The sequence below is a fragment of the Hevea brasiliensis genome, chromosome 3 (genome assembly GCF_030052815.1).
Source record: "Hevea brasiliensis isolate MT/VB/25A 57/8 chromosome 3, ASM3005281v1, whole genome shotgun sequence".
Taxonomy (NCBI): Eukaryota; Viridiplantae; Streptophyta; class Magnoliopsida; order Malpighiales; family Euphorbiaceae; genus Hevea; species Hevea brasiliensis.
The window spans coordinates 46,413,562-46,485,650 of NC_079495.1; positions in this window are offsets into that span (position 1 = coordinate 46,413,562).

Here is a 72,089-nt window from a genome sequence, read left to right on the forward strand (position 1 = left end):
ACAGACTCAGCTAAACCAACATCTTGAGAAGATGGGTCTAAGATAATGTAATGAATGGCTCTAGTACTAGTGGGAGATTGTTAGTAGTATGCCCTAGAGCATATTATTTAGTATGTATCTTATACATGTTTTATTAATAAAAGGCATTTTCACTTTTCCGTTTACATAATATATTTATATGTAATAGAAAAGGCCCATTGATATTTTGTTAGAAATTTTATTCTTAAAAATTTTATTCTTAAGTTGTTAAGAATATGAATAATAGTATTTCTAGTACAAAGTATCATAAATAAGTTCACAATCATGGATACTTCATAATAAGGACATGACTTATCCAGAAAGATTGTATTCATGTTTGTTCCCAAGTTATTTATATGGGATATAGATAAGATGAAATGGTGAGTCTCATGCCATATAACAAACATGATAGGCACTTATACATGATAAGTAGGTCGAACCAGTGACACTTATGACAAGCACATTGAGTTTACTCTTGTTAATGTATTGTCATAAATCATATCAGTGCATGTAATCTTTAGACCTAAGATAGCACAGTTATCTTGTATATAGGTGGTTTGAGTTTGATACTGCTTTCATACTTGTACTGTGTATGGGTATATGGGCATGTGTTGGCTCCTACTAGTTATATATGGAGGTAGGTGTTGATCAAGATGGAATCTGTTCCTCTAAATAAATAGAGATAAAATCCTATGTTCATTTAATTGTTCTTGATGTTTCAAGTTCCTAGCCAGGACAAATAGATTTATTCAGAAAGAGTTTCTGATGAGAAAATCTTTTTAATCAAGAATTGAAATTAAAAGAGAACATAATATTCATAGCAAATGGGGTTTGACATAAACCATGACTCCAGTTTGAGTTGGGATTTTGTAACAGAGAGATTCTAGTGCATGGTAACATATGATTATAGGTTCATTTAAGGTAAACCTTATTACTAATTGGGTGGCCATGGCATGCTATGCTAGGTGTTAACTATGGTCTATGAGGTGCATAAAATGATTTAGAGAAATCATTTATGGTAAGAAAGAGTTCTGATGATATTAAGAGTTGATATCATATCTCATTGCCAATTAGTGATGAGCCTAGTAAGTTACACACATACACAAGTAATCACCAAATTAAATATGATTTAATTAATTAATTAAAGTGTTTAATTGATTAATTAAATAAGTTTAGTTTGCAATTAGATTGCAAAGTCCCTAGCATGACTTGAAACCAAATCTAGGTTATAGGATGTATAGTGTAAGTTAAATTTATATTTAAAATATTTAAATATGAATTTAATTAATGAGAAATTAATTAATAGAGATTAATTAATTAATTTATATTTGATACAAATTGATTAGAAGAAGAGAAATAATTATTTTGGGTTGAGAACTCAAAATTAAGACACAGGGGCATTTTTATTATTTCACAGGGTGATATGTGGCACCATGAGATGGTGACACATGGCATTATATATAAGCTTGCCAAATGTCTTTTAATCATGTAAGATGATTAAAATTAAGATTAAATATAGGTTTGACACTTGGCACAATGTGATTGGGTTAATTAAACCTAGAGCCAATTAGAAGGTGATATGTGGCAAGGGTTTTAAGTGGTGACCTAGCTACATAAGTGTTGTTATGAAAAGAAAAAATATAACTAGCTGCTGCCTCCCTTTGTGCCACCACCCTTGAGGCTCCCATTCTCTCTTTTTCTTCATCTCTCATCAATTCCAAGAGATTAAGCAAACAATCCCTTGAATTAAAAATACTAGAAATTATTTCTAGTGTTCTGTTTACATCTCTAATCTCTCAAAAGGCAAAACTTATTTTTCTAATTCATAGAAAAAGCTTTAGAAGCTGTTCAAGGGCTGCCATAGGTGATCTTGGTGTGGACAAGCTAGAGGGACAATATCTGGTGTCCTAAAGACGTATCCCAAAGGTACCAAGCACACTGCAGTGCATTAAGAGGTTAGTGCACTTGTTTTTGATCTAATCTAGGGTTCTAAAACTAATCTGAATAATTTTAAAATCTTAAATGGCAAATACAAATCCAAAAACATATTAAAAGAGTTTTAATATGTTGTTTATCATTGAAATCAAATAGATAAAAATAAATCTTGCATGATGCATGTGACCCTAGGTGAAAATTTTTGAATTCAATGATATAAACTTGTGTTTTTCATGCTTCCACTCCTTCATATATTGTGTTTAGTTTCACCTCCCATTGGCCTCATACCAATTGAGGTCACCAATTGTCACTTATGGTTCAATTTACCCACTGCCTTCACAACACACAATCTGCACATAAAGAACACTTCCAAATGACACTTCTCCTCCTCCCAAAACAACAAATATACATTCATAACACTTCTATACCATTCATCATATCTCAATCATGTCCATTTGGGCAGAATATACAAATGCTCTATGTACATTATACAAACTCTAATTTGCAAAGTTAATTTCAACATAATATATACATGAAAACACTTGATTATCACATATATCTCACAGCCATTACTTCACATAAACTACCCACAATTCATCTTCACCATAATTCATCAAGAAAATTCATGAAACTAAACACTAATTCATGAATTTAAAGGCTACCAAAAGTGGTAGTTTGCTAAGGTATACAAATTGCTTTCCAAACCCTTAAATTCAAGTATTCAATGTACATATACATGGGAACTAAATTACTACAACGTTAAAATGACTAAATCAACATTATTTTCCATCCATTAGAGGTAAGAAAAACTCAAGCAATATAGGTTCTCACGGCTGCCAAAATTGAACAATACCATAACTCAATAAATTCTTCCATTCTCTTGACCATTCAACTCATCTCAACCTAAACATGAAGTTTACTAAAGCAAGGGAGGGGATTTGGACACTTACCTCTTGAGAGCTTTCCTAAAACTTCACCAAATCTTCTTTTTCTTGTTCTCATTATCTTCCTCAAGTTGAGTAGGCAAGCTTTAATGAAGGAATTATGTGTGAAAGATGACTTGAAGTGGAGTGCATGGAGCCTGAAGTGAGCTACGGTAATGGAGTTTTCATGGAGGAATTCGGCTGGTTATTTGGGAGGATGAAGATTGTAACATCCTCACTTTATATAGTCCGTATGTTCCACTATTCCGACGACTAATGTCTGCCTCGAAAAGTCAGAATGTTTGGAACAACTCTTAATTGATAGTGAGGAAGTATAAAATAATGAAATATGTGATGAGAAAAATTAAGGAAAAATAAAAGAGATAAAAAGTGACTAAGTTAAACGAGCCAAACCAGTAGAAATGGGTGACCGCACTGGGAAGTTATGGCGAGGACCGTTGACTAGCCCTGGACCGCAGAGAACTTGGGAAAATATTTTCAGGACATAATTAAAGGTCTACTGAGGTGTAATTGACATTGAAAATGTCAAAGAAAAATTAATAAGTTAGTATAAATGAAAAACGAAAATTAAAGAAATCGGCGGTACAAGGAGTAAACCAGTGCTACCGAAAAAGTCCGAATTTAACCTGAAGAAGGGCATTTTGGTCATTTGACACCTAGAGTTGACTTTTGACCTCAATGTCCATTAAAAATAAGTGGTATTAAATTTTGAAAATTTTATGAAAAATGAAATTATACATGATATTTGCAATTAAGGAAAAATGAGTTGTATAATTTGGAATAATTAAAAGTGGATTATTAAACTAATTAACCTAAGGTTAGTGGAGCATAATATATATTAATTAACCTAAAGATAATGGGGTATAAAAGGGCTAAAGTGGACAGATTTCTCCACTAACTTATTTCATTTACTTCAATTCTTCATCCATGGCCGAAAATGCTCTCTCATAAAACTCCATGGCCATTCATGCATGAAGCTCCAATCCTCCATGATCAATCCCTAGTTTCTTCAGAGTTCTTCATTAAAAGTGGTCCTCAGACCATGGGCAGTATGTGGATAGCAAAAAAAAAGAGGAAATTCTATGGATTTGTGAAGCTCAAGTTGAGGTTAGTGCTTAATCTTTCCATTTTCCTTCAATAATCCTTGTGTTGAGCTTTGGGTAAGTTGAATTACTAAGAAAAATTAAGGAAATGATGAGTATTGGTGAACCTTAGTTTTGGCAGCCATGAAAATCATAGTTAGTGACTTATTCTTATATTTAATGGATGGGAATTAAGGTTGATTAACTCAAATGGAAGTTATAGTAGGTTAATGTTCAAGTATGTGCATGTTAGTGCTTGAATTAAGGGTTTGAAATGGGACCTTGATGCTTTGGCAAACTGCCATGTTTGGTAGTCTATAATATCATGAATTTGTGTGTGTGAATATGAAGTTTATTAATGAAATATGATTGTGTTAAATTATGGGCAGCATGTGTAGTTGATATTGAGGTATGAGTATATGGAAGCGTATGTGTAATATTAATATTGAAGTATGTTGAATTTTGGTGGAAGTGAATGTTGAACTTGAATGGTGTATTGTGTGCATTGAGCACTTGAGTGTTCTACCCAAAACACTTGCTGGAATTGTGTACAATATATATAGAAGTGCCATGACTAAATGTTGAAGTATTGGGAGGAGGAGGATTGTCAAAATTGGAAGTGTGATGCTCAAATACAAGTTGTGTATGTTGATAGCACCTAAATTAGGTCATAAGTGCAAAACTGCAAACTCAATTGGTATGAGGCCAATGGGGGTGAAACTAGACACCAAATAGGCTAACTTTTATGTAGAAATATTACCAAATTCTGCCTAGAAACTAACCTTAAAAATGACCACATCTGGAATGGCAACCTTGCAAACCCAGATTTTTGACCATATGAACAGTAGTCATTGGGATGACCATAACTCACTCAAAACAAGTCCAATTGACCTCAAATTTTTACCATGGATATGCTGGACATAGAGCTACAATTCTTATGAAGACACTAAAGCCCGAAAATGGCCAGAACCAAGTCAAATAGCTTGCACAAGTTCGGGCACCAAAACTGCCAGAACTAAAAGTGACCTAAAATTGACCAAATTTTGCACTAAAGGTGCAATCCGTTCAGCTTTAGTTAATTGACCATATCTTGGTCTATACAACTCAGAATGACCTAAAATTTTGCCCCGAGTGCAACAAGACATAGCGCTACAATTCTTATGAAGACACCAAAGCCCAGACATGGCCAGAACCAAGTCAAATAGCTTGCACAAGTTCGGGTACCAAAACTGCCAAAACTATAAGTGATTTAAAATTGACCAAATTTTGCACTAAAGGTGCAATCTATCCAACTTTAGTAAATTGACCATATCTTGGTCTATATAACTCAGAATGACCTGAAATTTTGCCCCGAGTGCAATAAGACATAGAGCTACAATTCATATGAAGACACCAAAGCCCATAAATGGCCAGAACCAAGTCAAATAGCTTGCACAAATTCGGGTACCAAAACTGCCAGAGCTAAAAGTGACCTAAATTGATCAAATTTTGCACTAAAGGTGCAATCTGTCTAGCTTTAGTAAATTGACCATATCTTGGTCTATACAACTCAGAATGACCTGAAATTTTGCCCCGAGTGCAACAAGACATAGAGCTACAATTCTTATGAAGACACCAAAGCCCAGAAATGGCCAGAACCAAGTCAAATAACTTGCACAAGTTCGGGTACCAAAACCACCAAAACAAAAAGTGATCTAAAATTGACCAAATTTTGCACTAAAGGTGCAATCTATCCAGCTTTAGTAAATTGACCATATCTTGGTCTATATAACTCAGAATGAACTGAAATTTTGCCCCGAGTGCAATAAGACATAGAGCTACAATTCATATGAAGACACCAAAGCCCAGAAATGGCTAGAACCAAGTCAAATAGCTTGCACAAGTTCGGGTACCAAAACTACCAGAACTAAAAGTGACCTAAAATTGATCAAATTTTGCACTAAAGGTGCAATCTGTCCAGCTTTAGTAAATTGACCATATCTTGGTATATACAACTCAGAATGACCTGAAATTTCGCCTCGAGTACAATAATATATAGAGCTATAATTTTGCTTCTTTGACCAGAAGCTAAAAACTAAGAAAAATAAGACTTTAAGCTAGACCAATCTAGCACACTAAAATTGAGAATTTGACATTTACATACAATGATGCTTGAAGCAATGTGGCAATGAATGCCAACTTGTAAAAATGGTAAATTGCACTATACTGGCAGCATATTGAAATACGAATTGTGACATGTTGATACTAGAATCAACTTATGCATGATGTATGAAAAGGACAACATTTTCATTGACTAGTGAATTGTATAATGACCAGTAAACCCTAAAAATAAATATTTAATCTTGTAATATGCCCTAGTTTGCCTAGTTGACTAGTTTGGATAAGGTGGCATGCCTATAGGATTCTGACAGCTATTCTGTAAATGACTTTACGTCATATTGTGTTTTATGGCTTATTATGCCATACTATGATTTTAATAGCCTATGGCTATACAGATTGTGTTATTATACTCGGCTTAATGCCTGATTGATTATATGGCTTTTTAGCCACACTGTTTGCACACCGGGAGATACTTTGTGACTGATGGCTTTTTAGCCACAATGAAATATATGGCTTTTTAGCCACAATGAAATATAAGAATTCTGATATTTGAATTGATTATCTAATCATAATAATTCTAAATGAGATTGAATTTGAGAAATTTTGAGATTGAATCTGAGTTTGAGAAACTGATGAGAATGCCTTGAGATAATCTGAGTTATGAATTTAAGTATATATTGAAATTGTTTTTGGCAGGTTCAAAAGAACTGTTAGTCCAAATTACAGTTGGCACTCGCCGAATTGTTGTTAAAATGTTTGAAATTTCCAAATTAGTTATATGATAAAAGTAAAAATAGCCTAAATCTCAGATAAAGTTTTTGAACAAATAAATCAAGAACTATAATGAAATCAGATAAGATTAGGTGCTCCGGCACGCCGTGTAGCACGCCTTGCTCGACTACACTGTAAACGGGTGAGGGCTGCTACAAAGATGGACTGAAATTCTATCCACTTTGCTTTATTTAGGTCCCATAATTCATGGTTAGTGGAGTACTAAGGTTTCTTTTATTGTTTAATTATTCAAAGTTTCATTATTTGCACATTTATCTCATTTTCTTCACTATTTATATAATGTATTACAATTTAATTTTTCATGACATTTTCAAAGTGTAATACCATTTATTTTTAATGGAAATTGACGTCAAAAGGTAAATCTAGGTGTTAAATGACCAAAATGCCCCGCTTCAGATTGTATTCCTGATTTTTCAGTAACACCGATTTTTGTCTATTTCTGGATTTTTTATTTTTTTATACTAATTTATTAATTTTTCTTTAATATTTCTAGTGTCAATTATATTTCAATAAACCTTTAATTATGTCCCAAAATTTAATTCCGAGGGTTCCTCGCAGTCCTGGGGTGCAATTGTCTTCGCCGTAACTTCTTAGTGCGGTCACCCATCGCTACGGTGCGGTCACCCATCGCTACGGTGCCGGCTCGTTTAACTTAGTTTTATTTTCTCTCTTTTATTTTTCTTGTATTTTCTTTTTTATTTATTTCATCATTATATGTCTTTTCACTATCACCGAAGTGTAGTTCCAAACATCCTGACTTGCCCGGATTGACATTAGGTCACCGGAGCAACAGAACATACAAAATACATACAGGGAGGATGTTACAACTCTTCCCCTCTAAATAAAAATTTCATCCTTGAAATTTACTCGATGTGAAGAGCTGAGGGAACTATTGCCTCATTGTCTCCTCACTCTCCCATGTTGCCTCTTCCATGTTGTGGTGCCTCCATAGGATTTTCACTAGTGGAATTGTCTTATTTCTGAGCTCTTTTACCTTTCGTGCCAAGATTTTAATCGGTTCTTCTTCATATGTCAGGTCAGGTTATACAACAATTTCTTTTGCTGAGATGACATGTGAAGGATCTGATCTATATCTTCTGAGCATTGAGACATGGTACACATTATGTATCTTGTCCAGCTCAGGTGGTAAGGCTAATCTGTAGGCCACTGGTCCCACACGTTCAATAACTTCATATGGGCCAATAAACCTAGGGCTTAATTTTCCCTTTTTCTAGAATCTCAACACTTTCTTCCATGGTGATACTTTAAGAAATACCTTCTCGCCAGCTTCATACTCAATGTCCTTTCTTTTCAAGTCAGCATAAGATTTTTGTCGGTCTGAGGTAACTTTCAAATTGGCCTTTATCAGTTTTACCTTTTCCTCTGTCTGTTTTACTAGGTTTGGTCCCACTAGCTTATCTTCACCCAATTCAGTCTAACATACAGGTGTTCTGCATTTTCTCCTATACAGTGCTTCATAGGGTGCCATTTGTATGCTAGCTTGATAGCTATTGTCGTATGCAAATTCTACCAATGGAAGGTATCTGTCCCAGCTTCCCTCAAACTCAATAACACAACTCCTCAACATATCCTTGAGGACCAATCACATATGTTCGGTTATTATTATCATTATCAGTTCAATTTATTGTTTACAATAACTCAATGAGTTTCAAAATTTACCTGGATTATTCTTTCTGACTGTCCATCCATCTGAGGATGAAAAGCTGTACTAAAATGGAGTTGTGTACCCAAGGATTCTTGTAATTTCTTCCAAATTCTATATGTAAACCTCGAGTCTCTATCAGATATAATGGAAAGCGGAATTCTATGTAGTCTAACTATCTCACTAATGTATAATTCTGCTAGCTTTTCCAGTGAGTAGTCAGTTCTGACTGGCAGAAAATGTGCTGATTTAGTTAACCTATCCACAATCTCCCATATTACATCATGATTCTTTTGAGTGAGAGGTAGACCACTGATAAAGTCCATAGTGATTCGGTCCCATTTCCATTAAGGTATGTTTATAGGCTATAACAAACTTGATGGAACTTGATGTTCTGCTTTGACTTGCTGACATGTCAAGCATCTAGTTACATAGTCAGCTATGTCTTTCTTCATACCTGTGAAGGAATGGAAGCATGAAAAACACAAGTTTATACCATTGAATTCAAAAATTTTCACCTAGGGTCACATGCATCATGCAAGATTTATTTTTATCTATTTGATTTCAATGATAAACAACATATTAAAACTCTTTTAATATGTTTTTGGATCTGTATTTGCTATTTAAGATTTTAAAATTAATCAGATTAATTTTAGAACCCTAGATTAAATCAAGAACAAACACACTAACCTCTTGATGCACTTCAGTGTATTTGCACCTTTGAGATGCATCTTCAGGACACCAGATGTTGTCCCTCTAGCTTGTCCACACCAAGAACACCTATGGCAGCCATTGAACAGCTTCTAAAGCTTTTTCTATTATTTAGAAAATCAAGTTCTGCCTTTTAAGAGATTAAAGATGTAAACAGGACACTAGAAATAATTTCTAGTATTTTTAATTCAAGAGACTGTTTGTTAATCTCTTGGAAAGATGAGAGAAGAAGATGAAGAAGAGAGAAACCTTCTTGGGTGGCAGCACCAAAGAAAGAGGCTGCTGGTTGTGTTATTTTCTTTTCATAACAACACTTATATAGCTAGGTTAACACATTAAACCCTTGCCACATGTCACCCTCTGATTGGTTCTAGGTTCGATTGACCCAATCACATTGTGCCAAGTGTGAAACCTATATTTAATCTTAATTTTAATCATCTTACATGATTAAAAGACATTTGGCAAGCTTATGTGTAATGCCATATGTCACCATCTCATGGTGCCACATGTCACCCTGTGAAATGACCAAAATGTCCCAGTGTCTTAATTTTGAGTTCTTAACCCAAAATAATTATTTCTCTTCTTCTAATCAATTTATATCAAATATAAATTAATTAATTAATCTTTATTAATTAATTTCTCATTATTTAAATTCATATTTAAACACTCTAAATATAAATTTAACTTATACTGTACATCCAATAACCTAGATTTGGTTTCAAGTCAAGCTAGGGACTTTGCAATCTAATTGCAAACCAAACCTATTTAATTAATCAATTAAACTCTTTAATTAATTAATTAAATCATATTTAATTAGGTGATAACTTGTGTATGTGTGTGACTTACTAGGCTCATCACTAATTGGCAATGAGATTTGATATCAACTCTTAATATCATCAGAACTCTTTCTCACCATAAATGATTTCTCTAAATCATTTTATGCACCTCATAGACCATGGTTAACACCTAGCATAGCATGCCATGGCCACCCAATTAGTAATAAGGTTTACCTTAAATGAACCTATAATCATATGTTGCCATGCACTAGAATCTCTCTGTTACAAAATCCCAACTCAAGCTGGAGTCATGGCTTATGTCAAACTCCATTTGCTATGAATATTATGTTCTCTTTTAATTCCAGTTATTGATTAAAAAGATTTTCTCATCAGAAACTTTTTTCTGATTAAATCTATCTGTCCTGACCAGGAACTTGAAACATCAAGAACAATTAAATGAACATAGGATTTTATCTCTATTTACTTAGAGGAATAGATTCCATCTTGATTAACACCTACCTCCATATATAACTAGTAGGAGCCAACACATGCCCATATACCCATACACAGTACAAGTATGAAAGCGGTATCAAACTCAAACTACCTATATACAAGATAATTGTGCTATCTCAGGTCTAAAGATTATATGCACTGATATGATTTATGATAAAACATTGACAAGAGTAAACTCCATGTGCTTGTCATAAGTGTCACTAGTTCGGCCTACTTATCATGTATAAGTACCTATCATGTTTGTCATATGGCATGAGACTCACCATTCCATCTTATTTACATCTCATATAAATAACTTGGGAACAAACATGAATACAATCTTTCTGGATAAGTCATGTCCTTATTATGAAGTATCCTCGATTGTGAACCTATTTATGATACTTTGTGCTAGAAATACCGTCACTCATATTCTTAATAACTTAAGAATAGAATTTCTAACAAAATATCAATGGACTTTTTTTATTACACATAAATATCTTATGTAAACAAAAAAGTGGAAATGCCTTTTATTAATAAAAACATGTATAAAATACATATTAAATGATATGCTCTAGGGTATACTACTAACAATCTCCCACTAGCACTAGAGCCATTCATTACAATATCTTAGACCCATCTTCTCAAGATGTCGGTCTAGCTGAGTCTGTGACATAGGCTTAGTGAATGGATCAGCTAGATTTTCAGCTGATGCTATTTTCTGTATGGCTACATTGCCTTGTCCAACTATTTCTCTGATAATGTGGTAGCTCCTTTCTATGTGTTTGGATTTCTGGTGAGACCTTGGTTCCTTAGCCTATATGACTGCTCCATTGTTGTCACAGTGTAGTGGAACTACTGACTCAATGGAAGGAACTACGGTAAGTTCTATCACGAACTTCTTTATCCAAACAGCTTCCTTTGCAGCATCTGATGCAGCAATATACTCAGCCTGGGTAGTGGAATCTGCAGTCGTGCTCTGTTTGGAACTCTTCCAACTGACTGCACCTCCATTACAAATGAACACATATCCAGAGGTAGACTTTCTATCATCGATATCTGATTGGAAATCAGAATTAGTATAACCATCTAATTGCAAGTCTCCACCTCCATAGATCAAGAATAAATGCTTAGTTCTTCTCACGTACTTAACGATATTCTTGACAGCTATCCAGTGTTCCAAACCAAGATTGGATTGATACCTGCTAGTCAAACTAACAGCATATGCGATATTCGGCCTAGTACACAACATTGCATACATTAAACTTCCAATAGCTGAAGCATATGGAATCCTGGCCATTTTATCTCTTTCTTCAGGTGTCTTTGGAGACATCCCTTTAGAAAGATGGATACCATGTCTCAATGGTAACAATCCTCTCTTGGAATCAAGCATGTTAAACCTCTTTAACACTTTTTCAAAGTATAGACTTTGGGATAAACCAATTATTCTTTTCGCTCTATCTCTATAGATGCGAATCCCAAGAGTATAGGTTGCCTCCCCTAAGTCTTTTCATGGAGAATGTATTCGACAACCATACCTTTATATTTGTCAACATACCTGTGTCATTACCCATCAACAGTATATCATCCACATATAAGACAGGGAAAGTGATAGCACTGTCACTAACTTTCTTATATACACATGGCTCATCCTCATTTTTGATAAAACCAAATGATTTAATGGCTTCATCAAAACGGATGTTCCAACTCCTCGAAGCTTGCTTTAACCCATAAATGGATCACTTTAGCTTGCATACCTTGGAACCATCTTGGGATTCAAAACCCCTAGGTTGTTCCATGAAAATGTTTTCTTCAGTGTATCTATTGAGAAAAGCTATTTTGATATCCATATACCAAATCTCATAATCATAGTATGTAGCTATTGCTGATAGAATCCTATTTGATTTAAGCATGGCAACAGGCGAGAAAGTCTCCTTATAGTCGATTCCTTGCCTTTGGCGAAACCCTTTTGCTACTAGCCTTGCCTTATAGGTCTCTACCTTTCCATCAAAACAAATTTTCTTCTTGAAAACCCATTTGTTCCCTATAGGTACAATACCTTTAGGTGGGTCAACAAGATCCCAAACTTGATTCTTATACATGGAATCAATTTCAGATTTCATAGCATCAATCCATTTTGAAGAGTCTATATCTGATATAGCTTCTTCATAGGTAAGTGGATCATCTCCATGATCTACTTCTTCATGAGTAGATAACTCTTATTCTTCTTCATGAAGGAAACCATATCTCACTGGTGGGTGAGATACCCTAGTTGTTCTACGAGGAACAGCTGTAGATGTTTCATTAATGGGTGTAGGTTGACTAGATGGATCTATATCCATCTGATCTATTGGTTGGTCAGAATTCTCCAATTCCAACTCTATTTGCCTTCCTTTGCCTCCTTCTTGAACAAACTGTTGTTCAACAAATGTGGCATCTCTATTTATCACAACCTTTTATGAAGTAGGCAAATAAAAATAATATCCAAAACTATCTTTTGGATATCCAACAAATCGACCATTTTCTGATCTGGTTTCCAATTTATCAGTGTTCAGCTTTTTGATATAAGCTGGACAACTCCAAATCTTAACATGCTTAAGATTTGGTTTTCTTCCATGCCATATCTCATAAGGTGTGGAAGAAACTGATTTTGATGGAATCCTATTCAGAATATACAAAGCTGATTCTAATGCAAATCCCCAAAAGGAGATTGGCATATCAGTATAGCTCATCATATTACATACCATATCCAATAGGGTACGATTTCTCCTTTCAGATACACCATTTAGCTGTGGCGTTCCTGGAGGAATCAGCTGGGAAATAATGTTGTACTCTCTCAAGTATTCATCAAATTCAGTACTTAAATATTCACCTCCACGATCTGATCGAAGAGCTTTAATACTCTTTCCTGTTTGATTTTCTACTTTAGATTTAAATTCTTTGAATTTTTCAAAGGATTTATGTTTGCATTTCATCAAATACAAATACACAAACCTTGATTTATCATTAGTAAAGGTAATAAAATAATGAAAACCGCCTCTAGCCATTTCCTTAAATGGACCACATACATCACTATGTATTAGCTCCAAAATATTTTCAGCCCTTAGTCCTTGTCCAACAAAGGGTGATATAGTCATTTTGCCCTGAAGGCAAGATTCACAAGTTGGAGTAGGCTCAGAGCCCAATGAGGATAAAATCCTCATTTTCTCCAATTTTGCAATCCTATCTTCTGCAACATGACATAACCTTAAGTGCCAAATATATTTTGAACTTGAGTTGGTTTTCACCATGGCATTGCATTCATTTAGATCACTTGCATTCATTTTGTGTTTGTCTTTATTATCCAAATAATAAATACCATCATTCATATAACCCAAACCAACATATTTATTTCCAAAATAAATATTGCAAACATCATCTGTGAACTGAAATTCATAGCCATTTCTAGTCAAACTAGATATAGAAATGATGTTCTTAAAAGCATCAGGTACATATAAAATATTATCCAAACACAAAACATGTCCAAACATGTAAAAAGATTTAGATCTTATGGCTAAAGCTTTAACAGTTGAGCCATTGCCAATCCGGACTCTAACATCTTGAGAACGCAAGCTGCTACTATTTGCTAGTTCCTGCATATTATTAGAAATGTGAGAACTGACACCAATATCTAAAACCCAAGCTGTAGATGAACTATGAGTATCATCAGAATCTAAATAACAAGATATGGACATACCTTCCAAAGGTGTATCCTTCTTGTCCTTCAGAGAAGCAAGATACTCTGGGCAATTTCTTTTCCAGTGCCCATCCTTCTGGCAGTGGAAACACTTTTCTTTGCCTCCATCAGCTTTAGTCTTCCCTTTCTGTTTAGCTATTTTCTTAGAAGGACCAGGAATCTGAGGTTTCTTTTTCTTATTGCCCTTCTTCTTGTTGGACTTTCCAGCAGAAGAAGATGCAATAAAAGCTACCTATTTTCCTTTATTGCCCGGCATATTCTTTTGGGCAATAACCAGCATGTTGAGTAATTCAGTTAAGATGCATTCCTATTTAGTCATATGGAAATTTGTCACAAAATTCCCAAAAGACTCAGGAAGGGACTGAAGGATCAAATCCATCTGTAGTTGGAAATCCATCTTGAAGTTAAGATGTTCTAACTGCTCAATCAATCGAATCATCTTGTGGACATAATCCCCAACATTCTGTCCCTCAGACATCCTCATGCGAAACAGTTGTCTACATATCTCATACCTAGCATTCTTGCTGTGCTCACCATATAACTCTTGTAGGTGAAGGAGGATCTCACTCACACTCTGCATGTTCTCATGCTGCTTCTGTAACTCATTACTCATGGAAGCAAGCATGTAACACTTAGCTCTCATATCATGCTCCTTCCACTTGTCCAAAGTTTCATGTTCCTCTGGAGTGGCCTCTGGAGGTAAGGGACCAGGAACATTTAAGTCTAGAACATATCCTATATGTTCAAGGTTCAGAACAAGTTTCAAATTTCTTAGCCAATCAGAGAGATTAGGTCCTGTCAACCTATTATGATCAAGTATGCTTGCAAGGATATTGGATGGTGGTGGTTGTTCTGTGCTCATTATTATCAGAAAATTAACTGCAGAAAATAACCAGATTAATTAGTAAATGTATCAAGTAATTAACTAACATGATTATGGTCTGTTAATCAAATTGGTCCTCCCACTAACTTAGCGAATCCTACACTTCCAAAGTAGAAAATGGAAATCCTAGTTGGATGGATTTCTAGTGGGTGATTGAATTCTTATAATTCTATTGATCATCCTCAGATACATCCATTATTGGAATTACAATAAACTATAAGTGAGCAACTCCTTGCCTATCACATCTCATGTGAGCTTCAATCCTTTACCCAGCCCCTAATGCTCAAAATCTCAGGTACATCCATTATTGACTTATCTTGCATTAGTTAAGTTGATCCCATTAAGCCAGTAATTATGCAAATAATTTTAATGTCCTCAGGTACGTCCAATATTGGCCACTAAACCATTTACATTTTTACAATATATCATGCTTAACAATTATTCTTAAGAAAATCTATTAAATTATTGTATCTTATGTAACTATTTAAAATTTCTTAAAATAATTGCCCCAATGGAGGGCCCATGTTATAATTACTTTAATTATAGTATTTCCAACTTAATCAGTTTGGAAGATTTTATGGTCATCCTAATTACTATTAAGGTCTCACTTTGCACATTATCCATTTAGCATGCATATATCATATACTGCATACATTCACATACATCTTATGCATTTATGGACAATAAATAAATATGGTATGATCATGGACTTTCTAAAGGATTCAATTCTGAGCCACTAAGAATTGAATCAGGACATTCCTAGGTGCATTTCATTCATTCATATTACAAGAGATGCTGAAGGAGTACATAATCAACACTTGATATTGAATTCCTCCCACTGGTCCCAATGCTCTTGACCTCCTTGAACTTCTTGCAATCCAATATTACATAGTAATCCTTGGCATACCAAGGCGAATTTACAAGAACTAAATAAATGAAATTACAACCCATAAATTATTACAACCTTAATAATACATGCCCAAAATAAATTAAAATAAATTAAAATAATTTATAATCCCAAAGAAACATAAAAGAAATAAATTCAATCACATTGGTCTTTTACAGTCCATGATCATCCATCATGCATATCACTATTTAACAATTAAATAAAACATACATAATTAAATTAAATTGAATATCTCATATTCAACTTAAAAATCCAGATTTGAATATGATTCAAATAAATTTAAAAATTCAGATTTGAATATGATTCAAACAAATTTAAAAATTCAGATTTGAATCAAATTCAAACAACCTTAAAAAATCAGATTTGAATCACATTCAAACAATTTTTAAAAATTCAAATCTAAATATTATTCAAACAACTTTAAAAAATTAGATTTAAATATGATTCAAACAACTTAAAAAATTCAGATTTGAATCACATTCAAACAACTTTTAAAATTCAGATTTGAATCACATTCAAATAATTTTTAAAATTCTGATTTGAATCAAAATTTAATTGTGTGATTAAAATTCTAATTAAACAATTTAATTAGACATAGGATGAGCTTTTAGATCATACAACAATTGTAAATTAAAAAGCCAAACCTTGCACCATCCATGAAGCCATACCATGCGCACCATTTAGGTGTTTTTCAAGCAAGCCGCCACACATCCATTGCAACCAGCAATGGATAAATCATCTCATGATCAAAACACACAACTAAATCATATAATCAACAATCTAAATGGCAAATATAGTGGCTCTGATACAAATTAAAGGAACGGAAGCATGAAAAACACAAGTTTATATCATTGAATTCAAAAATTTTCACCTAGGGTCACATGCATCATGCAAGATTTATTTTTATCTATTTGATTTCAATGATAAACAACATATTAAAACTCTTTTAATATGTTTTTGGATCTGTATTTGCCATTTAAGATTTTAAAATTAATCAGATTAATTTTAGAACTCTAGATTAAATCAAGAACAAACACACTAAACTCTTGATGCACCGCAGTGTATTTGCGCCTTTGAGATGCGTCTTCAGGACACCAGATGTTGTCCCTCTAGCTTGTCCACACCAAGAACACCTATGGCAGCCCTTGAACAGCTTCTAAAGCTTTTTCTATTATTTAGAAAATCAAGTTATGCATTTTAAGAGATTAAAGATGTAAATAGGACACTAGAAATAATTTCTACTATTTTTAATTCAAGAGATTATTTGTTAATCTCTTGGAAAGATGAGAGAAGAAGATGAAGAAGAGAGAAACCTTCTTGGGTGGTAGCACCAAAGAAAAAGGCTGCTAGTTGTGTTATTTTCTTTTCATAACAACACTTATATAGCTAGGTTAACACATTAAACCCTTGCCACATGTCACCCTCTGATTGGTTCTAGGTTTAATTGATGCAATCATATTGTGCCAAGTGTCAAACCTATATTTAATCTTAATTTTAATCATCTTACATGATTAAAAGACATTTGGCAAGCTTATGTCTAATGCCATGTGTCACCATCTCATGATGCCACATGTCACCCTGTGAAATGACCAAAATGCTCCTGTGTAATTTTGAGTTCTCAACCCAAAATAATTATTTCTCTTCTTATAATCAATTTATATCAAATATAAATAAATTAATTAATTTCTTATTAATTAAATTCATATTTAAACACTTAAAATATAAATTTAACTTATACTGTACATCCAGTAACCTAGATTTGGTTTCAAGTTATGCTAGGGACTTTGCAATCTAATTGCAAACCAAACCTATTTAATTAATCAATTAAACTCTTTAATTAATTAATTAAATCATATTTAATTAGGTGATAACTTGTGTATGTGTGTGACTTACTAGGCTTATCACTAATTGGCAATGAGATATGATATCAACTCTTAATATCATCAGAACTCTTTCTCACCATAAATGATTTCTATAAATCATTTTATGCACCTCATAGACCATGGTTAACACCTAGCATAGCATGCCATGACCACCCAATTAATAATAAGGTTTACCTTACATGAACCTATAATCATATGTTGCCATGCACTAGAATCTCTCTGTTACAAAATCCCAACTCAAGCTGGAGTCATGATTTATGTCAAACTCCATTTGCTATGAATATTATGTTCTCTTTTAATTCCAGTTCTTGATTAAAAAGATTTTCTCATCAGAAACTCTTTTCTGATTAAATCTATCTGTCCTGGCCAGGAACTTGAAACATCAAGAATAATTAAATGAACATAGGATTTTATCTCTATTTACTTAGAGAAACATATTTCATCTTGATTAACACCTACCTCCATATATAACTAGTAGGAGCCAACACATGCCCATTTACCCATACACAGTACAAGTATGAAAGCAGTATCAAACTCAAACTACCTATATACAAGATAACTGTGCTATCTCAGGCCTAAAGATTATATGCACTAATATGATTTATGACAAAATATTGACAAGAGTAAACTCCATGTGCTTGTCATAAGTGTCACTGGTTTGGCCTACTTATCATGTATAAGTGCCTATCATGTTTGTCATATGGCATGAGACTCACCATTCCATCTTATTTATATCTCATGTAAATAACTTGGGAACAAACATGAATACAATCTTTATGGATAAGTCATGTCCTTATTATGAAGTATCCTCGATTGTGAACTTATTTATGATACTTTGTGCTATAAATACCGTCACTCATATTTTTAACAACTTAAGAATACAATTTCTAACAAAATATCAATGGACCTTTTCTATTACACATAAATATCTTATGTAAACGGAAAAATGGAAATTCCTTTTATTAATAAAAACATGTACAAGATACATACTAAATGATATGCTCTAGGGTATACTACTAACAACCTGGCCACCAGTATCGAAGTTTCTGGTCATGGTACATTTTTGTGCTTTCTGGGTGCATAGCATACACACTGTTATGTGCTTCTCTCAGAATACTGGTTTTTAATTCTTTATCATCTGGTACATACACTCTTTCTTTATAGTACAGGCACCCATTTTCTTTTACTTCGTATTCAATTTCCTTTCCCTCAATGATTTTGCCCATAACAGCTATTAATTTCTCATCTGTCTTCTGCCCATCCTGTATCTGTTATAACAGATTTGCCTTCACTTACAACTCAGCCAAAATAACTCCGTCATGAGTTAAGGATAATTGGGCATTCAGAGATCTTAATGCTACAATAGATTTTCTGCTTAAGGCATCAGTGACTACGTTTGCCTTCCCAGGGTGGTAGTCAATCGCACAATCATAATCTTTTAGGAATTCAATCCATTGCCTCTGTCTCAAATTAAGTTCCTTCTGGGTTGGCAGATACTTCAGACTCTTATGGTCTGTGTATATGTAGCATTTTTCTCCATAAAAGTAATGCCTCCATATCTTCAATGCGAAGATAATTACTACTAACTCCAAATCATAAGTAGGGTAATTCTTTTCATGTGGCCTTAACTGCCTGGAAGCATATGCGACCACTTTCCCTTCTTGCATGAGTACACACCCTAACCCATTATGTGAGGCATCACTATAGACTACGAAGTCTTTCCCTGACACTGGCTGTGTTAACACTGGTGCCTCTATCAATATAGCCTTTAGCATCTCAAAACTAGCTTGACATTTGTCATTCCAGTCATATTTCATATTCTTGTGTAGTAATTTAGTCATTGGAGCAGCTATCAGGGAAAATCCCTTTACAAATCTTCTATAATATCTAGCTAACCTCAAGAAACTTTTGATCTTAGTTGTATTTCTGGGAGGCTTCCATTCCATCACTGCTTCAATCTTCTTGGGATCCACTCTAATCCCTTTAGCTGATACTATATGTCCAAGGAATGCAATCTCATTCAACCAGAACTCACACTTGGACAATTTAGCATACTGTTTCTTCTCTTTTAAAGTCTGCAGAATAATTCTCAAATGCTCATCATGTTTTGCTTTATCCTTGGAATACACTAGGATGTCATCAATGAAGACCACTACAAACCGATCTAAGAATGTATGGAAGATACAGTTCATAAGGTCCACGAATGCTGCTGGAGCGTTTGTTAACCCAAATGGCATCCCTAGGAATTCATAATGCCCATACCGAGTTCTGAATGCAGTCTTAGGCACATCTGCATCTTTAACCCTTAGCTAATGATACCTTGATTTGAGATCAATCTTAGAAAACACACCGACTCCCTTAAATTGATGAAACAGATCATCAATTCTAGGTAACAGATACTTGTTCTTCACTATTACTTTGTTTAACTACCGGTAGTCAACACATTACCTTAGTGTCCCATCTTTCTTCTTTACAAACAGTACCAGAGCTCCCCACGGTGACACACTGGGTCATATGAACCCCTTGTCTAATAATTCTTGCAGCTGGATTTTTAACTCTTTCAATTCAGCAGGTGCCATCCTATATGGAGCAATTAAAATCGGAGTTGTACCCGGCATAATCTCAATAGCAAATTCAACTTCCATTTCTGGTGGCAAACTAGGCAATTCCTCAGGAAATACCTCAGAGAAATCCCTTACTGTGGGTATGTCAGACAAGTCAAGTTTACCATGCTTAGTGTCAACTACATGTGCTAGATAGGCTTCACACCCTTTTTTCATCCATCTCCTTGCAACTGTAGCTGAGATGACATTGGACAAAAAATCTATCCTTTCACCCACAACTATTATTTCTTCATTCTAAAAAATTTTCAGAGAGATTCTCTTCAATTTACAATCTACCATTGCATGATAATGGGATAACCAGTCCATTCCCAAAATCACATCAAACTCATGGAAAAGCAGTTCGATTAAATCTACTGAGAATTCTTTCCCTTGAGTCTTCAATGGATAGCCCTTATATACCTTTTTAACTACCACACTGTGGCCTAGAGGATTTGTGACCAGAATGTCTTGGTCACTTTCCTCTACTGGTATTCCCTTTTCTACGGGCAGCTTGATACAAATATATAAATGGGTAGATCCAGGATCCACTAATGCATGCACAAAAGTATTATAGAGGAGGAACGTAACCTTGATGACATCTGGAGCATCCTGTTCCTCCTGTGCCCTTATAGCATAGGCTCTGGCTGGTTTCCTACCTTCTGCTCTCGCCACAGACTCTGATACAGGTTTCTGTGAAGTACCGGCTGCCTCAGCCTTACTCGGCTTTCTACCCCTTAGAGCTAGAGGGGCAGGCCAATCAGTTGATACCGGAGTAGTTGTAGCAGTTCTACACGGACAATCTCGGATTAGGTGGTCTGTAGACCCACACCACAAATAAGCACCTATCATCCTCCAACTGTAACATCCTCATTTTTGTAGTCCGTACATTCTACTGTTCCGACAGCTAATGTCTGCCCCGGAAAGTCGGAATGCCTGAAACTACACTTCGTTGATAATGAACAGACATATAATGATGAAATAAATAAGAAGAAAATGCAAGAAAAATCAAAGACAAATGAAAGAGAGAAAATGAAGCTAAGTTAAATGAGCCGACACCGCAGTGATGGGTGACCGCACTGGGAAGGCCGTTGCCGACCCTAGGATCGCGGGGAACCCTTAGAATTTAATTCCGGGATGTAAGTAAAGGTCTATTGAAATATAATTGACACTAGAATTATTAAAGAAAAATTAAAAAATTAGTACAAAGAAAAACGAAAAATCGAGAAACAGACAAAAATCGGTATTACCGAAAAATCGGGAATATAACCCGAAGTGGGGTATTCTGGTCAATTGACACCTAGAGTTGCCTTTTGACCTAAATGTCCATTAAAAATAAGTGATATAAAAATTTTGAAAATGTCATGAAAATAAGAAATATTACACATAATGTAAATTAAAGGAAAATAAGGACATTAGTGCAATTAGGGAAAACTTGGATTATTATAATGTTAATGTTAATTAGTGGAGCACTAAGTGGACACTTAGTGGACTATAAAAGCTCACTTGAGGACAAAGTGGACAACCATTTGATCACTTTTATCTTCTCCATTCTTTTTTTCCGAATTAAAAATCCTCCAAGCTTCATCCATGGTCGCCCAATATACAAGCCTTCATCCACCTATGATCAAGCCATCATTTCTTCAAGAGTCCTTCATTAAACTTGTTCTACACATCATGGGCAGCATGTAGGAAGCAAGAAAGAGGAGTTTTGGTGAAGTTTAATCAAGCCTAAGTTGAGGTTAGTGCTAGTTTTCCTTACCTCACTTAATTAAACTTTGTACTAAGGTCGAGATGAGTTGAATTATTGAAAAATTGGAAGGATTGGATGAATATTTAATGGTGATTGAATTTGGCAGCCATGGAACCTAAAGAGGTTTGAATTATCTTTACATGTAGTTGATGGGAAATGATATTGATTAAGGTAATTAGAGGTCCTAGCAAATTAACTTTATGTGTATGTTGAGATTAAGTAATTGAATTAGGAGTTTGAAAGAATTGTTGAAGACCTTGGATAATTGTTGAATTGGGGCAGCCTTGAGAAGCATGAAAATGATTAATTTATGCATATTATTGTTGATTAATGATACTCAATTTATGTGATTATAAGTGGTAGAATTTAATTGTAAGAGTACATGTGAGGTTGACAATGTGAAAGTGGGTTTTGAACAAAATTTTGAAGACTTGGACAATTGAGCTTGAAATTGGTAGCCTATAATGTTATGAAATTGTATGTGAATTTATGTAATATATTGATGAGATGAGATGGTATTAAATTGTGGGCAGCATGTGTAGTTAAAATGGAAGTGTATGTGTAACATAAGTGTTGATGTACATTGAATTTGGGTGGATGTAAATATTGAAGTTTAATGGTGTATTGTGTGCCTTGTGCCCTTGAGTATTCTGCCCAGAATTCTTGCTGGAATTGTGTATAATATATATATAGAAGTGCCATAGATTAAATATTGAAGTATTGGGAGGAGGAGGATTGTTAAAATTGGAAGTGTGATGTTCAAATGCAGGTTGTGTATGTTAGCAGCACTTAAATTAGGTCATAAGTGCAATATTGTGAACCCAATTGGTATGAGGCCAATGGGGAATGAAACTAGACACCAAATAGGCCAACTTTCATGTAGAAATGTTGCCAAAATTCTGCCTAGAAACTGACCTTAAAAATGACCAAATCCGGAATAGCAACCTTGCAATCCAGATTTTTGACCATATGAACAGTAGTCCTTGGGATGACCATAACTCACTCCAAACAGGTCCAATTGACCTGAAATTTTTACCATGGTTAGCTTAGGCATAGATCTACAATTCATATGAGGACACCAAAGCCCAGAAATGGCCAGAACTAAGTCAAATAGCTTGCACAAATTTAGGTACCAAAACTGCTAGAACTAAAACTGACCAAATTTTGCACTAAAGGTGCAATCTGTTCAGCTTTAGTAAATTGACTATATCTTGGTTTATACAACTTAGAATGACCTGAAATTTTGCCCCGAGTGCAATAAGATATAGAGCTACAATTCATATGAAGACACCAAAACCCAGAAATGGCCAGAACTAAGTCAAATAGCTTGCACAAGTTCAAGTACCAAAACTGCTAGAACTAAAACTGACCAAATTTTGCACTAAAGGTGCAATCTGTCCAGCTTTAGTAAATTGACTATATCTTGGTCTATACAACTTAGAATGACCTGAAATTTTGCCCCGAGTGCAATAAGAAATAGAGCTACAATTCTTATGAAGATAACAAAACCCAGAAATGGCCAGAACTAAGTCAAATAGCTTGCACAAATTCAGGTACCAAAACTGCTAGAACTAAAACTAACCAAATTTTGCACTAAAGATGCAATCTATCCAGCTTTAGTAAATTGACTTTATCTTGCTCTATACAACTTAGAATGACTTGAAATTTTGCCCCGAGTGCAATAAGACATAGAGCTACAATTCTTATGAAGACACCAAAGCCCAGAAATGGCCAGAACTAAGTCAAATAGCTTGTACAAGTTCAGGTACCAAAACTGCCAGAACTAAAACTGACCAAATTTTGCACTAAAGGTGCAATCTGTCCAGCTTTAGTAAATTGACTATATCTTGGTCTATACAACTTAGAATGACTTGAAATTTTGCCCCGAGTGCAATAAGACATAGAGCTACAATTCTTATGAAGACACCAAAACCGAGAAATGGCCAGAATCAAGTCAAATGGCTTGCACAAGTTTGGGTACAAAAACTGCCGAACCAAACGTGACCTAAAATTGACCAAATTTTGCACTAAAGGTGCAATCTGTCCAACTTTAGTAAATTGACCATATCTTGGCCTATACAACTCATAATGACCTGAAATTTTGCCCTGCGTGCAATAAGACATAGACCTACAAGTTTGTAGTTTGGACTGAAACCCAAAAACCGAGGGAATAGGTCGTCCGGCTAGGTCAAAATAGTACACCGAAATCTGGTAAATTGCAATAAAATGCAATACACTTGGAAATGAAATTGGTAACATATACCAACACTAAAGGGCTATAAAATGTGACATATTGGTAACATTAGAATTGACTCACATAGAGTGCATCAAGGGTCAACATTATAGGTTGACTAATGAAATGAATTAAAGGGAATAGTACCAAGAGAAATAGGACTTTAAGCTAGACAAATCTGGCACACAAAAATTGAGAAATTGACCAAATTTTCCACCAAAGGTGCAATATGTCCAACTTTAGTAAATTGACCATAACTTGGTCTATACAACTCAGAATGACCTGAAATTTTGCCCCGCGTGCAATAAGACATAGAGCTACAATTTTGCTTCTTTGACCAGAAGCTAAAAACCAAGGGAAATAGGACTTTAAGCTAGACCAATCTAGCACACTAAAATTGAAAATTGGTAATTACATAAAATGATGCTTGAAGTGATTTGGCAATGAATGCCAACTTGTGAAGAGGGTAAATTGCATTATATTGACAACATATTGAATTGTAAATTTTGACATGTTGATGCTAGAATCAACTTATCCATGATGCATAAAAAGGTCAATAATTTTATTGACCAGTGAAAGGCATAAAGATGTATAAACCCTATGAATAAGGAATTAAATATGTAACGTTGTAATATGCCCTAATTTGCCCAGTTGACTAGTTTGGATAGGTTGGCATGCCAATAGGATTCTAACAGCTGTTCTATAAATGACTTTACGTCATACTGTGTTTTATGGCTTATTATGCCATACTATGATTTTAATAGCCTATGGCTATACAGTTTGTGTTATTATACTCGGCTTAATGCCTGATTGATCATATGGCTTTTTAGCCACACTGTTTGCACACCGGGAGATACTTTGTGACTGATGGTGTGACGGCCCGAGGTACTAGGTACCCAGTGCTAGTATATCCGTTTATCCAGTCTGGTCAGTGTATAGGCTATATGGGCAGTCATTTAAAACATTATTCAATTCAGGAAGCTAAGTTAAGTTAAGTATAATGAAATTTCAGTACAATTAAATTAAGTATTGAATGAATGAGTAAGAAAAATTAGCAAAAGCAACATAACAAAAATATAAATTGCAGAATCGTTGAGACTTGAAATACAATACAGTTAGAATAATTTGTATACTGGGTAGTATTACTGAAAAGTTATAAACTAAGCACTTCCAAAGAGGAACAAACTAGTATATAAGATCATTGATACTAGAAATACCATACCAAATTAAATTGATTCTCGAGTATCCGAATTATGATTTATTTCTTTCTTTAGTTGTATATATTATTTCTTGTTATACTATTGCACCACTAAGCAGAAATGCTTAGCGCGGTGGAATTGCTTCCTCGCGCAGGTACTAAAGGTAAAACCAGTAGACTGTCAATTGAGATTTTTGGAGTCCAGATCTGCAGAAGTGTCAGAAGAGTTCAAGATTGTCACCTCCTCAGCAATGCATGTAGATAGGGCTCATTTTATACATGTTATGTATATTGTTCATTCCTAGCACATTGTAAATTATTTGTATATCTTTTACAAAATAAACTCATGTAATTAACCTATGAATTATGGAAGCTACTCAAAGTAAGTGTTTTAATATGTGAATTGAATTTGAGTTATAATGAGATTGTACTTGTGAATATTGAGATGTTGAAAATCTGATGAGATTTCTGAGAAATCTGGATACTGTATTGAGATACATTTTGTTCGAAAATTTTTGAGACTATTAAGTTTGAGAAATTGAGTACATATTGAAATTGTTTTTGGCAGGTTCAGAAGAACTGTTAGTCCAAATTACAGTCGGCACGTTGCCGGATTATCGTTAAAATTTTTGAAATTTCCAAATTAGTTAGATTTTGATAAAAGTTTTTGAACAAGTAAATTAAGAACAATAAAGAAATTAGATAAGATTAGGTGCTTCGGCACGCCGTGTAGCACGCCTTGCTCGGCTACACTGTAGTCGGGTGAGGGGTGTTACACCAACATTCCCCCTTATGCCATTTTTGGCAATGTGGGTAAGCAACAGATACTGTTGGGGCTAGTCCCCTGAACCCTGTCCCTGGAGAGCTAGCCACTAAAGGTGTGGACTGGCCTCTCCTCAGTGCAAATTGAGATTTGGGCCTCTGTGACTGACCTTGACTTGGTGCTCTACTGAAACTCTGAGTAGGAAAACCTCTGAATTTCTTACTAGGGGCAGAAGATGTACTGGTCGACCACGACCTCTTTCATTTATCTGTCCCATACATTCGCTCATTTATTCTAACTTTTTCAACCTTCAGTGCTGCTTCCACTAACTTGGCAAACTCTGTAATCCCTAAAGCTGTAATCATTACTTTAATGTTATCATTGAGTCCTTCCTCAAATCTCTTGCATCTCTCGGCCTTATTAGGGACTATTTCCCACCCATAGTGGCTCAGTCTGACAAATTCTCTTTCATATTCAGCCACTGTTAGCTATCTCTGGCATAGGGTAATAAATTCCCTTCTCTTCTCTTCCAGGTGTACATTGCCCACATACTTCTTTCTGAACTCAATGAGAAAGAAATCCCAAGTTATTTGTTCTGGTGGCACCTCACTAGTTACGGTATCCCACCATTGGTATGCATCATCTTGCAGTAGTGATACAGCAGCTTCTAAATTTTGCTCTCGAGTACAATGAAGTTTTTTCAAGACTCTTCTAGTTCTGTCCAACCAGTTTTCAACTGTGACAGAATCATCTTCCCTTTTGCCTAGAAAATCCACTGCTCTAAACTTTCTAAGTTTCTCCATATGAGATTTTTGATGTGGAGGTGGTGGTGGTGGCATAACTCCTGCCATCTATCTAAAGAACTCAGCCATTTGCTGGAATGTGGTTGTTGCATCTGGTACTGGTGGAGCAGGTTCCCTCCTGTCTCCTGGTTCAGTCATAGATGGAGCATGACTCTCCACCTCCTCATCGACCGCTCTCTGCGATTTGGACTCCATATTCTGATCAAAATAACAAATCAAAAGATTTGCATTAGAGTCATCTTAACACTTACAATGCAATGCATGATATGCAATCTATCTAGGTCCAAAAACGCCTAAATTGTGCTATGATACCACTAAATGTAACACCCCTCACTCGTCTACAGTGTAGCCTAGCAAGGCATGCTACACGGCGTGCCGGAGCTCCTATTCTGTGATTATCTCATTTTCTAAACTCAATTTGATTTGAGAAGTCTTTATGTGATATTCATAACATACTGATTCTATTTTCATACTTTAATAAAATCAGTGTTTCAATGGTAATAAAAATCTGGAAAGGTGCCGTCTGTATTTCAGACAATTTGTTCTTCTAAACCTGTTAAAAACAGTTCAATATAATAATCTCAATCTTCCAACTAATTTTCCAATCTCAAAATTTCATAGTTTCAAAATACAATCCATCATAATTTACATTCATCCAAACACTCTCCATAGGAGTTTAATATGTACAAATTATTACAAACCTGACAGTTTTATGATATACATACTACATAACAAAATGTTAAAATACAACTGATAGTCATTACACAAGATGCTAAGTCCTACCATGTATGTAGTGTAGTGTAGATGACTTTGGACTCCTATGCAGATCTGATGTCTCACTCGGTCGTAGGTCTACTGGGCTCCCCAGTTGTGTCTCCAATACCTACGTGTAGCAAAAGCAACGCGCTAAGCAATTTTGCTTAGTTGTGCCAAATATAAAGAAATATATACTAAAATAAAATAAATGAATTGTTTATGAATTTATAACATCGATATTCTTTGCAGTTGCTGATTCTAGTTTTATTTGCTAACCTTTCATTTTTTGCTAATTTTGGTGGTGCTATATGTCAATAAACTGAATTTAGCTATTTGAATTTAATAATACTTAAATTAACTGCCCGTGTAGCTTATACACTAACCGGACTAGATATGTCACACCCTACCCCTCTGTAAGGCATAACATGATCCCATAGTATACCTAATGAATTACCAACTTCGTCTACTAATAACCCATTAAATACACTACAAGGGATTTTAAAACTTTTCTTACTTCTTTTTACAGTGGTGAGCACTATTTACAGGTGTTAAAAAAAATTTTAAATTGAAGTGAAACACTTAATACATTTGAAGAATTAGTAATTTCTGTAAAAATTTTGGCGGAGTGCCATCTGTATTTTGAATAAAATAGTTCTTCAAAAACCTATAAAAAGCACTTCAAATATATTTCTCAATCTCAAACTCCAACATTTAATCAAAATAATATGTTTCTCAACTCAAATCCACAATAATTTTTCAGTGTTTTCAAAGGCTAAGATAAAAGAAATATATATCACAATATTTACAAACCAAAATAATTTACAATTTATTTTACAACTTCAATGTACAATTTTAATTTACAACTGCTCAAAACCAAGAACACTATATACATACAGCGAACATACATTACAATATAAAATGCAGAATATGGTATACTCAATATACCTGATGAACTCTCAGTGTAGTACTAGCAGCCTAGTCTGCTGCCCTGTCAGTTTGTCTACCTGCGACAGCAATAAAAAGCTATTGCTGAGCCATTGTCTCAGTGGTGCACAATATTAACCAAATACAACTTTAAATCACAAATCATAAGTCATATAAATAGTGGATACTTAAAACCATAGTTAAATTCAAAGACAATGAATGTCAATAAGAATTTAAACTCCATTTCACAATATCACAATGAATATCAATAAAATCACACACACACACAGCTTAATCATGTTTCAAAGTTCAATTCGTCCCAAAAGCCGATGGCTAATGAGGAATTCAATTCTTCCCAAAAGTAGATGGCTAATGAGGAATAACATAGCTAGCTAGCAATAATATGAGTACTCATTCTATTCGTCCTCAACAGGCACACAACTTAACACTTCAGCCAGAGAGGGAATTTAATTAGTCCCACTAGACAAGCTAGCGATGAATTCAATCAATATACATGATAGCTGTGGTTTCAAACCATTTATAATGCTTTTCAATCAATAAGTATCCATCAAATATCATTTACACAATTTAAAACAATAATATACAAATAGTCATAATTTATTTCAATTGAAAAAAATTCAAAAGAAATAACTGTTATGCACAAACCTCTGATAACTGTCTCTTGGCCCTGACTCTGTGTTTCCTTCCCCTTCCTTGAGTCGTTGCTAACTGAAACACACAATTTGAAGTGTTTTAGTACTCATTTAAACCGTCTCTAACAATAAGGCTTAATACTTAATTTATTGAATTCTATTATTTCTTTAGTCAACCTAAGATGTTGACCCTCGATGCAGTCTAGGTGAATTAGGTTTTAATGTTATCAATGTGTCATATTTAATAGCCTTTTAGTGTTGGTACATGTTACCTAATTCATTTTTATGTATAATGCCTTTTATTGCAATTTATTGGATTTCGGTGTTGACCTAGACGGATGACCTAGTTCCCTCAGTTTTCGAGTTTTGGTCAAAACTAAAAACTTGTAGGTCTATGTCTTGCGGGGCAAAATTTCAGCTCATTCTGAGTTATGCAGACCAAGTTATGGTCAATCTTCCAATGCTGGTCAGAATGCATCAAAATGGTCACTTTAGGTCATTTTTAGGTCACGTTTGGTTCGGCCAGTTTTTGGAACCGAAGTTGTGCAAGCTATTTGGCTTGCTTATGGTCATTTCTGGGTATTGGTGTCTTCATAAGAGTTATATATCTATGTCTTAACTATTCATGGTAAAAATTTCAGGTCAATTGGACCTGTTTTGAGTGAGTTATGGCCAAAATACTAACTGCTGCCCAAATGGTCAATTTTCAGGTTTTCAATGCACTAATCCAGATTTGGTCATTTTTCAAGTCACCTTCCAAGCAGAATTTTGGTAAGCTTCCTTCATGAAAGTTGGCACTTTTTGTGCCTAGTTTCATCTCCACTTGGTCTCATACCATTTGGAGTCACACACTTAATGTTCTAAGCCAAAACACACACTGTCCTACAACATACTCTTCATCACATACCAAAGGACACATTCAACACTTACCAAGTCACTTCCTTCATACCATTTCTGTTTTGTACCATAACATAAACACATTTAGCAACTCATTTTTGGTCATTTTGGCAGCTTATAACCACACTCAATATGCACATTATAGTTCAGAATTTTCCAAGTCCAAATTACAAACAATTTAACCACATAACATAGCTCATTTATATGTCCATACTCAAACCTTTATACACATATACATGCTACCATAACAAGCACCATAATTCAACAATATAATTCCATAAATGAAACCATGAAATAACACATTTTGGTTCACACTTCAAGTTTGCCGAATTGTACATCCCTTTCAATTAACTTCCAAGCTTCCAAAATCAAGTGTACTATCACATACATCTAGTATACATTATCCAATTTATTCCTACACACATAAATACTTACATCAACACTTTAATCTACCATTTACATGCAAGGATAAACTGCTCTTATTGAAGTTCCATGGCTACCAAAAATGTACCTCTCCCTTAACTCATCAAACTTCAAAAATCCTTCCACAATTCAACTACCCATAACATCCATGCAAGGTTTAATGAAACAATAGTTAAAAATACATACTTACCACTTTTGAAACTCTTCAAAACCTTCACCAAAACTTTATTTTCTTGCTGCCTATCTACTGCCCATGTTGTGTAGAACAATTTTAATGAAGGAATCAAGTGGAAAAATGGCTTGGATCATGGGAAATGGAAGCTTGGCCATGGACGGCCATGGAGAATTTTCTCAAGAAAATTTTTGGCTGGGTTTTTTTTTTTGGGAGGGTTGAAGAAGATGAAGTTTTTGCCACAACATGATGCTTAATGGTCCACTTAATGGAGTTAGTGGAGCACCATGTAAAGATTTAATATTTGTTTATTCTAAAGTTTCCAAATTCCACATTTAACTCCTATCTTTTGCTATTTAATTTAGGTACCACCAATTTAATTTTTCATGACATTTTCCAAGTGTAGCATCATTTATTTTTAATGGACATTTAGGTTAAAAGACAACTCGGGGTGTCAAATGATCACAATGCCCCTATTCGGGTTGCATTCCCAATTTTTCGGTAACACCGAGTTTTGTCTGTTTCTCGATTTCTCGTTTTTCTTTAAACTAATTAATTAATTTTTCTTTGATATTTCTAATGATATTTATACTTCAATAGATCTTTAATAATGTCTTAAAAATATTTTCCAGAATTCCCCGCTGTCCAGGGTTAGTCAACGGTCCGCGCCACAACTTCTCGGTGTGGTCACCCATCGCTAGGGTTCTCGGCTCATTTAACTTGGTTACATTTCATTGCTATTATTTTTCCTTTGTTTTTCTTGTATTTTAATTTCTTATATTTCATTATTTTATGTCTCCTCACTCATATCTAAGTATAGTTCTAGGCATCCTAGCTATCCGGACAACACTGGTCACAAGAACAGTAGAATGCACTACCGAACATAGGGGTGTTACAGGATAAATGGATATACCGGCACTGGGTACCTAGTACCTTGGGCCGTCACACCATCGGTCACAAAGTGTCTCCCAGTGTGCAAACAGTGTGGCTAAAAAGCCATATAGTCAATCAGGCGATAAGCCAAGCATAATAACACAATACGCATAGTCGTAGGCTATTAAAATCACAATGCGGCATAATAAGCTGTAAAAATATAGTATGGCATAAAGCCATTTACAAAACAGCTGTCAGAATCCTATTGGCATGCCAACCTATCCAAACTACTTAACTAGGCAAACTAGGGCACATTATAAATTAGTTGTTTAATTCTTCATTTCTTTTTGAGTTTACTAGTTATTATGTAATTCACAAGTCAATGCAAATGTTGACCTTTTTAGATATCATGGATAAGTTGATTGTAGTATCAACATGTCACAATTTGTAATTCAATATGCTGCTAATATAGTGCAATTTACCCTTTTCACAAGTTGACACTCATTGCCAAATTACTTCAAGCTTCATTGTATGTAAATGTCACATTTTCAGTTTTAGTGCGCTAGATTGGTCTAGCTTAAAGTCCTATTTCTCTTAGTTTTTAGCTTATAGTTAAAGAAGCAAAATTGTAGCTCTATTCTTATTGAACTTTTGGCACAAATTTCAGGTCATTCTGAGTTGTATAGACCAAGATAGGGTCAATTTACTAAAGTTGGACAGATTGCATCTTTAGTGCAAAATTTGGTCAGTTTTAGGTTAAATTTAGTTCTGGCAGTTTTGGTACCCGAACTTGGGCAAGTAATTTGACTTGGTTCTGGCCATTTCTGAGCTTTGCTGTCTTCCTAAGAATTGTAGCTCTATGTCTAAGCTTTCCATGGTAAAAATTTCAGGTCATTTGGACCTGTTTTGAGTGAGTTATGGTCATCTTAGTGACTACTATTCACAAGGTAAAAAATGTTGCCAAAATTCTGCCTAGAAAATGTTCCGGATTAGGTCATTTTTAAGGTCAGTTTCTAGGTAGAATTCTAGCAACATTTCTACATGAAAGTTGGCTTATATTGTGTCTAGTTTCACCTCCCACTGGTCTCATACCAATTGAGGTCACCAATTGTCATTTATGGTTCAATTTACCCACTTCCTTCACAACACACAATCTGCACATAAAGAACACTTCAAAATAACACTTCTCCTCCTCCCAAAACTACAAATATACATTCATAACACTTCTGTACCATTCATCATATCTCAATCATGTCCATTTGGGCAGAATATACAAGTGCTCCATGTACATTATACAAACCCTAATTTGCAAAGTTAATTTCAACATAATATATACATGAAAACACTTGATTATTACATATACCTCATAATCATTACTTCACAGACACTGCCCACAATTCATCTTCACCATAATTCATCAAGAAAATTCATGAAACCAAACACTAATTCATGAATTTAAAGGCTACCAAAAGTGGCAGTTTGCTAAGGTATACAAATTGCTTTCCAAACCCTTAAATTCAAGTATTCAATGTACATATACATGGGAACTAAATTACTATAACTTTAAAATGACTAAATCAATATTATTTTCCATCCATTAGAGGTAAGAAAAACTCAAGCAACATAGGTTCTCACGGCTGCCAAAATTGAACAATACCATAACTCTATATATTCTTCCATTCTCTTCACTATTCAACTCATCTCAACCTAAACATGAAGTTTACTAAAGCAAGGGAGGGGATTTGGACACTTATCTCTTGAGAGCTTTCTTAAAACTTCACCAAATCTTCTTTTTCTTGTTCTCAATATCTTCCTCAAGTTGAGTAGGCAAGCTTTAATGAAGGAATTATGTGTGAAAGATGACTTGAAGTGGAGTGCATAGAGCTTGAAGTGAGCTACAGCAATGGAGTTTTCATGGAGGAATTAAGCTGGTTATTTCGGACGATGAAGATGGACTAAAATTTTGTCTACTTTGCTTTATTTAGGTCCCATAATTCATGGTTAGTGGAGCACTAAAGTTTCTTTTATTGTTTAATTATTCAAAGTTTCATTATTTGTACATTTATCTCATTTTCTTCACTATTTATATAATGTATCATAATTTAATTTTTCATGACATTTTCAAAGTGTAATATCATTTATTTTTAATGGAAATTGACGTCAAAAGGTAACTCTATGTGTCAAATGACCAAAATGCCCTGCTTCGGGTTGTATTCCCAATTTTTTGGTAACACCGATTTTTATCAATTTCTCGATTTTTCATTTTTTTCATACTAATTTATTAATTTTTCTTTGATATTTCTAGTGTCAATTATATTTCAATAAACCTTTAATTATGTCCCAAAATTTAATTCCGAGAGTTTCCCACAGTCCTGGGGTCAGTAATTGTTTTCTCCGTAACTTCCCGGTGCGGTCACCCATCGCTACGGTGCCGGCTCGTTTAACTTAGTTTCATTTTCTCTCTTTTATTTTTCTTGTATTTTCTTTTTATTTATTTCATCATTATATGTCTGTTCACTATCACTGAAGTGTAGTTCTAGATATCCTGACTTGCCCGGACTGACATTAGGTCACTAGAGCAACAGAACATATAGAATACGTCCCGGGAGGATGTTGCAGATTAATTAATTAATCGTCGTTAACTTAATTAATCTTAGTCTTCCTTGACCAAGTCAAAGAGTCAAACTTCGACCAAGTCAAAATTCTCCAAAATTCATTTTCTTTCTTTAGTAAATTTTCAAGTTTATATTTAAACTATTTAAATATTAACTTGTATACTTCCTTAGGTAAATTTAGTTTCAAGTCATGCTAGAGACTTTGCAATCTTATTACAAACTAAATTTATTAATTCAATTAATCAATTAAACTCTTTAACCAATTAACTAAACTAATCATGCTTTGGTCAAAATGCTATCATGTGTGTGTGGCTTACTAGGTTCATCACTAATTGGCAATGAGGATCACATTAGCTCCTTAATATGATTGAAACCATTCCAAACTTAGAATGAATACCGATTTCATTCAAGTCCTTATAAGTCATAATTGACATCTAGAATTATGTATTATGACTACCCAATTAGTTATGAATTATATCTCGAATTCATGAACCCTTGATCATACATGACATGCACTAGAATGTCTCCATTATAAAATCCCAATTCTAGCTGGAGTCATGGTTTATGTTAAACTCCAATTACATTAGCATAGTTTATGTCAAACTCTAATTGCATCGAATGTAATGTTCTCTTTTAATTCTAGTTTTTGAATAATTAAACTTTCTTGTCAGAAACCCTTTTTTGGCCAAGTCTATCTATCCTAGCCAGGAACTTAAATCATCAAGAACAATTAAATGAACATAAGATTTTATCCCTATTTAGTTAGGGTAATAGATCCCATCTTGACTAATACCTATCTCTATATATAACTAGTAGGAGCCAACACATGCCCATATACTTATACATAGTACAAGTATGAAAGCAGTATCAAACTCAAATCACCTATATACAAGATAACAGTATTATCTCAGGTCAAGGGATTATATGCACTGGTATGATCTTTATGATATTGCATTGACAAGAGCAAACTGTATGTGTATGTCATAAGTATCACTGATTTAGCCTATTTATCATATAACTGCTATCATGTTTGTCTTATGGCATGAGACTCACCATTCCATCCCATTAGTATCTCATACTAATCCATGGAAATAAACATGAATGTCAATCTTTCTAGATAAATCATGTCCCATATGAAGTATCCTAGATTGCGAACCATAATTTATAATATTTGTGCATGCATGTTCTGTCACTCATATTCTTAACACCTTAAGAATCAAACATCTAACAAAATATTAAAGGACCTTTTTCATAAAACATAAATAATTTATATTAACAGAAAAGAATAATTACCTTTATTGATAAATAAATGTTTACAAGATATAAATAAATGATATGCTTTAGGGCATACTACTAATAATCTCCCACTTACACTAAAGCCATTCATTACAATATATGAGACCCATCTTCTTAAGATGCTAGTCTAATTGATTTTGTGTCATGGCCTTAGTGAATGGATTAGCTGAATTATCAACTGATGTTATTTTTTTTTTGTAGCTACATCATCGCACCTAAATATTTCTCTAATAATATGATAGCACCTTTCTATGTATTTGGATTTTTGGTGAGACTGGGGTTCCCTTGCTTGAATCACAGCACCATTGTTATCACAAAACAAAGGAATAAGTGATTGAATAGAGGGGACCACTCTAAGTTCTGTTACAAACTTTTTTTATCCAAATAGCTTCTTTTGCAGCATCCAATACAGCAATAGACTCGGCTTCTGTAGTGGAGCCAGCAGTTGTACTCTGTTTGGAACTTTTCCAACAAACTGCACCTCCATTACATATGGACACAAAATCGGAGATAGACTTTCTATCATCCACGTCTGATTGGAAATTCGAATCTATAAAGCCATCTAATTAAAGATATTTTCCTCCATATATTAAGATTAAATCCTTAGTTCTTCTCAAGTACTTAAGGATATTTTTTATAGCTATCTAGTGTTCTAAACCTAGATTGAATTGAAACCTGCTAGTCAAGCTAACAGCATATGTCACACCCTACCCCTCTGTAAGGCATAACATGATCTGTAGTATACCTAATGAATTACCAACTCCGTCTACTGATAACCCATTAAATACACTACAAGGGATTTTAAATACTTTTCTTGCTTCTTTTACAGTGGTGAGCACTATTTACAGGTGTTAAAAACTTTTGTGAACTGAAGTGAAACGGCTAACTCATTTGGACCATTAGAAATTTTCTATAAAAATTTTGGCAGAGTGCCATCTGTATTTTGGATAAAACAGTTCTTCAGAAAACCTGTAAAAAGCACTTCAATATATTTCCAAATCTCAACTCCAACATATTTCTCAACACAACATATTTCTCAACTCAAATCCACAGTAATTTCTTAAAGACTGAGATACAAGAAATATAATACAATTTTTTTTTACAAGTCAAAATAACTCATAATTTACTTTACAACTTCAATGTACAATTTTAATTTACAACTGCTCAAAACCAAAAACAATATATACATACAGTGGTCATACATTACAGTACAAAATGCAAAATGTGGTATACTCGTTATACCCGAAAAATCTCTCGCTGGGTGTACTAGCAGCCTAGTCACGCCTGCTGTCTGTCTACTGCGACAAAGAATAAAAAGCTATCATTTGAGACAATGTCTCAGTGGTGCACAACATTTACAAAATACAACTTTAAATCACAATTCATAAATCATATAAATAGTGGACACTTAAAACCATAGTTAAATTCAAGACAATAAATGTCATAAGGAATTTAACACAATATCACATTAAATCTCAGTAATTAAAACATAGTTAAATTTAAAAGATAGTGAATGTCAATAAGCATTTAAACTCCATTTCACAATTTCACAATACATATCAATAAACCACTCACAACTTAATCATGTTCCAAAGTTCAATTCGTCCCAAAAGCCGATGGCTAATGAGGTATTCAATTCGTCCCAAAAGTCAATGACTAATGAGAAATAACATAACTAGCTAGCAAAAATATGAGTACTCATCCAATTCGTCCTCAACAGGCACACACCTCAACACTTCAGCTAGAGAGGGAATTCAATTCGTCCCACTAGACAAGCTATCGAGGAATACAATCAATATACATGATAGCTGTGGTTTCAAACCATTTCTAATGCTTTTCAATCAATAAGTATCCATCAATATCATTCAAACAATTTCTCACAATTTCAAACCATTTACAATGCTTTTCAAGCAATAAATATCCATTCAAACACATTTCCACAATTTAAAACAATAATGTACAAATAGTCATAATTCATTTCAATTGAAAAATTCAAAAGAAATAGTTGTATTGCACAAACCTCTGATAATTGTCTCCTGGTCTAGACTCAGTGTTTCCTTCCCTTTTCCTGAGTCTTTACTAACTGAGAAACACAATTTGAAGTGTTTCAGTACTAAATTAAATTGTCTCTATCGATAATGCTTGATAAGTAATTCATTGAAAGCTATTATTTGTTTAATCAACCTAATATATCGACCCTCGATGCGTTCTAGGTAAATTAGGTTTTAGTGTTACTAATATGTCACATTCGATAGTCTTTTAGGGTTGGTACATGTTACCAATTTCATTTCCTTGTTTAGTGCATTTTATTGCAACTTGCTGGATTCCGGGATACTAGTTTGACCTAGCCGGACGACCTAGTTCCCTCTGTTTCGGGTTTCGGTCAAAACTACAAACTTGTAGATCTATGTCTTATGGAATGCGGGGCAAAATTTCAGGTCATTCTGAGTTATGTAGACCAAGTTATGGTCATTTTGCTATTGCTGGTCAAATGGCATCAAATTTGGTCATTTTAGGTCAATTTTGGTCAACTTTTGTTCGGCCAGTTTTTGGACCCGAACTTGTGTGCAAGCTGTTTGACTTGCTTATGGTCATTTCTGGGCTTTGGTGTCTTCATAAGACTTGTAGATATGGGTCTTAACTACTCATTATTAACATTTCAGGTCAATTGGACCTGTTTTGAGTGAGTTATGGCCTAAACACTAACTGCTGCCCAAATGGTCAATTTTCAGGCCTCAATTGCACTTAATCCAGATTTGGTCATTTTTCAAGCTACCTTGCAAGCAGAATTTTGGTATGCTTCCTTCATGAAAGTTGGCACATTTTGTGCCTAGTTTCACCTCCAATTGGTCTCATACCAATTGGAGCCACACACTTAAAGTTATAGGCCTAAAACTCAGACTGCCTTATTGAAATTCTTGCATACACATTAAGCACCACTTTTAACACTCACCAACTTAACATTCAAGCCAATTCTGGTTGTACCATGACCTAAACATAATTCACAACACATTATAGGTCATTTTGGCAGCTTACAATTACATTCAATGTGCACCAACAAGTGCAGAATTTGCCCAACTCAAATTTACAACAATTTAACTCCAGAACCAAGCTCATTCACATGTCCAACCTTCACACCACTATACATACATTTAAACTGCCATAACAACCAACACATTTTAACATCATTATTCCATAACCCAAGCATGAATTCCAGCATTCTTCAAGGGTTAGCAAACTGCCACAATGGTACACTTACATTCCTTTACTTTCCAAGCTTTAAATTTCATTTTACATTTACATATACTAAGTATATATCACCTAAACAATTTCCTACACAATATACATTTAATCAATCATTTAATTCACCATTTACAAGCACAAATAACCTGCCTTCAAGGTATTTCCATGGCTGCCAAAATTACACATTCCCATTCAACATCAAACCTTAAAAATTTCTTCATAATTCAAACACCCATAACATGCTTACAAACTTTAACAAAGCAATATTCAAAAACTCAAACTTACCTATGGATGAGACTTCTTAAATCTTCACCAAAACTTCTTGAAATTGTTATCAAACTCTTCCTTGTGATGTGGGGACAAATTTTAATGAAGCAACCTAGGTGTTTGGAGGTGAAATGAAGAGGTTGATTAAGCTTAAAGCCAAACGGCCATGGAGGATTTCAAGCTTCTCATTTCGGCATGGATGGTCTTCAAAGGTTGAAGATGATGTTTTAGTGGAGCAATCTGCCCACTTAATACATTTTATAATTCTTAGTGGTCCACTCACATTAATTAAACCATTTTATATGTTAAATGTGTTAATTACTCCATTTACTCTCCACTTTTGGCTATTTACATTAGGTACCCCTAAATTAATTTTTCATTATATTTTTGAAGCGTAATATTATTTATTTTTAATGGAAATTTAGGTCAAAAGACAACTCGGGGTGTTAAATGACCACAATGCCCCTGTTCGGGTTGTATTCCCGATTTTTCGGTAACATCGGGTTTTGTCCGTTTTTCGATTTCTCACTTTTCTTTGTACTAATTATTTAATTTTTCTTTGATATTTCTAATGATATTTATACTTCAATAAATATTTATTGGAGTCCTAAAAATATTTTCCAGGGTTCCCCGCGGTCCAGGGCTAGTCAACGGTCCACGCCGTGACTTCCCAGTGCGGTCACCCATCGCTAGGGTTCTCGGCTCGTTTAACTTAATTGCATTTCTTTACTATTATTTTTCCTTTGTTTTTCTTGTATTTTATTTTCTTATATTTCATTATTTTATGTCTCCTCACTCATATCGACGTGTAGTTCTAGGCATTCTAGCTGTCCGGACAGCACTGGTCACCAGAACAGTAGTACGCACTACCGAACATGGGGGTGTTACAATTCTCCCCCCCTTAAATAAATTTCGTCTCGAAATTTTACCTGGCATTAGTCTCTGAACAGCTGTGGGTGCTGTCTCCTCATATCCTCTTCACGTTCCCAAGTAGCTTCTTGACTTGAATGATGGTTCCATAGCACTTTAACCAAGTGTATCTGTTTATTCCTCAGCTGCTTCACCTCATAAGCCAGAATTTTTATGGGTTCTTCCTCATATGAGAGGTCTGGATTTACCTCAATCTCTTCAACTGATAGTACATGAGATGGGTCAGATCTGTACCTCCTTAACATGGACACATGGAAGACATTGTGTATCCTTGCTAACTCTGGAGGTAATGCCAACCGATATGCCAAAGGACCCACTCTTTCTAGAACCTCATATGGTTCGATGAAACGAGGACTCAGTTTCCCCTTTCTGCCAAATCTCACAATTCTCTTCTAAGGAGAAACTTTGAGGAATACCTTATCACCCACTGCATATTCAATATCCCTTCTCTTCAGATCAACATAGGACTTCTGACGGTCTGATGCAGCCTTGAGTCTATCTCTGATCAATCTGATCTTTTCCTCTGTCTGCTAAACAATTTCTAGCCCAATCATCTTCCTTTCACCTACTTCATCCCAACATAAGGGAGTTCTGCACTTCCTGCCATACAAAGCTTCATATGGAGGCATTCCAATGCTTGATTGGTAGCTGTTGTTATAAGCAAACTCAATCAAAGGCAAGTGTGTATCCAAACTACCTTCAAATTCAATCACACAAGCCCGTAGCATATCCTCCAATATCTGAATAACCCTTTCAGACTGGCTATCTGTCTGTGGGTGGAATGTTGTGCTGAAGTTCAATCTAGTTCCTAGGGCTCTTTGAAGACTACCCCAGAATCTAGAAGTGAACCTAGGATCTCTGTCAGACACAATTGATACTGGCACTCCATGCAATTTTACAATCTCATATATGTACTGATGAGAATCAAGCTACATCCACAACAAAGGATTTCATCCAAGGTCCAATTACTAGAGCTAGAGCTAAATCACTTCAGAATTTAATTTTTGAAATCATAAGGAGCAAGGATTGTAAGCTAGAATGGCATGAAGAAAAATGTAAAGGATTAAATTTGGTGAAAATTATGCTTAGAAATGACCAGGTGTCATGTGGAGCATTAGATTACATGGAATAACCTGTGGACATGCATGCACCAGATCCAACCCATGTACATGTATCTGCTGGCACCTTTTTCAAGGAATATTCCATCTGTTATAACCACTTCTCTTTTGGACTTAAATGCCCTTATTTGCTGCTGCATTAAATTTACTTTTTGTAAGGAGTTTTTAGTCTTTTGATAGATTAATTTTTGTTTGGACTTAAAGCTCCTTACAATTTGTTACTAAAGTAGGGATATTTTTGTCTTTAGTTTTGAAGCCAAGAGGCTATAAATACAAGTGTAATGAGAGAGTGGAGGACACACTTGAATATTAATGAGAGATTGTTTCTGCTCCTCTAGTGAGTAAATTGGCTGTTGCCTTTGTTCTTGTGAAGCTCATTAACTTGCTGAGATTCTATCTTGCAAGGTTTAATGTGCATAATATTCTTAGTTTATTCAGTCTCCATCTGAATTAGGTCTAGAATCCCATTTCGATATTTTCTTTGAATTACACAACAACTGATTGTCTTTGGTTCAAAGATTCAAATTCATACATCTTGATTTGGTGCTTTCCATATTGTTCATTTAATTCTTGAATGTGGGTTTTCAAGTTACCAATTACTTGAAGGTTCACATCAGTTTTGGTATCAGAGCAAAGGGACGTCCAAACAAGGTAGATTCTCTATTTGCTTTTTATTCTTTGTGTTTCTTACCTTCTTCATATTTGCTGTTTGGCTCTTGGGGTTTAGTTGGACCTGTTTGTTTAAAAATTTGTTTTGTTGGGCTTGTCTTAGGGTTTTGGGTTAATCAAGCTAAAGCGATTATTCTAGCCATCCATTTTGCTTCCTTCATTTTGATATTAAGCATGAGAGATTATCTGGTTCATTGAGTTTGACTTACCAATTTGGCACAGCTGTACCCGGCATTATTTGGGTGTGTTTAAGACGTTAGGTGTAAATTTTGGGAGTTGTTTGATATCGTTTGCCTGCTGAACCAAAATTTTGCGGCAGACTCGATCAAATTATGTTCACATAGCAAATAGACCCAAAAATTCTTGAAAATTTACAAGGTGTTTATACCCCATATCAGTAGTTCCCATATTAAATTTCAGCTTAAAATTCAACCATTTGTGTAGGGAACCAAAATTTTGCGGCAGAATCGATCAAAATAAGTTCACATAGCAAATATACCCAGAAATTTCTGAAAATTTACCGAGTGTTTATACCCCATATCAGTAGTTACCAAATTAAATTTCAGTTTAAAATTCATCCGTTTGTGTGGGGAACCAAAATTTTACAGCAGACCCGATCAAATTAAGTTCACATAGCAAATCAGCCACGAAATTCACGAAAATTCTGAGCCATTTGTGCCACATTTGAGGTATTCTCAAATTAAATTTCAGCTCAAAATTTAATCGTTTGTGTGGGGAACCAAAATTTTGCGGCAGACACGATTATATTTGATTTACATAGTAAGTTTGTCAAGAAAAGCGTGAAATTCTTGCAGCAATTAGTCAGTATTGGGTTGCATTTGCCTACTCAATTTCAGATCAAAATACACTCATTTGCTTGGTGATCCTAAATTTATGCAATTCTTGGTGTATTGTGTGAACTAGTAATTGTGATAAGTTGGTGGCAAACTTGGATATTTAAGCTTAATATCTCTACTTTAGGTTGTCTCTTTTCCAGCTTACTACTCTTTTATTTTGGTGTCTTCTTTCTTGATTCCTATTGCATTACATTTCCATACTTGAGCTTTTCTTTTCTTGACTTCTTGAATCACATTATTGTTTTCTTGATTACTAGTTTTGATCCGTCACGTTCAAGAATTTTATTGTGTGTTAAATTTTTGTGGGTACAGTCTTGGTTTGAGTTACTTGAGTTTGATAAGAACTTGTGGACATAGCCAAGAGAGGTAAAAGGCACAGAGTGGTGAGTTCATAAGAGGGAAAAAGCCTTGTTGAGTTAAACACGAGTGGAGTGTCCTTTGTTGAGTGTAAACACGTAAGGGAGTGAGTGAGGTGTTTTCTTTACACTAACCATTTTCTTGCAGGTCTGAAAACAAGTCTAGAAGGGGTGATGGTAGTGAGGGGGAAGGTGAAAATCCATTCTACATGCAGGCTGTCAGACAACAATTTGAAAGAATGAATGTTGTGTGCAATGAAATCATAGATAGGTTGGAAAGATTGGAGCAAAGAGATAGGCAAAATGAGAGAAGGCCAAATAGGAGGGATCTTGTACCTCAAGTAGTTGAATCTGATGAAGTTGAGGTTGATAACTATGATTTTGAGGTTGAAAGACCTAGGAGGGGTAGATAGGAGGAATGGGGATAGGAGGATAAGAAGAGAGGAAAGAGAGAGGAATAGGGTAGATGACAATATCAAAAGTATTAAAATGAGCATCCCTTCTTTCCAAGGGAAAAATGATCCGGATGTGTATCTTGAATGGGAAAGGAAGGTAGAAGCTGTGTTTGATTGTCATCACTATTCAGAGGAAAAGAAAGTAAAGTTAGCAGTGAGAATTTCTTGATTATGCTTTGGTATGGTGGGATCAAGTGTTGATTAGTAGAAGGAGAAATTATGAGCAATCAATTGCAACCTGGGGTGAGATGAAAACTATAATGAGGAAGAGATTTGTTCCTAGTCATTACTATAGAGAGCTACATCAGAGGTTACAAAAATTGACTCAAGGTTCTAAAAGTGTTGAAGATTATCATAAAGAAATGGAAATTGCTATGATTAGAGCAAATGTGGAGGAGGATAGAGAAGCCACCATGGCTAGATTCTTGAATGGGCTAAACAAGGAGATTGCTCATATTGTTGAGTTACATCACTATGTTGAGTTGGAGGATATGGTCCACATGGCTATGAAGGTAAATTTGGAGGAAATACAGGTACTTCTTCATCTTGGAAGTCTAACTGGAAGAAGGAGGATAGGGAAAAGGCTTTTAGCAACTATAAGAAAAATGAGGATAAGGATAAGGAAAAGAAGGTGGAGAAGAAATTTGTAGGAAGTAAAGGAAAGGAGGTTGCAACTACTACCCGAAATAGAGACGTGAAGTGTTTTAGGTGTTTGGGCAGTGGACAAATACAAATCTTAATTTACAAAAAGAAGTTCTAAAAATAATATTATTACAATTTATTATACAACTGCTCAACTTTACATTGATACATAAAACATTGCAATATTTACATCAAAATAACTACAAGAGTATTAGACAATACCCGTACAAAAATATCAGGGTAGTCCTCAATATCAGTAGCAGCTCACTCTGCTGCCTTCTCCTTGCTCTTATCTCCGACAGCAAAATAAGCTATCGCTGAGTATAAAAATACTCAGTGGTGCACAATAAAAATTTGAAATACAATACATAAATCATTCATTGATAAAACACAATTTAAATGTTGCAAAATTAAATTCACAATTTATCAAAGCTCATTATAGCAGAATTTTTGGGTCAAACAATTGAATAAACATAGTGTTGCCAATTCATACGCAACTTAAGCCATGACACAAAATTTCTGATCAATGCCGTGTTGTACACCACGACAAAGCAATCTACAACCCCACTAATCGAAATCAATGAGGGAGGTGGCAAGCTAGCTAATGAGTACTCATCCGATCTACAACCTCAACTGGAAGAGGAATAATAATCGATCTCATCCCATAAATGGAAGAGGAATAATAAGGCACTGTCATGCTAAGTGTGAACACAAAATCAATTCAAAACAATTTAATCAAATAATTTGTGAGAAATCTGATCAATTTCCAAAGTCATATTTGAAGGAACGGAAGCGTGAAAAACACAAGTTTATACCATTGAATTCAAAAATTTTCACCTAGGGTCACATGCATCATGCAAGATTTATTTTTTATCTATTTGATTTCAATGATAAACAACATATTAAAACTCTTTTAATATGTTTTTGGATCTGTATTTGCCATTTAAGATTTTAAAATTAATCAGATTAATTTTAGAACCCTAGATTAAATCAAGAACGATTACACTAACCTCTTGATGCACTGCAGCGTGTCTGCGCCTTTGAGATTCGTCTTCAGGACACCAGATATTGTCCCTCTAGCTTGTCCACACCAAGAACACATATGGCAGCCCTTGAACAGCTTCTAAAGCCTTTTCTATTAATTAGAAATTCAAGTTCTGCCTTTTAAGAGATTAGAGATGTAAACAGGACACTAGAAACAATTCCTAGTGTTCTTAATTCAAGAGATTGATGGCTAATCTCTTTGAATTGATAAGAGATGAAGAAGAAGAGATAAAAACCCTCAAAGTGGCGTGACAAAGGAGTGTGGCTGCTGGTTGTTTTTTATTTTCTTATAACAACACTTAAATAGCTAGGTTAACACATTAAACCCTTGCCACATGTCACCCTTTGATTAGCTCTAGGTTTAAGTGACCCAATCACATTGTGCCAAGTGTCAAACCTATATTTGATCTTGATTTTAATCATCTTACATGATTAAAAAACATTTGGCAAGCTTATGTGTAATCCCATGTGTCACCATCTCATGGTGCTGAAGGAACGGAAGCATGAAAAACACAAGATTATACCATTGAATTCAAAAATTTTCACCTAGGGTCACATGCACCATGCAAGATTTATTTTTATCTATTTGATTTCAATGATAAACAACATATTAAAACTCTTTTAATATGTTTTTGGATCTGTATTTGCCATTTAAGATTTTAAAATTAATCAGATTAATTTTAGAACCCTAGATTAAATCAAGAACGATTACACTAACCTCTTGATGTCTTGCAGCGTGTCTGCGCTTTGAGATTCGTCTTGAGGACACGGATGTTGTCCCTCTAGCTTGTCCACACCAAGAACACCTATGGCAGCCCTTGAACAGCTTCTAAAGCCTTTTCTATTAATTAGAAATTCAAGTTCTGCCTTTTAAGAGATTAAAGATGTAAACAGGACACTAGAAACAATTTCTAGTGTTCTTAATTCAAGAGATTGATGGCTAATCTCTTTGAATTGATGAAAGATGAAGAGAAATAGCTGGAGAGGCTCAAAGTGGCGTGACAATTGAGAGGAGAGGCTGCTGGTTATGTTTTCTTTTCATAACCACACTTAAATAGCTAGGTTAACACATTAAACCCTAGCCACATGTCACCTTTTGATTAGCTCTAGGTTTAAGTGACCCAATCACATTGTGCCAAGTGTCAAACCTATATTTAATCTTGATTTTAATCATCTTACATGATTAAAAATATTTGGCAAGCTTATGTGTTATGCCATGTGTCACCATCTCATGGTGCCACGTGTCACACTGCAAAATGACCAAAATGCCCCTGTGTCTTAATTTTGAGTTCTTAACCCAAAATAATTATTTTCTTCTTCTAATTAATTTATATCAAATATAAATTAATTAATTAATCTCTATTAATTAATTTCTCATTAATTAAATACATATTTAAACACTTTAAATATAAATTTAACTTATATTATACATCCAATAATCTAGATTTGGTTTCAAGTCATGCTAGGGACTTTGCAATCTAATTGCAAACCAAACCTATTTAATTAATCAATTAAACTCTTTAATTAATTAATTAAATCATATTTAAATAGGTGATAACTTGTGTATGTGTGTGACTTACTAGGCTCATCACTAATTGGCAATGAGACATGATATCAACTCTTAATATCATTAGAACTCTTTCTTACCATAAATGATTTCTCTAAATCATTTTATGAACCTCATAGACCATGGTTAACACCTAGCATAGCATGCCATGGCCACCCAATTAGTAATAAGATTTACCTTAAATGAACCTATAATCATATGTTACCATGCACTAGAATCTCTCTGTTACAAAATCCCAACTCAAGCTGGAGTCATGGTTTATGTCAAACTCCATTTGCTATGAATATTATGTTCTCTTTTAATTCCAGTTCTTGATTAAAAGATTTTTCTCATCAGAAACTCTTTTCTGAATAAATCTATCTGTCTGGCCAGAACTTGAAACATCAAGAACAATTAAATGAACATAGGATTTTATCTCTATTTACTTAGAGGCAGATTCCATCTTGATCAACACCTACCTCCATATATAACTAGTAGGAGCCAACACTGCCCATATACCCATACACAGTACAAGTATGAAAGCGATATCAAACTCAAACTACCTATATACAAGATAATCTGTGCTATCTCAGTCTAAAGATTATATGCATCGATATGATTTATGACAAAACATTGACAAGAGTAAACTCCATGTGCTTGTCATAAGTGTCACTGGTTCGACCTACTTATCATTTATAAGTGCCTATCAAGTTTGTTATATGGCATGAGACTCACCATTCCATCTTATTTATATCTCATATAAATAACTTGGGAACAAACATGAATACAATCTTTCTGGATAAGTCATGTCCTTATTATGAAGTATCCTCGATTGTGAACCTATTTATGATACTTTGTGCTAGAAATATTGTCACTCATATTCTTAACAACTTAAGAATAATATTTCTAATAAAATATCAATGCACCTTTTCTATTACACATAAATATATTATGTAAACGGAAAAGTGGAAATGCCTTTTATTATTAAAAATATGTACAAGATACATACTAAATGATATGCTCTAGGGCATACTACTAACAATCTCCCACTAGCACTAGAGCCATTCATTACAATATCTTAGACCTATCTTCTCAAGATGTCGGTCTAACTGAGTCTGTGACATAGGCTTAGTGAATGGATCAGCTGGATTTTCAGCTGATGCTATTTTCTGCATGGCTAAATCGCCTTGCCCAACTATATCTCTGATAATGTGGTAGTGCCTTTCTATGTGTTTGGATTTTGGTGAGACCTTAGTTCCTTAGCCTGTAATGACTGCTCCATTGTTGTCACAGTGTAATGGAGCTGGCGACTCAATGGAAGGAACTCTCGTAAGTTACATCATGAACTTCTTTATCCAAGCGACTTCCTTTGCGACATCCGATGCGACAATATACTCGACCTCGATAGTGGAATCTGCGATCGTGCTCTGTTTGGAACTCTTCCAACCGATCGCACCTCCATTACAAATGAACACATATCCAGGTAGACTTTCTATCATCGATGTCGATTGGAAATCGAATCGTATAACCATCCAATTGCAAGTCTCCACCTCCATAAATCAAGAATAAATCCTTAGTTCTTCTCAAGTACTTAAGGATATTCTTGTGACTATCGATGTTCCAAACCTGGATTGGATTGATACCTGCTAGTCAAACTAACAGCATATGCGATATCCGGCCTAGTACACAACATCGCATACATTAAACTTCCAATAGCCGAAGCATATGGAATCCTGGCCATCTTATCTCTTTCTTCAGGTGTCTTTGGAGACATCTCTTTAAAAAGATGAATACCATGTCTCACTGGTAACAATCCTCTCTTGGAAACAAGCATGTTAAACCTCTTTAACACCTTTTCCAAGTATAGACTTTGGGATAAACCAATTATTCTTTTCGCTCTATCTCTATAGATGCGAATCCCAAGAATATAGGTTGCCTCCCCTAAGTCTTTCATGGAGAATGTATTTGACAACCATACCTTTATAGTCGTCAACATACCTATATCATTACCCATCAACAGTATGTCATCCACATATAAGACAAGGAAAGTGATAGCACTGTCACTAACCTTCTTATATACACATGGCTCATCCTCATTTTTGATAAAACCAAAAGATCTAATGGCTTTATCAAAACGGATGTTCCAACTCCTCGAAGCTTGTTTCAACCCATAAATGGATCGCTTTAGCTTGCATACCTTGGAACCATCTTGGGATTCAAATCCCTTAAGTTGTTCCATGAAAATGTTTTCTTCAATGTATCCATTGAGAAAAGCTGTTTTGACATCCATCTGCCAAATCTCATAATCATAGTATGCAGCTATTGCTAATAAAATCCTAATTGATTTAAGCATGGCAACAAAGCAGAAAGTCTCCTCATAGTCTATTCCTTGCCTTTGGCGAAACCCTTCGCGACTAGCCTTGCCTTATAGGTCTCTACCTTTCCATCAGAACCAATTTTCTTCTTGAAAACCCATTTGTTCCCTATAGGTACAATACCTTCAGGTGGGTCAACAAGATCCCAAACTTGATTCTTATACATGGAATCAATTTCGGATTTCATAGCATCAATCCATTTTGAAGAGTCTATATCTGATATAGCTTCTTCATAGGTAAGTGGATCATCTCCATGATCTACTTCTTCATGAGTAGACAACTCTTATTCTTCTTCATGAAGAAAACCATATCTCACTGGTGGGTGAGATACTGCAGTTGTTCTACGAGGAACAGTGTAGATGTTTTATCAACGGATATTGGTTGACTAGATGGATCTATATCCATCTGATCTGTTGGTTGGTCAGAATTCTCCAATTCTAACTCTATTTGCCTTCCTTTGCCTCCTTCTTGAACAAACTGTTGTTCAAGAAATGTGGCATCTCTACTTATCACAACCTTTTGTGAAGTAGGCAAATAAAAATAATATCCAAAACTATCTTTTGGATATCCAACAAATCGACCTCTTTCTGATCTAGTCTCCAATTTATCGGTGTTGACTTTTGATATAATTTGGACAACCCCAAATCTTAACATGCTTAAGACTTGGTTTTCTTCCATGCCATATCTCATAAGGTGTGGAAGAAAGCGATTTTGATGGAATCCTATTCGAATATATAAAGTGATTCTAATGCAAATCCTCAAAGGAGATTGGCATATCAGTATAGCTCATCATACTACGTACCATATCCAATAGGGTACGATTTTTCCTTTCAGATACACCATTCAGCTGTGGCGTTCCTGGAGGAGTCAGCTGAGAAACAATGCCATGCTCTCTCAAGTATTCATCAAATTCAGTACTCAAATATTCACCTCCACGATCTGATCGAAGAGCTTTAATACTTTTTTCTGTTTGATTTTCTACTTCAGATTTAAATTCCTTAAACTTTTCAAAGGATTCATGTTTGTATTTCATCAAATACAAATACCCAAACCTTGATTTATCATCAGTAAAGGTAATAAAATAATGAAAACCCCCTCTAGTCATTTCTTTAAATGGACCACATATACATCACTATGTATTAGCTCCAAAATATTTTCAGCTCTTAGCCCTTGTCCAACAAAGGGTGATCTAGTCATTTTGCCTTGAAGGCAAGATTCACAAGTTGGAGTAGGCTCAGAGCCCAATGAGGATAGAATCCCCATTTTCTCCAATTTTGCAATCCTATCTTCTGCAACATGACATAACCTTAAGTGCCAAATATATTTTGAACTTGAGTTGGTTTTCACCATGGCATTGCATTCATTCAGATTGCTATACTCTGGCCAGTGGAAACACTTTCTTACTGGCAATGGAAACACTTTCCTATTGGCAATGGAAACACTTTCCTGTTGGCAGTGGAAACACTTTCCTTTGCCTTCATCAGCTTTAGTCTTCCTTTTCTGTTTAGCTATTTTCTTATAAGGACCAGGAATCTGAGGTTTCTTTTTCTTATTGCCCTTCTTCTTGTTGGACTTTCCAGTAGAAGAAGATGCAACCAAAGCTACCTCTTTTCCTTTATTGCCTGGCATATTCTTTTGGGCAATAACCAGCATGTTGAGTAAACCAGCTAAGGTGCATTCCTGTCTAGTCATATGGAAATTTGTTACAAAATTCCCAAAAGACTCATGAAGGGACTGAAGGATCAAATCCGTCTGTAGTTGGAAATCCATGTTAAAGTCAAGATGTTCCAACTGCTCAATCATCCGAATCATCTTGTGGACATGATCCCCAACATTCTGTCCCTCAGACTTCCTCATACGGAATAGCTGTCTAGATATCTCATACCTAGCATTCCTGCTGTGCTCACCATACAACTCTTGTAGGTGAAGGAGGATCTCACTCGCACTCTGCATGTTCTCATGTTGCTTCTGTAACTCATTACTCATGGAAGCAAGCATGTAACACTTAGCTCTCATATCATGCTCCTTCCACTTGTCCAAAGTTTCATGTTCCTCTTGTGTGGCCTCTGGAGGTAAGGGACCAGGAACATTTGAATCTAGAACATATCCTATATGTTCAAGGTTCAAGACAAGTTTCAAATTTCTTAGCCAATCAGACAGATTAGGTCCTGTCAACCTATTGTGATCAAGTATGCTTGCAAGGATATTGAATGGTGGTGGTTGTTTTGTGCTCATTTTTATCAGAAAATTAACTGCAGAAAATAACCAGATTAATTAGTAAATGTATCATGTAATTAACCAAAATGATTATGGTCTTTTAATCAAATTGGTCCTCCTACTAACTTAGCGAATCCTACACTTCCAAAGTAGAAAACGGAAATCCTAGTTGGATGGATTTCTAGTGGGTGATTGAATTCTTATAATTCTATTGATCATCCTCAGGTACATCCATTATTGGAATTACAATAAACTATAAGTGAGCAACTCTTTGCCCATCACATCTCATGTGAGGTTCAATCCTTTACCTAGCCCCTAATGCTCAAAATCTCAGGTACATCCATTATTGACTTATCTTGCATTAGTTAAGTTGATCCCATTGAGCCAGTAATTACGCAAATAATTTTAATGTCCTCAGGTACATCCAATATTGGCCACTAAACCATTTACATATTTACAACATCTCATGCTTAACAATTATTCTTAAGAAAATCTCTTAAATAAATTGCATCTTATGCAACTATTTAAAATTTCTTAAAATAATTGCCCCAATGGAGGGCCTATGTTATAATTACTTTAATTATAGCATTTCCAACTTAATCATTTGTTTGGAAGATTTTATGGTCATTCTATTTACTATTAAGGTCTCACTTTGCACATTATCCATTTAGCATGCATATATCATATAATTGCATACATTCCCATACATCTCATGCATTCATGGATAAACAGTAAAAATGGTATGATCATGGACTTTCTAAGGGATTCAATTCTGAGCCACCAAGAATTGAATCAGGGCATTCCTAGGTGCATTTCATTCATTCATTTTACAAGAGTTGCTAAAGGAGTACATAATCAACACTTGATATTGAATTCCTCCCACTGGTCCCACCAATGCTCTTGACCTCCTTGAACTTCTTGCAATCCAATATTACATAGTAATCCTTGGCATACCAAGGCGAATTTACAAGAACTTAAATAAATGAAATTACAACCCAAAAATATTACAAACTTAATAATACATGCCCAAAATAAATTAAAATAAATTAATTAATTTACAATCCCAAAGAAACATAAAAGAAATAAATCCAATCACATTGGTCTTTTATAGTCCATGATCATCCATCATGCATATCACTATTTAACAATTAAATAAAACATACATACTTAAATTAAATTGAATATCTCATATTCAACTTAAAAATCCAGATTTGAATATGATTCAAATAAATTTAAAAATTCAGATTTGAATCTCATTCAAACAAATTTAAAAATTCAGATTTGAATCACATTCAAACAACTTCAAAAATTCAGATTTGAATCACATTCAAACATTTTTTAAAAAATCAGATTTGAATCACATTCAAATATTTTTTAAAAAATCAGATCTGAATTTTATTGAATCAGTTTTAAAAAATCAGATTTAAATATGATTCAAACAACTTTAAAAATTCAGATTTGAATCATATTCAAACAACTTTTAAAATTCAGATTTGAATCATATTCAAACAATTTTTAAAATTCTGATTTGAATCATAATTTAATTGTGTGATTAAAACAACTAATTAAACACTTTAATTAGTCAAAGAATAGGCCTTAGATCATACAACAATTGCAGAATTAAAAGCCAAACCTTGAACCACCCAAGGAACCATTGATGCCGCCACCAATGGTGGCTTCACCATGTGTGCCGCCACACCTCATGATCCAACTGTTAGTAGTATGCCCTAGAGCATATCATTTAGTATGTATCTTGTACATATTTTTAATAATAAAAGGCATTTCCACTTTTCCGTTTACATAATATATTTATGTGTAATAGAAAAGGTCCATTGATATTTTGTTAGAAATATTATTCTTAAGTTGTTAAGAATATGAGTGACAATATTTCTAGCACAAAGTATCATAAATAGGTTCACAATCGAGGATACTTCATAATAAGGACATGACTTATCCAGAAAGATTGTATTCATGTTTGTTCCCAAGTTATTTATATGAGATATAAATAAGATGGAATGGTGAGTCTCATGCCATATAACAAACATGATAGGCACTTATAAATGATAAGTAGGCCGAACCAGTGACGCTTATGACAAGCACATGGAGTTTACTCTTGTCAATGTTTTGTCATAAATCATATCGTGCATATAATCTTTAGACACGAGATAGCACAGCTTATCTTGTATATAGGTAGTTTGAGTTTGATCTGCTTTCATACTTGTACTATGTATGGGTATATGGGCATGTGTTGGCTCCTGCTAGTTATATATGGAGGTAGGTGTTGATCAAGATGGAATCTGTTCCTCTAAGTAAATAGAGTTAAAATCCTATGTTCATTTAATTGTTCTTGATGTTTCAAGTTCCTGGCCAGGACAGATAGATTTATTCAGAAAAGAGTTTCTGATGAGAAAAATCTTTTAATCAAGAACTGGAATTAAAAGAGAACATAATATTCATAGTAAATGGAGTTTGACATAAATCATGACTCCAGCTTGAGTTGGGATTTTGTAACAGAGAGATTCTAGTGCATGGTAACATATGATTATAGGTTCATTTAAGGTAAACCTTATTACTAATTGGGTGGCCATGGCATGCTATGCTAGGTGTTAACCATGGTCTATGAGGTTCATAAAATGATTTAGAGAAATCATTTATGGTAAGAAAGAGTTCTGATGATATTAAGAGTTGATATCATGTCTCATTGCCAATTAGTGATGAGCCTAGTAAGTCACACACATACACAAGTTATCACCTATTTAAATATGATTTAATTAATTAATTAAAGAGTTTAATTGATTAATTAAATAGATTTGGTTTGCAATTAAATTGCAAAGTCCCTAGCATGACTTGAAACCAAATCTAGATTATTGAATGTATAATATAAGTTAAATTTATATTTAAAGTGTTTAAATATGAATTTAATTGATGAGAAATTAATTAATAGAGATTAATTAATTAATTTATATTTGATATAAATTAATTAGAAGAAGAAAATAATTATTTTGGGTTAAGAACTCAAAATTAAGACACAGGGGCATTTTGGTCATTTTGCAGTGTGACACGTGGCACCATGAGATGGTGACACATGGCATAACACATAAGCTTGCCAAATGTTTTTTAATCATGTAAGATGATTAAAATCAAGATTAAATATAGGTTTGACACTTGGCACAATGTGATTGGGTCACTTAAACCTAGAGCTAATCAAAAGGTGACATGTGGCTAGGGTTTAATGTGTTAACCTAGCTATTTAAGTGTGGTTATGAAAAGAAAACATAACCAGCAGCCTCTCCTCTCATATGTCACGCCACTTTGAGCCTCTCCAGCTATTTCTCTTCATCTCTCATCAATTCAAAGAGATTAGCCATCAATCTCTTGAATTAAGAACACTAGGAATTGTTTCTAGTGTCCTGTTTACATCTCTAATCTCTTAAAAGGCAGAACTTGAATTTCTAATTAATAGAAAAGGCTTTAGAAGCTGTTCAAGGGCTGCCATAGGTGTTCTTGGTGTGGACAAGCTAGAGGGACAACATCTGGTGTCCTGAAGACGAATCTCAAAGGCGCAGACACGCTGCAGCACATCAAGAGGTTAGTGTAATCGTTCTTGATTTAATCTAGGGTTCTAAAATTAATCTGATTAATTTTAAAATCTTAAATGGCAAATACAGATCCAAAAACATATTAAAAGAGTTTTAATATGTTGTTTATCATTGAAATCAAATAGATAAAAATAAATCTTGCATGGTGCATGTGACCCTAGGTGAAAATTTTTGAATTCAATGGTATAATCTTGTGTTTTTCACGCTTCCGTTCCATCAATTGGTATCAGAGCCACTATATTTGCCATTTAGATTGATGTTTATATGATTTAATTGTGTGTTTGATCATGAGATCAAGAGTTTATTGCTGGTTGCAAAGTCAAAGTGGTGGCACAAATGATGAACACCATGGTGTGCATGGTTGATGCATCACAATGGTGTGCAAAGGTAAATGGATGGTGAATGTGCAATTGTTGTATGATTTAAGATCCATTTTATGTCTAATTAAATTGTTTAATTAGAATTTTTATCACACAATTAAATTATGATTCAAATCAGAATTTTAAAAATTGTTTGAATGTGATTCAAATCTGAATTTTAAAAGTTGTTTGAATGTGATTCAAATCTGAATTTTTAAAGTTGTTTGAATCATATTTAAATATGATTTTTTAAAATTGATTGAATAAAATTCAGATCTGATTTTTTAAAAAATATTTGAATGTGATTCAAATCTGATTTTTTAAAAAAATGTTTGAATGTGATTCAAATCTGAATTTTTTAAGTTGTTTGAATGTGATTCAAATCTGAATTTTTAAATTTGTTTGAATGAGATTCAAATCTGAATTTTTAAATTTATTTGAATCATATTCAAATATGGATTTTTAAGTTGAATATGAGATATTCAATTTAATTTAAGTATGTATGTTTTATTTAATTGTTAAATAGTGATATGCATGATGGATGATCATGGACTATAAAAGACCAATGTGATTGGATTTATTTCTTTTATGTTTCTTTGGGATTGTAAATTAATTAATTTATTTTAATTTATTTTGGGCATGTATTATTAAGTTTGTAATAATTTTTGGCTTGTAATTTCATTTATTTAAGTTCTTGTAAATTCGCCTTGGTATGCCAAGGATTACTATGTAATATTGGATTGCAAGAAGTTCAAGGAGGTCAAGAGCATTGGTGGGACCAGTGGGAGGAATTCAAGATCAAGTATTGATTATGTCCTCCTAGCAACTCTTGTAAAATGAATGAATGAAATGCACCTAGAAATGACCTGATTCAATTCTTTGTGTATCATAATTTAATAACATAGAAAGTCAATGATCATACCATATTTAATGATTATCAATGAATGCATGAGATGTATGGGAATGTATGCAATTATATGATATATGCATGCTAAATGGATAATGTGCAAAGTGAGACCTTAATAGTAATTAGGATGGCTATAAAATCTTCCAAACAAATGATTAAGTTGGAAATGGTATAATTAAAGTAATTATAACATAAGCCCTCCATTAGGGCAATTATTTTAAGAAATTTTAAATAGTTGCATGAGATGCAATTAATTTAAGAGATTTTCTTAAGAATAATTGTTAAGCATGAGATGTTGTAAATATGTAAATGGTTTAGTGGCCAATATTGGATGTACCTGAGGACATTAAAATTATTTACATAATTACTGGCTCAATGGGATCAACTTAACTAATGCAAGATAAGTCAATAATGGATGTACCTGAGATTTTGAGCATTAGGGGCTAGGTAAAGGATTGAACCTCACATGAGATGTGATGGGCAAGGAGTTGCTCACTTATAGTTTATTGTAATTCCAATAATGGATGTACCTGAGGATGATCAATAGAATTATAAGAATTCAATCACCCACTAGAAATCCATCCAACTAGGATTTCCGTTTTCTACTTTGGAAGTGTAGGATTCGCTAAGTTAGTGGGAGGACCAATTTGATTAAAAGACCATAATCATTTTGGTTAATTACATGATACATTTACTAATTAATCTGGTTATTTTCTGCAGTTAATTTTCTGATAAAAATGAGCACAAAACAACCACCACCATCCAATATCCTTGCAAGCATACTTGATCACAATAGGTTGACAGGACCTAATCTTTCAGATTAGCTAAGAAATTTGAAACTTGTCCTGAACCTTGAACATATAGGATATGTTCTAGATTCAAATGTTCCTGGTCCTTTACCTCCAGAGGCCACACAAGAGGAACATGAAACTTTGGAGAAGTGGAAGGAGCATAATATGAGAGCTAAGTGTTACATGCTTGCTTCCATGAGTAATGAGTTCTGACGGCATGGAAACATACAGAGTGCAAGAGAGATCCTCCTTCACCTACAAGAGTTGTATGGTGAGCACAGCAAAAATGCTAGGTATGAGATATCTAGGCAGCTATTCCGCATGAGGATGTCTGAGGGATGAATGTTGGAGATCATGTCTACAAGATGATTGGTGATTGAGCGGTTGGAACATCTTGACTTCCACATGGATTTCCAACTACTAACTGATTTGATCCTTCATCCTTCCCGAGTCTTTTGGAATTTTGTGACAAATTTCCATATGACTAGACAGAATGCACCTTAGCTGGTTTACTCAACATCTTTGGTTATTGCCCAAAAGAATATGCCAGGCAATAAAGGAAAAGAGGTAGCTTTGGTTGCATCTTCTTCTGCTGGAAAGTCCAACAAGAAGAAGGGCAATAGGAAAAAGAAACCTCAGATTCCTGGTCCTTCCAAGAAAATAGCTAAACAGAAAAGGAAGACTAAAGCTGATGGAGGCAAAGGAAAGTGTTTCCACTGCCAACAGGAAAGTGTTTCCATTGCCAGTAAAAAGTGTTTCCACTGGCCAGAGTAAAGCAATCTAAATGAATGCAATGCCATGGTGAAAACCAACTCAAGTTCAAAATATATTTGGCACTTAAGGTTATGTCATGTTGCAGAAGATAGGATTACAAAATTGGAGAAAATGGGGATTTTATCCTCATTGGGCTCTGAGCCTACTCCAACTTGTGAATCTTGCCTTCAAGGCAAAAATGACTAGATTACCCTTTGTTGGACAAGGGCTAAGAGCTGAAAATATTTTGGAACTAATACATAGTGATGTATGTGGTCCGTTTAAAGAAATGGCTAGAGGGGGCTTTCATTATTTTATTACCTTTACTGATGATAAATCAAGGTTTGGGTATTTGTATTTGATGAAATACAAACATGAATCCTTTGAAAAGTTTAAGGAATTTAAATCTGAAGTAGAAAATCAAACAGGAAAAAGTATTAAAGCTCTTCGATCAGATCGTGGAGGTGAATATTTGAGTACTGAATTTGATGAATACTTGAGAGAGCATGGCATTGTTTCTCAGCTGACTCCTCCAGGAACGCCACAGCTGAATGGTGTATCCGAAGGAGAAATCGTACCTATTGGATATGGTACGTAGTATGATGAGCTATACTGATATGCCAATCTCCTTTTGGGGATTTGCATTAGAATCAGCTTTATATATTCTGAATAGGATTCCATCAAAATCAGTTTCTTCCACACCTTATGAGATATGGCATGGAAGAAAACCAAGTCTTAAGCATGTTAAGATTTGGGGTTGTCCAGCTTATATCAAAAAGCTGAACACTGATAAATTGGAGACCAGATCAGAAAAGGGTCGATTTGTTGGATATCCAAAAGATAATTTTGGATATTATTTTTATTTTCCTACTTCACAAAAGGTTGTGATAAGTAGAGATGCCACATTTCTTGAACAACAGTTTGTTCAAGAAGGAGGCAAAGGAAGGCAAATAGAGTTAGAATTGGAGAATTCTGACCAACCAACAGATAAGATGGATATAGATCCATCTAGTCAACCTATACCCATTGATGAAACATCTAAAGCTGTTCCTCGTAGAACAACCAGGGTATCTCACCCACCAGTGAGATATGGTTTTCTTCATGAAGAAGAACAAGAGTAGATCATGGAGATGATCCACTTACCTATGAAGAAGCTATATCAGATATAGACTCTTCAAAAATGGATTGATGCTATGAAATCCGAGATTGATTCCATGTATAAGAATCAAGTTTGGGATCTTGTTGACCCACCTGAAGGTATTGTACCTATAGGGAACAAATGGGTTTTCAAGAAGAAAATTGGTTCTGATGGAAAGGTAGAGACCTATAAGGCAAGGTAGTAGCGAAAGGGTGTCGCCAAAGGCAAGGAATCGACTATGAGGAGACTTTCTCGCCTGTTGCCATGCTTAAATCAATTAGGATTTTATTAGCAATAGTTGCGTACTATGATTATGAGATTTGGCAAATGGATGCCAAAACAGCTTTTCTCAATGGATACATTGAGGAAAACATTTTCATGGAACAACCTAGGGGATTTGAATCCCAAAATGGTTCCAAGGTATGCAAGCTAAAGCGATCCATTTATGGGTTGAAACAAGCTTCGAGGAGTTGGAACATCCGTTTTGATGAAGCCATTAAATCCTTTGGTTTTATGAAAAATGAGGATGAGCCATGTGTATATAAGAAGGTTAGTGACAGTGCTATCACTTTCCTTGTCTTATATGTGGATGACATACTGTTGATGGGTAATGACACAGGTATGTTGACGACTATAAAGGTATGGTTGTCAAATACATTCTCCATGAAAGACTTAGGGGAGGCAACCTATATTCTTGGGATTCGCATCTATAGAGATAGAGCGAAAAGAATAATTAGTTTATCCCAAAGTCTATACTTGGAAAAGGTGTTAAAGAGGTTTAACATGCTTGATTTCAAGAGAGGATTGTTACCAGTGAGACATGGTATCCATCTTTCTAAAGAGATGTCTCCAAAGACACCCGAAGAAAGAGATAAGATGGCCAGGATTCCATATGCTTCGGCTATTGGAAGTTTAATGTATGCAATGTTGTGTACTAGGCCAGATATCGCATATGCTGTTAGTTTGACTAGCAGGTATCAATCCAATCCAGGTTTGGAACACTGGATAGCTGTCAAGAATATCCTTAAGTACTTGAGAAGAACTAAGGATTTATTCTTGATTTATGGAGGTGGAGACTTGCAATTGGATGGTTATACTGATTCTGATTTCCAATCAGATATCGATGATAGAAAGTCTACCTCTGGATATGTGTTCATTTGTAATGGAGGTGCAGTCAGTTGGAAGAGTTCCAAGCGAGCACGCATTGCAGATTCCACTCACGGTGAGTATATTCTTGCATCGGATCTCGCAAAGGAAGTCGTTTGGATAAAGAAGTTCGTGAGAACTTACGAGTTCCTTCCATTGAGTCGGCAGTTCCATTACCTCGTGACAACAATGGAGCAGCGATCATCTGAGCTAAGGAACCAAGGTCTCACCAGAAATCCAAACACATAGAAAGGCGCTACCACATTATCAGAGAAATAGTTGGGCGAGGAGATGTAGCCATGCAGAAAATAGCATCAGCTGAAAATCCAGCTGATCCATTCACTAAGCCTATGTCACAGACTCAGTTAGACCGACATCTTGAGAAGATAGGTCTAAGATATTGTAATGAATGGCTCTAGTGCTAGTGGGAGATTGTTAGTAGTATGCCTAGAACATATCATTTAGTATGTATCTTATGCATATTTTTATTAATAAAAGGCATTTCCACTTTTACGTTTACATAATATATTTATGTGTAATAGAAAAGGTCCATTGATATTTTGTTAGAAATATTATTCTTAAGTTGTTAAGAATATGAGTGACAATATTTCTAGCACAAAGTATCATAAATAGGTTCACAATCGAGGATACTTCATAATAAGGACATGACTTATCGGAAAGATTGTATTCATGTTTGTTCCCAAGTTATTTATATGAGATATAAATAAGATGGAATGGTGAGTCTCATGCCATATAACAAACATGATAGGCACTTATAAATGATAAGTAGGCCGAACGGTGGCGCTTATGACAAGCACATGGAGTTTACTCTGTCAATGTTTTGTCATAAATCATATCAGTGCATATAATCTTTAGACTGAGATAGCACAGTTATCTTGTATATAGGTAGTTTGAGTTTGATCTCGCTTTCATACTTATACTATGTATGGGTATATGGGCATGTGTTGGCTCTGCTAGTTATATATGGAGGTAGGTGTTGATCAAGATGGAATCTGTTCCTCTAAGTAAATAGAGTTAAAATCCTATGTTCATTTAATTGTTCTTGATGTTTCAAGTTCTGGCAGACAGATAGATTTATTAGAAAGAGTTTACGATGAGAAAAATCTTTTAATCAAGAATCTGGAATTAAAAGAGAATATAATATTCATAGTAAATGGAGTTTGACATAAATCATGAGTCGGCTTGAGTTGGGATTTTGTAAGAGAGATTCTAGTGCATGGTAACATATGATTATAGGTTCATTTAAGGTAAACCTTATTACTAATTGGGTGGCCATGGCATGCTATGCTAGGTGTTAACCATGGTCTATGAGGTTCATAAAATGATTTAGAGAAATCATTTATGGTAAGAAAGAGTTCTGATGATATTAAGAGTTGATATCATGTCTCATTGCCAATTAGTGATGAGCCTAGTAAGTCACACACATACACAAGTTATCACCTATTTAAATATGATTTAATTAATTAATTAAAGAGTTTAATTGATTAATTAAATAGATTTGGTTTGCAATTAAATTGCAAAGTCCCTAGCATGACTTGAAACCAAATCTAGATTATTGGATGTATAATATAAGTTAAATTTATATTTAAAGTGTTTAAATATGAATTTAATTGATGAGAAATTAATTAATAGAGATTAATTAATTAATTTATATTTGATATAAATTAATTAGAAGAAAAAAATAATTATTTTGGGTTAAGAACTCAAATTTAAGACACAGGGGCATTTTGGTCATTTTGCAGTGTGACACGTGGCACCATGAGATGGTGACACATGGCATAACACATAAGCTTGCCAAATGTTTTTAATCATGTAAGATGATTAAAATCAAGATTAAATATAGGTTTGACACTTGGCACAATGTGATTGGGTCACTTAAACCTAGAGCTAATCAAAAGGTGACATGTGGCTAGGGTTTAATGTGTTAACCTAGCTATTTAAGTGTGGTTATGAAAAGAAAACATGACCAGCAGCCTCTCCTCTCATATGTCACGCCACTTTGAGCCTCTCCAGCTATTTCTCTTCATCTCTCATCAATTCAAAGAGATTAGCCATCAATCTCTTGAATTAAGAACACTAGGAATTGTTTCTAGTGTCCTGTTTACATCTCTAATCTCTTAAAAGGCAGAACTTGAATTTCTAATTAATAGAAAAGGCTTTAGAAGCTGTTCAAGGGCTGCCATAGGTGTTCTTAGTGTGGACAAGCTAGAGGACAACATCCGTGTCTGAAGACGAATCTCAAAGCGCAGACATGCGGCACATCAAGAGGTTAGTGTAATCGTTCTTGATTTAATCTAGGGTTCTAAAATTAATCTGATTAATTTTAAAATCTTAAATGGCAAATACAGATCCAAAAACATATTAAAAGAGTTTTAATATGTTGTTTATCATTGAAATCAAATAGATAAAAAATAAATCTTGCATGGTGCATGTGACCCTAGGTGAAAATTTTTGAATTCAATGGTATAATCTTGTGTTTTTCACGCTTCCGTTCCATCACCAACCACACAATTAAATTATATAATCAACAATCTAAATGGCAAATATAGTGGCTCTGATACCAATTGAAGGAACGGAAGCATGAAAAACACAAGATTATACCATTGAATTCAAAAATTTTCACCTAGGGTGACTTGGATAATGCAAGATTTATTTTTATCTATTTGATTTCAATGATAAACAACATATTAAAACTCTTTTAATATGTTTTTGGATCTTTATTTGCCATTTAAGATTTTAAAATTAATCAGATTAATTTTAGAACCCTAGATTAAATCAAGAACGATTACACTAACCTCTTGATGTCTTTGCGTGTCTGCGCCTTTGAGATTCGTCTTGAGACACGGATGTTGTCCTCTAGCTTGTCCACACAAAGAACACCTATGGCAGCCCTTGAACAGCTTCTAAAGCCTTTTCTATTAATTAGAAATTCAAGTTCTGCCTTTTAAGAGATTAAAGATGTAAACAGGACACTAGAAACAATTTCTAGTGTTCTTAATTCAAGAGATTGATGGCTAATCTCTTTGAATTGATGAGAGATGAAGAGAAATAGCTGGAGAGGCTCAAAGTGGCGTGACAATTGAGAGGAGAGGCTGCTGGTTATGTTTTCTTTTCATAACCACACTTAAATAGCTAGGTTAACACATTAAACCCTAGCCACATGTCACCTTTTGATTAGCTCTAGGTTTAAGTGACCCAATCACATTGTGCCAAGTGTCAAACCTATATTTAATCTTGATTTTAATCATCTTACATGATTAAAAAATATTTGGCAAGCTTATGTGTTATGCCATGTGTCACCATCTCATGGTGCCACGTGTCACCATCTCATGGTGCCACGTGTCACACTGCAAAATGACCAAAATGCCCCTGTGTCTTAATTTTGAGTTCTTAACCCAAAATAATTATTTTCTTCTTCTAATTAATTTATATCAAATATAAATTAATTAATTAATCTCTATTAATTAATTTCTCATTAATTAAATACATATTTAAACACTTTAAATATAAATTTAACTTATATTATACATCCAATAATCTAGATTTGGTTTCAAGTCATGCTAGGGACTTTGCAATCTAATTGCAAACCAAACCTATTTAATTAATCAATTAAACTCTTTAATTAATTAATTAAATCATATTTAAATAGGTGATAACTTGTGTATGTGTGTGACTTACTAGGCTCATCACTAATTGGCAATGAGACATGATATCAACTCTTAATATCATTAGAACTCTTTCTTACCATAAATGATTTCTCTAAATCATTTTATGAACCTCATAGACCATGGTTAACACCTAGCATAGCATGCCATGGCCACCCAATTAGTAATAAGATTTACCTTAAATGAACCTATAATCATATGTTACCATGCACTAGAATCTCTGCATTACAAAATCCCAACTCAAGCTCGAGTCATGGTAAATGTCAAACTCCATTTGATATGAATATTAAGTTCTCTTTTAATTCGATTCTTGATTAAAAAGATTTTCTCATCAGAAACTCTTTTCTGAATAAATCTATCTGTCCTGGCCAGGAACTTGAAACATCAAGAACAATTAAATGAACATAGGATTTTATCTCTATTTACTTAGAGGAACAGATTCCATCTTGATCAACACCTACCTCCATATATAACTAGTAGGAGCCAACACCTGCCCATATACCCATACACAGTATGAAAGCAGCATCAAACTCAAACCACATATATATAAGATAATTGTGCTATCTCAGGTCTAAAGATTATATGCACTGATATGATTTATGACAAAACATTGACAAGAGTAAACTCCATGTGCTTGTCATAAGTGTCACTGGTTCGGCCTACTTATCATTTATAAGTGCCTATCAAGTTTGTTATATGGCATGAGACTCACCATTCCATCTTATTTATATCTCATATAAATAACTTGGGAACAAATATGAATACAATCTTTCTGGATAAGTCATGTCCTTATTATGAAGTATCCTCGATTGTGAACCTATTTATGATACTTTGTGCTAGAAATATTGTCACTCATATTCTTAACAACTTAAGAATAATATTTCTAATAAAATATCAATGGACCTTTTCTATTACACATAAATATATTATGTAAACGGAAAAGTGGAAATGCCTTTTATTATTAAAAATATGTACAAGATACATACTAAATGATATGCTCTAGGGCATACTACTAACAGGTGCCACGTGTCACACTGCAAAATGACCAAAATGCCCCTGTGTCTTAATTTTGAGTTCTTAACCCAAAATAATTATTTTCTTCTTCTAAATAATTTATATCAAATATAAATTAATTAATTAATCTCTATTAATTAATTTCTTATTAACTAAATTCATATTTAAACACTTTAAATATAAATTTAACTTATATTATACATCCAATAATCTAGATTTGGTTTCAAGTCATGCTAGGGAATTTGCAATCTAATTGCAAACCAAACCTATTTAATTAATCAATTTAAACTCTTTAATTAATTAATTAAATCATATTTAATTAGGTGATAACTTGTGTATGTGTGTGACTTACTAGGCTCATCACTAATTGGCAATGAGACATGATATCAACTCTTAATATCATCAGAACTCTTTCTTACCATAAATGATTTCTCTAAATCATTTTATGAACCTTATAGACCATGGTTAACACCTAGCATAGCATGCCATAGCCACCCAATTAGTAATAAGGTTTACCTTAAATGAACCTATAATCATATGTTACCATGCACTAGAATCTCTCTGTTACAAAATCCCAACTCAAGCTGGAGTCATGGTTTATGTCAAACTCCATTTGCTATGAATATTATGTTCTCTTTTAATTCCAGTTCTTGATTAAAAGATTTTCTCATCAGAAACTCTTTTATGAATAAATCTATCTGTCCTGGCCAGGAACTTGAAACATCAAGAACAATTAAATGAACATAGGATTTTATCTCTATTTACTTAGAGGAACAGATTCCATCTTGATCAACACCTACCTCCATATATAACTAGTAGGAGCCAACACATGCCCATATACCCATACACAGTACAAGTATGAAAGCAGTATCAAACTCAAACTACCTATATACAAGATAACTGTGCTATCTCAGGTCTAAAGATTATATGCACTGATATGATTTATGACAAAACATTGACAAGAATAAACTCCATGTGCTTGTCATAAGTCATGTCCTTATTATGAAGTATCCTCGATTGTGAACCTATTTATGATACTTCGTGCTAGAAATATTGTCGCTCATATTCTTAACAACTTAAGAATAATATTTCTAACAAAATATCAATGGACCTTTTCTATTACACATAAATATATTATGTAAACGGAAAAGTGGAAATGCCTTTTATTAATAAAATTATGTACAAGATACAAACTAAATGATATGCTCTAGGGCATACTACTAACAATCTCCCACTAGCATTAGAGCCATTCATTACAATATTTTAGACCTATCTTCTCAAGATGTCGGTCTAACTGAGTCTGTGACATAGGCTTAGTGAATGGATCAGCTGGATTTTCAGCTGATGCTATTTTCTGCATGACTACATCTCCTCGCCCAACTATTTCTCTGATAATGTGGTATCGCCTTTCTATGTGTTTGGATTTCTGGTGAGACCTTGGTTCCTTAGCCTGTATGACTGCTCCATTATTGTCACAGTGTAGTGGAACTGCTGACTCAATGGAAGGAACTACTGTAAGTTCTGTCACGAACTTCTTTATCCAAACGGCTTCCTTTGCGACATCGATGCAGCAATATACTCAGCCTCTGTAGTGGAATCTGCAGTCGTGCTCTGTTTGGAACTCTTCCAACTGACTGCACCTCCATTACAAATGAACACATATCCAGAGGTAGACTTTCTATCATCGATATCTGATTGGAAATCAGAATCAGTATAACCATCCAATTGCAAGTCACCACCTCCATAAATCAAGAATAAATCCTTAGTTCTTCTCAAGTACTTAAGGATATTCTTGTGACTATCGATGTTCCAAACTTGGATTGGATTGATACCTGCTAGTCAAACTAACAGCATAAGCGATATCCGGCCTAGTACACAACATTGCATACATTAAACTTCCAATAGCCGAAGCATATGGAATCCTGGCCATCTTATCTCTTTCTTCAGGTATCTTTGGAGACATCTCTTTAGAAAGATGGATACCATGTCTCGTAGGTAACAATCCTCTCTTGGAATCAAGCATATTAAACCTCTTTAACACCTTTTCCAAGTATAGACTTTGGGATAAACCAATTATTCTTTTCGCTCTATCTCTATAGATGCGAATCCCAAGAATATAGGTTGCCTCCCCTAAGTCTTTCATGGAGAATGTATTTGACAACCATACCTTTATAGTCGTCAACATACCTGTATCATTACCCATCAACAGTATGTCATCCACATATAAGACAAGGAAAGTGATAGCACTGTCACTAACCTTCTTATATACACATGGCTCATCCTCATTTTTGATAAAACCAAAGGATTTAATGGCTTCATCAAAACGGATGTTCCAATTCCTCGAAGCTTGTTTCAACCCATAAATGGATCGCTTTAGCTTGCATACCTTGGAACCATCTTGGGATTCAAATCCCCTACGTTGTTCCATGAAAATGTTTTCTTCAATGTATCCATTAAGAAAAGCTGTTATGACATCCATCTGCCAAATCTCATAATCATAGTATGCAGCTATTGCTAATAAAATCCTAATTGATTTAAGCATGGCAACAGGCGAGAAAGTCTCCTCATAGTTGATTCCTTGCCTTTGGCGAAACCCTTTCGCTACTAGCCTTGCCTTATAGGTCTCTACCTTTCCATCAGAACCAATTTTCTTCTTGAAAACCCATTTGTTCCCTATAGGTATAATACCTTCAGGTGGGTCAACAAGATCCCAAACTTGATTCTTATACATGGAATCATTCTCGGATTTCATAGCATCAATCCATTTTGAAAAGTCTATATCTGATATAGCTTCTTCATAGGTAAGTGGATCATCTCCATGATCTACTTCTTCATGAGTAGACAACTCTTCTTCTTCTTCATGAAGAAAACCATATCTCACTGGTGGGTGAGATACCCTGGTTGTTCTACGAGGAACAGCTGTAGATGTTTCATCAACTGGTATTGGTTGACTAGATGGATCTATATCCATCGATGCATTGGTTGGTCAGAATTATCCAATTCTAACTCTATTTGCCTTCCTTTGCCTCCTTCTTGAACAAACTGTTGTTCAAGAAATGTGGCATCTCTACTTATCACAACCTTTTGTGAAGTAGGCAAATAAAAATAATATCCAAAATTATCTTTTGGATATCCAACAAATCGACCTTTTTCTGATCTGGTCTCCAATTTATCAGTGTTCTGCTTTTTTATATAAGCTAGACAGCCCCAAATCTTAACATGCTTAAGACTTGGTTTTCTTCCATGCCATATCTCATAAGGTGTGGAAGAAACTGATTTTGATGGAATCCTATTCAGAATATACAAAGTGATTCTAATGCAAATCCCCAAAGAAGATTGGCATATCAAGATAGCTCATCATACTACGTACCATATCCAATAGGGTACGATTTCTCCTTCAGATACACCATTCACCGTATGCGTTCCTGGAGGAGTCAGCTGAGAAACAATGCCATGCTCTCTCAAGTATTCATCAAATTCAGTACTCAAATATTCACCTCCACGATCTGATCGAAGAACTTTAATATTCTTTCCTATTTGATTTTTTACTTCAGATTTAAATTCTTTGAACTTTTCAAAAGATTCATATTTGTATTTCATCAAATACAAATACCCAAACCTTGATTTATCATCAGTAAAGGTAATAAAATAATGAAAACCCCCTCTAGCCATTTCTTTAAATGGACCACATACATCACTATGTATTAGCTCCAAAATATTTTCAGCTCTTAGCCCTTGTCCAACAAAGGGTGATCTAGTCATTTTGCCTTGAAGGCAAGATTCACAAGTTGGAGTAGGCTCAGAGCCCAATGAGGATAGAATCCCCATTTTCTCCAATTTTGCAATCCTATCTTCTGCAACATGACATAACCTTAAGTGCCAAATATATTTTGAACTTGAGTTGGTTTTCACCATGGCATTGCATTCTTTTAGATCACTTGCATTTAATTTGTGTTTGTCATTATTATCCAAATAATAAAGACCATCATTCATATAACCCGAACCAACATATTTATTTCCAAAATAAATATTGCAAACATCATCTGAATCAAATTCATAGCCATTTCTAGTAAAACTAGATAGAGAAATGATGTTCTTAAAAGCATCAGGTACATATAAAATATTATCCAAACACAAAACATGTCCAAACATGTAAAAAGATTTAGATCCTATGGCTAAAGCTTCAACTATTGAGCCATTGCCAATCCGGACTCTAATATCTTGAGAACACAAGCTGCTACTGTTTGCTAGTTCCTGCATATCATTAGAAATGTGAGAACTGGCACCAGTATCTAAAACTCAAGCTGTAGATGAACTGTAAGTATCATTAGAATCTAAATAACAAGATATGGACATACCTTCCGAAGGTGCATCCTTCTTGTCCTTCAGAGAAGCAAGATACTCTGGCGCCTTTCCAGTTGCCCATCCTTTGGCAGTGGAAACACTTTCCTTTGCCTCCATCAGCTTTAGTCTTCCTTTTCTGTTTAGCTATTTTCTTGGAAGGACCAGGAATCTGAGGTTTCTTTTTCTTATTTCCCTTCTTCTTGTTGGACTTTCCAGCAGAAGAAGATGCAACCAAAGCTACCTCTTTTCCTTTATTGCCTGGCATATTCTTTTGGGCAATAACCAGCATGTTGAGTAATTCAGCTAAGGTGCATTCCTGTTTAGTCATATGGAAATTTGTCACAAAATTCACAAAAGACTCAGGAAGGATCAAGGATCAAATCCGTTTGTAGTTGGAAATCCATGTTGAAGTCAAGATGTTCCAACTGCTCAATCAGCCGAATCATCTTGTGGACATGATCCCCAACATTCTGTCCCTCAGACATCCTCATACGGAATAGCTGTCTAGATATCTCATACCTAGCATTCCTGCTGTGCTCACCATACAACTCTTGTAGGTGAAGGAGGATCTCACTAGCACTCTGCATGTTCTCATGTTGTTTCTGTAACTCATTACTCATGGAAGCAAGCATGTAACACTTAGCTCTCATAGAATGCTCCTTCCACTTGTCCAAAGTTTCATGTTCCTCTTGTGTGGCCTCTTGAGGTAAGGGACCAGGAACATTTGAATCTAGAACATATCCTATATGTTCAAGGTTCAGGACAAGTTTCAAATTTCTTAGCCAATCAGACAGATTTGGTCCTGTTAACCTATTGTGATCAAGTATGCTTGCAAGGATATTGGATGGTGGTGGTTGTTTTGTGCTCATTTTTATCAGAAAATTAACTGCAGAAAATAACCAGATTAATTAGTAAATGTATCATGTAATTAACCAAAATGATTATGGTCTTTTAATCATTTTATGAACCTCATAGACCATGGTTAACACCTAGCATAGCATGCCATAGCCACCCAATTAGTAATAAGGTTTACCTTAAATGAACCTATAATCATATGTTACCATGCAATAGAATCTCTCTGTTACAAAATCCCAACTCAAGCTGGAGTCATGGTTTATGTCAAACTCCATTTGCTGTGAATATTATGTTCTCTTTTAATTCTAGTTCTTGATTAAAAAGATTTTCTCATCAGAAACTCTTTTATGAATAAATCTATCTGTCCTGGCCAGGAACTTGAAACATCAAGAACAATTAAATGAACATAGGATTTTATCTCTATTTACTTAGAGGAACAGATTCCATCTTGATCAACACCTACCTCCATATATAACTAGTAGGAGCCAACAGATGCCCATATACCCATACACAGTACAAGTATGAAAGCAGTATCAAACTCAAACTACCTATATACAAGAATACTGTGCTATCTCAGGTCTAAAGATTATATGCACTGATATGATTTATGACAAAACATTGACAAGAATAAACTCCATGTGCTTGTCATAAGTCATGTCCTTATTATGAAGTATCCTCGATTGTGAACCTATTTATGATACTTCGTGCTAGAAATATTGTCGCTCATATTCTTAACAACTTAAGAATAATATTTCTAACAAAATATCAATGGACCTTTTCTATTACACATAAATATATTATGTAAACGGAAAAGTGGAAATGCCTTTTATTAATAAAATTATGTACAAGATACAAACTAAATGATATGCTCTAGGGCATACTACTAACAATCTCCCACTAGCATTAGAGCCATTCATTACAATATTTTAGACCTATCTTCTCAAGATGTCGGTCTAATCGAGTCTGTGACATAGGCTTAGTGAATGGATCACCGGATTTTCACCGATGCTATTTTCTGCATGACTATATCTCTCGCCCAACTATTTCTCCGATAATGTGGTATCGCTTTCTATGTGTTTGGATTTACGGTGAGACCTTGGTTCCTTAGCTCAGATGATCGCTCCATTATTGTCACAGGTAGTGGAACCGCCGACTCAATGGAAGGAACTACCGTAAGTTCATCACGAACTTCTTTATCCAAATGACTTCCTTTGCAAAGATCTCGATGCAAAGAATATACTCACCTACGTAGTGGAATCGCAATGCGTGCTCGCTTTGGAACTCTTCCAACCGATCGCACCTCCATTACAAATGAACACATATCCAGAGGTAGACTTTCTATCATCGATATCCGATTGGAAATCGAATCAAGATAACCATCCAATTGCAAGTCACCACCTCCATAAATCAAGAATAAATCCTTAGTTCTTCTCAAGTACTTAAGGATATTCTGATGACTATCCATGTTCCAAACTCGGATTGGATTGATACCGCTAGTCAAACTAACAAAGATAAGCGATATCCGCCTAGTACACAACATTGCATACATTAAACTTCCAATAGCCAAGCATATGGAATCCTTGCCATCTTATCTCTTTCTTCAGGTGTCTTTGGAGACATCTCTTTAGAAAGATGGATACCATGTCTCACTGGTAACAATCCTCTCTTGGAATCAAGCATGTTAAACCTCTTTAACACCTTTTCCAAGTATAGACTTTGGGATAAACCAATTATTCTTTCGCTCTATCTCTATAGATGCGAATCCCAAGAATATAGGTTGCCTCCCTAAGTCTTTCATGGAGAATGTATTTGACAACCATACCTTTATAGTCGTCAACATACCAGATCATTACCCATCAACAAGATGTCATGCACATATAAGACAAGGAAAGTTATAGCA